The 72,089-nt window shown below is 36.2% G+C and overlaps 3 protein-coding genes across 3 annotated transcripts; 2 read left to right on the top strand and 1 right to left on the bottom strand.

Annotated features, from left to right (window-relative positions):
• Positions 1–35,455: 35,455 nt before the first annotated feature.
• LOC133524807 (uncharacterized) lies at positions 35,456–41,358 on the top strand. The gene is made up of 2 exons (XM_061860952.1): positions 35,456–36,586; positions 39,067–41,358. Exon 2 carries the CDS (start codon positions 39,232–39,234, stop codon positions 40,309–40,311), a length of 1,080 nt encoding a protein of 359 aa, XP_061716936.1. The 5' UTR covers positions 35,456–36,586; positions 39,067–39,231; the 3' UTR covers positions 40,312–41,358.
• A 2,143-nt stretch (positions 41,359–43,501) lies between these two features.
• On the bottom strand, positions 43,502–48,202 carry LOC133524806 (uncharacterized). The gene is made up of 3 exons (XM_061860951.1): positions 46,595–48,202; positions 45,334–45,838; positions 43,502–44,442 (listed from the first exon to the last, which is right to left on the bottom strand). Exons 2-3 carry the CDS (start codon positions 45,430–45,432, stop codon positions 43,639–43,641), a joined length of 903 nt encoding a protein of 300 aa, XP_061716935.1. The 5' UTR covers positions 45,433–45,838; positions 46,595–48,202; the 3' UTR covers positions 43,502–43,638.
• A 132-nt stretch (positions 48,203–48,334) lies between these two features.
• LOC133524826 (uncharacterized) lies at positions 48,335–49,274 on the top strand. Its single transcript, XM_061860978.1, has one exon. The coding sequence runs from the start codon at positions 48,489–48,491 to the stop codon at positions 49,029–49,031; it is 543 nt and encodes a 180-aa protein (XP_061716962.1). The 5' UTR covers positions 48,335–48,488; the 3' UTR covers positions 49,032–49,274.
• The last annotated feature ends 22,815 nt before the right edge of the window (positions 49,275–72,089 follow it).

Genomic DNA, 72,089 nt, shown 5'->3' with positions numbered 1-72,089 from the left:
GTCGATCATTGCGTGAATATCGAGCACTGGTGTCGTTAGCTTACCTATCAATATACAGTTTTCGAGAATGCTGCTTGAAATTATCTCATGTGTCTAAGAAACTTACTTGCTCATCCATAATAGTCGTCAAAATCATCCTTGACATTGACAACTTAGTCAATATAGGTAGTAACGAATTCAAATGTGTAGGTAGTCGCCATCAAATATATCGGAGCGGACAAATATCTGAACATGTACTTTATCGCCTTGACAATAGAGGTTTTGTTCAGATATTTGTGACCACCTTGGCCGCTCCGATATATCTGATGGCGACTGTACTATGTCATACGGATTTACAGTATATTTTTTCATAAATGTTCCGATATTTATGATCACCTTGACTGCTTAGATACCATTGACGATCTGTTTGTTACGATATCTTTGTCTCATTGTATGTCACGAATTAATTGAAAAGTCGCTGCTCCCAAATTTACGGCGAATTATATGGTCCGATATTATAGACCTTATCTATCGTAACTAATATATTGAAATTTAATGCTGCTCCGAAATATTTGAGTACCTTAGCCGCTACCATATATCTGATGGCGACTGTATACGAGTAGGTGCTAACATAATTTAAGGAATTGTAACTAACATTTTTCTTTATGGGCCCCAGCCTGAAATAAACGGATATTTAATTTAATTTTATTTATTTACGACTGATACCTCACCACGCACCATCCTAGATGCACTATAGCTACGATTCGGTAGACCTGACCTAATTATAAATAAAATATTAACACAATTTAAGATCGAAGTACCCCGGAAGTAGTACGAGACTTGATTAAATATTTTAGTATGTATGGCATTCCCAAAAAGATTAGCTGCGATTCGGGTACGGAATTCAATAATGAACTTATGAAGGAATTATTAAATTTATATAAAATAGAATTATACATAGGGACTCCGAACAACCCTAATTCAATGGCAATAGTAGAACGTTTCCATTCTACAATAATCAAAGTATACCGTTTAGCGAAGTACGACGAAAGTGATCAAGATGCAGCATCAGTAATGACTTATGCCATAATGGCTTATAATAATTCAATACACAGTGCCCGACATTTACCCCTTTTGAAATAGTTTTTGTGCACACAGAGACGGGAAATACATTCGAGATAGATAGAGAACGAAACTTAATGCAGAAATTACTTGTAGAGCACAGAAGAAGATTAAAAGTTTTGTACGAAAAAGTTAGCGAAAAACTAGTTAACGATAAAATTAAAGTCAGGGATAAGAAAGGCGGTGAAGACGCACCGGAAATTAAAGAAGGTGATACAATTTACATGAAGGACACTAGAATCCGTAAAGATAAAGAAAACCCTAGGTACGAAAAGGCCAAGGTTATAGGTAAACCAGACAAAAACATTATTCCCGTACAAATTAAAAAACGAAATACCCGTGTAGCACTCAAAAATGGCAAACGACCTCCACAGGTGGCGGATGATATTACTGGCCCCGGCACATCAGGGATGCAGTCTCAACATCCAAAAACCTCGAGCGGAATCTGGGGATAGCTCCAGTCAGGATGGGCACAGCTCTGATGAGGACTAGCTCCTGGAGCATAATTAAGATTATAGATTTAGAGTCAATAAGTTCATTGTTAGAAATAAATTTAGTCCAAAACCTCGAGCGGAATCTGGGGATAGCTCCAGTCAGGATGGGCACAGCTCTGATGAGGACTAGCTCCTGGAGTACTTTTTCAAATATTTTTTGACGTTTATAAAAGCCAGTGGAAGGTAGATAGATTTCGATGGCTGCTCATGGCCGTATACGCAAGTTCGTGCGTCGTGAAAAATAAGAAATATCTAAAAACTGTCGATTTGTGTGCTCGAAACCCTCACCGGAGCCACTACAGCATCAGCTCGCCAATGAAGAGTGTCGGTACCGACAAAGCGATTCGTCGTGCAGAGACCGGGTGAGTTGGCTTTCGAGCTATTTGCTTTCACTGGCATATATTGTTAAATTTCTCGTTGTCTAAAACAATATGTATAAATATATATGAATGAATGAATGAATAAATGCATTTATTTTATTTCAGACTTTTTCAAATCCATATTTTTGTTAGTAGTTACACATGTAGAAAAATGGTTAGTAAACAATGATGACTATCAATAAATTAATAAATTTAAATTAATAAAACATAAATAATCCTATAACAATATTTTCCGGGTGATAAAAGTCGACAGCATGTGCTTTCTCACCCAGAAAAATAAGATAGGATTGTCCCATCTCTCGGCAATGGCTTTCAGGATGCTGTTGGTGCTGTTCCATATCCTGTGCATCAGGGAGGCAACACGTTTACGGATTATTGTATAAAAACAATCCGTTCGAGCTTCCGCAAACATCCCGATGCACTACAATATTTCTTCATATTACATATATTTGTACTGTAAGTATGTAGGTACTGTAAATATTTGCAAGAAAATATGACACGTAGTTATTATACTTATTAATTTATAAGATGTGAGCGCAAGTGGATAGGTAACGGTAAAAGGTTTAACACAAATATCTACCAAGACCAAGGGTAGATCAGGCTCTGATACATTGTCATGCTGGGTATCAAGTGTTATAGTTTCACTTCTGTCGTCAGTCAGATTTTGTTCAGGGATCACTCCAGGAGCACAAGACAAACTACTAGCCATTACCGTCTCAGCAATTAAGTCAGACGTAGTCACAGAATGTAGTTGTGGTAAAAACAGTCACATTGTCCTCTCATATCCCTACAAAAGTGACAAAAGCAACTAATACCCCTGTATGTTATTTTAAACAGTACACCATTTTCGCTACTCATAATTTGATGCAACTGCATGGTTCCTTTTAGCACTGGCAAAGTAGCAGGTAAAATATTCGATATGCGGTCGATCCCGCAATCGCTAATGAGAAATACATTGGTGATTCTTAAATTTTGCTTCAACAAATGGTGCGCGTCTTTTGCATCGACAACATCATTACCGCAACAAACCTTTTTTCCGTTTTACAGACCCTGCGATCCTGTCGGCAACGTTTTACCGTGACCAGACTCATAAAATGAGCATGTCGTATATTTGAAGCCATATTTAGCTGTGAAATAAGCTAATAAATAAATAAATAAAAAATATGGTATTGTGATGATGGTCCGTCCGAGAAAAAATAATTACTGTAGTATCCGGGGTTTTTTGCTTTATCATATCAATTATAGGAATAAAATGTGCCCAAATTGCTGCTGGCTGATGACTCGTGTTATCCGATATGGTGCAAAAAGATTGCGAGTTTTTTTTCCAGAATACCATGCCTGTATGCACGGATATTTGACGATTAGACGCTCCATAATGCATAGATTGGACTTCATTCGCCAGCTTGGCATCGTAATTTTCGGAATAATCACAGAAAATTGAGGCTTCATTTTGTTTTAATCCTGTTATAGCCTTTTGGTACTGTGCTTGCTGGTGAATCATGTTAAAGCGATGTTTCTTAAACAATCAATTAATTTTCTTTTTTGTACTGATTTTTCAAGTCAATTAAGGTTCCAATTTTCGTAACCTTTGCTGTTTCCTTAGTACGCATTTCATTAGTTGTTTCACCATCATTTTTCTGATAGATACGAGTATGATCTACTCATTCCCACTGTGACCATTAGACCGGTTGATCTAATCTGTCATCACTGGTTACTTCATAGACAACATTTATGTCTTTGCATTGTCGGCATTTGCACATGCAATAGGCCTGTGTCGTAAATTTCAAAATGGCTTATTTCGATAGTTTAGTACCTGTATTACCCCAAAAAAATAATATTTCATGATAAAAATTATATTTAAAACACATATTTTAAGTTTGAAAAAAATATTTTTAAACTGACGTAAAAACACAAGAAAGTGTCATGGCGTCGTGAATGACGTCACATAGTTGCAAGCGATTGTGTTCACTTACGGCGAAAGTTTGTTTTGTTTAAATAAAAATGGAAACTTCGTATTTTAAAAACTGTATAGTGCTCCAGTGTATAAATACAAGTATAAAAACTCCGACTAAATTATTCATACGTGTTTGTTATTAGCTATTTACTTAATATTTTTAATTTGTTGCCCTGGGAGCAAACAAACAATTATTTTCTAATTCTTACTTTCGAAATAGGCAATTAAAAACCCACTATTCCACAAACTTGCGATAGGGCTTAAGACACTAAGACAAAGTAGTGTCTTTACAATATCATCTCTCTATATTTACATTGTAATTCTAACCTCAAAATCAATTAATTTGCAATTGGTATACATTACTTCAAATAATAATTGACTGCGTGCTAAAGTGAAATATACGTGAAAATGATAATAAGCAGTATTTTACTATTGTTTATACTTACATAGAAGTTTTAACATTACGAAATTCCGATGAACAAAAGTCAGTGTTCGATGCGAAAAATCGGCCTAGCATAACAGCGTCAATTTTGGGTAAATTATTGCTGTTCGCTTTGATAAATCCAGGTTCCATGGCAGTTTATGCTAGTATTATCCGATATGGGTGGAAATAACACTCTCAACTTGTCGAAAAATGATAATAATAGAAAAAAACGAAGTGACTTGTGCTGTTGTATGAAAATCATAACCAAACGTCAACAACAACAATGGCGCATATCACCATGTGACGTAATACGTTCTAATTGGCGTTCACGGCGGAGGGGCCAGGGGGGTATTTTTTTGATTTTAATTTGTAAAAATAACAATAATCTTATTTTTTTATGAGGAATTATTTCGGTTTTCCTTGATTAAATATTACAATTTACGCCTAGAAACATTCATCCATTGGTTTCATTGTTAGTTGACACAAGCCTATTGTAATTGTTCGTGTCACAAGATACTTTGCTCATAATTTATTTAATGCCGCCAGTGACTAATCCATGTTTAAACATTGCAGTGTGCAAGAAACTGAAGTTACTATGCTTGATGCACAAGCACGCATTTCTTGAGCGACCAGGCGACAAATCATAAAATGGTTTGGGCTTGTAAAATGTCGTGAAACCATGACGCCCACCTTCACTTTTATATTTTTTGAACGTATTAACCAGTGTATATAATAAATAACGTATTTGAATGCGCAATCACCATTCGCTCTAACCCAATTTTCCCTGTCGTGGGTGTACTAGCTTTACAGCCGGTAAAAGTATCAACCGTATTCCACCGGTAATCTAGGCCGGTAACGGAGGTCGCTGTAGACTATCGAAGAGGAAGTAGGTTCGCATATAGGCCATATGGAGTTCCGGCCTCTAGTATCGCCTACATTGGGTACATTCTTATATAGTAACGGAACAAATAGTGAGAGGGGAACATACTCTCAAGGAGGAATTTTATCCCCTCTTTTATTTTCCGCCTTTATCAACTTCATTACACCTAACCTTTGCTGTACCTACCATCTGTATGCTGATGACCTGCAACTCTACGACCAGTGCACAGTGTGGGATTTTCGATCAGTTTTGACCACCCTCGTTTTATATTTTTATAATACGCATTATAATATCCTGTATCCCAGTGTAAAACTCCCGAATGATTATCTTGCGTAGTTAATGCACAATATTTTTTTGTTGATTAGGTCAATGACCTTAAGAAAACATGTTTATTGGCATAATTACTAAAGTACCGTCAATATAGTTCCAATTTTTATTTCTGAGTTTTAGTGAGAGATACTCATTAATTGTACGAAAAATCCAGCATTTTAGTGCCATTCAGTTAAAAGTTACTAAAGTTTTCAAACATTTTTTTTTATATCTCCTATATTTTCCGATATTAGCGTTTTATTTTTTATTAAATGTATTTAAAATATGGTTAACTATAACTACTCAAAATTTCAAAAGCTAATCTTGCGGGATTTAGGATTTATAACATTTCTAAGTTTTTTACCGATTTCTATGGAAATAGGGTTGTCAAGATTGACTTTAAGACATGATACAGTAATATAGTTTTTAACAGATAATTTGAATTAACCAGTTAAATGAGAATCGTCTTTAGTCGTCAACACCATTATCATCATCATCTGAATGAAGTAGAAATTTCTTCTGTAGGGAGAATTAAATCCATGCTTAACTCCAATTCCGACTCCTCTGTTGCAATGGAAGAATTTGGTTCGATTGGTTTTAAAATGGCCAAAACTTTTGCCGGAATAGGCTGACGCTTTTGTTTACTTAAAGGTCTTCGCACATTATAACAACTCCACGCCAACGCGGCAGCAACTCTACTCACACTCTCGATGAGTAGTCAACTAGTTGATCCACCCAATGGTCACTAGTGGACAACGCGGTGTCAACGAGTGGACAACGCGGTGTCAACGAGTGGACAACGCGGTGCCAACGAGTGGGTTATTCAACAGACAACTCGTCTAACCTCAGTTTTCGGTTGAATTTTGACCAAAGAAGTCGTGTTGCTTATGAAATGTCGAACTTTACATTCAGTGAACTGGCGATTATAGCTATTATACTTGATAATGAAAATGAACGAAACAGCAGGAAAAGAAGATATTGGGTACATGATATGTTGCGACAAAGGAAATCAGAAGGGGAATATTGGAATATCCGGAAACGTCTGCTAGATGACGAAGAAAAATTCTATATCTATTTCCGTATGCCGAGATACTTGTTTTATTATGTACTTAATATTATTGAGGACGACATCTACAAAAGAAACACGCGATTTAGAGAAGCTGTATCACCGGAAGAAAAGCTGGCAGTGACATTAAGGTAAGCAATAAGAAACTTTTTTATAATTTATATGTATTTATTTATATATCAAGTTAAAGGATAAATCAAAGCAAAGCAATTTTACTTTAGTTGTGTTAAGAAGAACCATCAACCCTCGATTCTTCCATAGGCGTTGTATTTTGCTGTTGGGTGCTAGCGGTGCTACTACCGGTAGTACCTGCATTTAGGTTTTGAGTTGTGTAGCCAGAAGTTCCTGGTGCAAAAAAATCTTCATAGTAACAGTTTCGATTATTTTGCAGTTCTTGTATTTCAGCTTCCGAAACTAAATTAAAAATTCTTGACTTTAAAAGTGCTTGATTATATGTAGATAATTTTTTTACTGTGCTAGAAATACTTAAAAAAAAATTATCCATTTCGTCTTTCTGCTTTCCATCTTCATCGTTTTTGTTTTTTAATAAATATTCCATTAAGACCGCCGATGCACTTGTTTCTTGCAATTTCTTTCGTTTTGTCGTTTTTGGAATGTCAGGAAACACTGATCTAGATGATTCGTACATAGACACCGAAGATTCAGGACGCTCCGAGGTAATTGACGAGTCTTGAGATTCTTCATTATTAGTCACATTGGCAAGAATTTCCGCAGCAGATAAGCTATTTTCATCATCACCATCATCTGTGTTGTCCACTGACGTCACTGTAGACCGTTCTTTATAATGTGGTAATAAAAAAGACATTTCAGTTTCATATTGCCATTTTTTATTAGTATTAGCACTCTGACCACTTTTAGTTGCTTTCTTTTTAATGGCTCTTCTATGATATTCCCTTAAGTTTTGCCATATCTTCTTACATTCTGACGCTGTAACAAAATAATATAAATATAAAGAAAAATTGGTTGTTTCAGGTACTTGATTAGTGGCTGTTCATTTAGGACTATGAGTTCAAGCTTTCGGTTAGGCGAAAGTACCATCCGGTCGATATTAAAAGATGTGTGCAATGCGATTATAAATACAATGAAGGGGAAGTTCATGCCCACACCTACTACCGAAGACTGGAAAAGAATCGCAGATGGTTTCAATAAAAAATGGAATTTTCCAAACTGTATAGGTGCCATCGACGGCAAACATGTAAACATAATTGCCCCTCCTAGCAGCGGCTCGCTATTTTTTAATTATAAAAAACACTTCTCTATCGTCCTCATGGCTATCGTCGATGATAGATACAGATTTATAGCTGTCGATATAGGGGCCTATGGCAGGAATAGTGATGGCGGAATTTTGGCATCGTCAAGATTAGGAAGAGCGATTGAAATGAATACATTTAATATTCCAACTGACACACCATTACCTGGTACTGAAATAATAATGCCACATGTTTTTGTAGCCGACGAAGCGTTTCCTTTAAAAAGGAATTTATTGCGACCATATCCACGTTCAAGTGGCATTTCAGAAAAGGAAAGAATATACAATAATCGCTTATCGCGAGCTCGCAGAGTAGTTGAAAACGCGTTCGGCATCTTATATCAAAAATTTGGAATTTATAATAAGAATTTGCATTTACACCCAAAATATGTTGATATTGTGGTCTTTGCGACGTGTATTTTACACAATGTCATGCGGTGTTATAATATAACATCCGATGATGAAGTCAACACAAGGCAGAGTTCGGCCAATAATGATGATGAACAGAGATTACTAAGTACACTTCCAGAAGATATAAGTGAATCTTCGGCATTTGCTTTTGAAACTCGTGATATGTTTGCAACTTATTTTCAATCTCCCGAAGGACGAGTTCCGTGGCAGCATTTAATATAGATCATGGATAATTAATATGTAATAATCATAAGAAGTTGGTTATAATATTATTGGCTTATTAAGAATATTAAACAAGTTTCTATACTAAGGTGGGATTTTATTACTGATTACCTATATTAAATAAACGTAAGGCACTTTATTATAACATACAGAAACCCAAACTAAAAATAAAAAATATATGACGTAGATTTAATATTTTATGTCAGTAAATTCTGGGATTTTATATTACTGTATGTGAAAAAACGAATTTTTACGATAAACCAAGATTTTTCGAGTGTCCAAGTAGAAAATCGTAGGTACTGTAACTGTACAATAACATACCTACTTTTTGGATGTAACAGGTTGAATTAAATTTTCTCAAAATGTACTTTAATGAAATGACTTATAAGTTTTAACATTATTTTTAATATCTATTAGAATCACACATATTTATTGGTTCGATAGCTGAATTTCTGTAGATTATGGCAAAATCAATAACTCAATACCAACACTGAAAACGTCACAAATAGAAATTAATTATGTTAAAAATTCTTACCTGGTTGCGACAATACAATAGCGATTTCATTCCATGCCTTTTCCTTCTTATGTACGTCACTATATTTCGAATCACTAAGGTCGTATAGTAGCGGATATTTTCGCACTTCTTCTATCAACTTTTCTTTCTGCATGATTTTCGAAAAATATCACCGTGTACCGCTTATCAACGTGCACTCCGTCCTTCGATTCTATAGTGAATGATGGCGGGCGGGGGGAAGGCACGGGGCGGACGGGTGAGCTGGCAAATGTTTGCCCGTCACGCGTCAGTCGCAAACGCATAGTCGTTGCGTGGACAACGTGTGGTCGTTGCGTGGACGACGTGTGGTCATTGCGTGACAAACGTGTCGGGGTTGACCTTTAGTGTACGATGCGTAGGCCACTCGTTGTACACTACTTTATAATCATTTTTTGAAATTAAACCTTGAACATATGACACAGGGTAGGGCTTCCAATCTCGGTATACCGAGATCTCGAAATACCGAGATCCCGCACGATTTTTCACTCCCGCTTACTGCGGGATTAGACATGCGGGATCCGCGGGATTTGCGGGATTGAAAAGTATAACGGGGACACATGCTTTTGCGAGCGCTGTCGCTCGGACACTGACGAGCGAGACGACGGCGGCCGGCGGCGCGGCGCGCGCAACGCACACGGACTACGCATGCGTGAAAACTAACAGCTAAGATGCGTTGCGCGTGGTCGCCCGCCTGGTTAATCGTTCGATTGTTTTTGTTAAGAGAACTTATCTTAATTGATTTCTTATTTAATGTTAGTTTGTTAACTTTTAACCTTTTTTTATCAACAAACGCGGGATCCCTTTATACCGGGATCCCGCACCAGAAAAAAATCTTGGTCCCGCCGATACCGAGATCCCGCAAGGGCATGCGGGATTGGAAGCCCTAACACAGGGCTTAAATATCAATGTCTAGCATAGAGTCGAGTCGCCGGTGAGTTGTTATAATGTGCGAAGACCTTAAACGGTCTTTCAGGGAGAAATGTGAAATGTAAGGATCAGATGACTCTAACGCACACCGAAAAAGATCTAGGATTGTAATTTGCTTATTGATTTTCCTCGTGTGGTGCTCTCTGTCATAATGCCAGAATTTGTTCCTGGATTCATCGGCCTGGGTCAGCTCCTGCCGGAGCAAAGCAGCGTCATAGGTCTTTACCGGCACCATGACGCCTCACCCCCGCTCCTCCAGATATAATGTATAAGTATTGGGTTTCAGCAATTGCTTTACGAGGGCGGACCCCTTCCCAATACCACATAATATCCTTCATCAGAGATATAACGCAGTGCTGATATGACCGTTCGTTCTGCTGTAGAGTTAAAGCTTTTAGGCAAGACTATATTGGTTAGTAACATAACAACACATCCGTTGTGGTGTAACAATTTATCTTATAAATACTTAATGTACTGAATAAATGCTTAAATATCAAAACAATAAAGATTAATCATTATAATTCATTGTATTTCCAGACATTGTAACTATGTAGGTATTCACCTAGGTACACCACCGGAGTTATGTGACAGCCCTGACCCAAATATTTAAAAATGCATATCTCGGCAATCCTGCGTTATTTATTATTATTATTAGAAATTTTAACTTTATTTTGATGAAATGTATACTTCAATATATCCCTAATAGATATAAATTAGATTGACACAAAAAAGATGCACATAAAATAAGAAATTTCGTTTCTATGTTTTCTATGGACATTTCTCAAGTTTATGATTATCTCCAAAACTACGCATGATAGAAATTTTGGAGTTTCATTCTGAGCTTTTATTTGACGAGACTAATGCGATGAATCAAACAATGAAAATAGTCAAATCTGATCGAAAATCCCACACTGTGCAGTGCCCCGTGACTGATCATCAGATTTGCATTGACAAACTTAACGGCATCCTAAAGGTGTTAACGTGTAAATTTGACTGCCCTATTTACAATAAATGGAGGACAATAATGCTTGGGCTCTAATAATTATTGGATACTAGCTGACCCGGTGAACTTCGTATCACCTATCGTATTCGTCGCGTCACGGATTATCCAATCATTCTTTTACAGATGTTACTGACTTGTCAAATAATTATCCTACGTACAATTTTTTTTCGGAGCGGTTGTGGCATTTCGCTATTTATAAGATGTAAAAAACACTGAGCCTACCGCGAAACACGCAAATCGAAATTTTGTTACCTGCCTCTCTATCGCTCGAATATGCAAGAGTGATAGAGGGGCAGATAATTCCATTGCCGTTTTTTCTAATTTTGGCCTCAGATTTATAATAAAGGACCCATTGGATCCTCAGATATCGATTTTCACCATGATCATAGCAAAAAAACCGGCCAAGTGCGAGTCCAATTTAACCTCCGATTCCTAATGAATTCATATTGATCAGAACGAAATGCCGGCCGATTTTTGCAATTTTGGCCTCAGATTCATAATAAAGGGCTTTTCGGATCTTCAGATATCTATTTTCATCTTGTTTAGAGCAAATATGCAGATATTCAAGATGGCGGCTGTATTTTTCAATTTAAGCTCTGATTCCTAGTTAGGGAATGCAAACCGGTTTTAACCGAAACCGGTTAAAACCGGTTTTTTGACGGAAACCCAAAACCGGGTTTTTAGAATTTGAAAAAACCGGTTTCGGTTTTATTCGGTTTTTTATTTACCTAAGTTGCATGTTTTATTCATTATAAGGGTATAAATCGGTCCTAAACCGGTCGAATCAACATCAAATCAAATAATGTGGTGTTGTGTTAGTTTGATCATGTAACGCTACATGATTTTTTACGGTACAAAATACAAGAATACTAAAGATTTAAATAATATAAAGTACTGGCAGTGGCAGGACATCCGTGCTTGTGTACGAATTGTATAGTAGTACTTTTTAATAAAAATGGGTATAAAAGGTCTTACTTATAATTTTACAATGCGATGCGCTGTAGAAAAATTCCACGTAATCAATTATATCAATGGCAGCTTTAGAGTCTTTTGTTGGTTCGGTGATAACGAATAACCGACAACCTTTTTTGTCTCTTTCGCACTAATAGGAAAGGGTAGTTCAAACCCTAAAGAATGGAATTACTTGACTACCTGTGTTTGCCCAGTTTAAGCTAACACCATCAGTTTCTAATTGACTTTTCGAGAAGAAACACGTGACGTGAATTGTTGTTTTAGCAATATTTGCATTATTGGAAAAGTTGTGTTTGTGTTATTTTTCCCAGTGTTGAGTTGGAATGGAATGTGATTGAATAAGGGTAAGTAAACATTTATGATAGTATTTTCTGTTAAAGCTTGGTTCGTATAAATTTTTAGAAAACATTAACATTTATGCAGCATAAATTATGTATGCTAAATTATTAGGTATTCCCCGTTTTGTTAAATTTCGTGTAGAGTTATTCTGTAGTAATTTATAAAACAATATATGTTATTGTTATTGCCAATGTCAAGTCAAGTAGGTATAAGTTTTTTTGTTGAATGCGGGACTTCTTTTCTTGTCATACACAAAAAAGGCTTAGTATATTTTTTACAAGTATTACTATATTCCATATTTATTTTGAATGAACATGAAGAGTGAATACAGACATACATTTAAAAGAACATGAAAGTTGATATTTTTAAGTGGAAATAGCATTTGAAAATAATGCTATCATAGGCTTAGGCTATAGACAATATATAATATATTGTACAGATGAAATATTCTGACTTATTACTATTGTTATTTTACCGACAGGACATTCGTTTAGCCGTTTACTTACTACCTACATCATACGATCGTGTTGATTAAGGTGATGCTCCATAAGAACGGGTAAGTGCAAAAGAGATAACACGTGCTTATCAGTTAATTGTTCCAGTCGTCTCCGGAGTTTAGGGTAAGTTCAGGTTTATCAGCACGATCGCATAATGCAGGTTAGATAGCATGCATGTACACGGCTAAACGAGTGTCGGTAAAATTAAAAAGGTAAACAAAGCACTGAGATGATGAGAATAAGCTGAGCCATATGAAATGTATGTATCAAAACTATTTATCTTGTTATCACTGTTATCAGTGATTAGCCAATGATTACATGAAAATTGAAAACACATTTCAGTTACTGGTCAAATTGTTTACTCATAGTCAAACACGATTATCTTATTTAACTTACATCTTTATTCATTTTTTGCAGGGTATCGTTATTATAAGAACATGGCAGAATCATTCAAAGAATTTAATACCAGCAAGAGCAGCATTTGGATCCATTTCTTACGGTCCATGAATAAAGAAAAAGCTAAGTGCAAGCACTGCCAAAAAGTTCTTAATTGCTCAGGTTGAAGCACATCTAATCTACGCAGTCACATCAAAAAACAACATAGTTTAAATGTTGATGCCACAAGTGCCGATTCCACAGTTCCCGTGGCGACGGCTTCTACATCAAAGGAAAAGGATCCTGCTACATCAGAAACACATAGAAACAGGCCGGTGGATACTACAGAACCCACCCCAAAGAAGCGAAAAATTACAGACTTTTACGAAAGTGAACAATCAATGGAGATGACAGTTACACGAATGGTCACACTGGATGGTTTAACTTTCAGAGTTTTCGTCAATTCGGTTGATCTAGTGCGCCTATTTAAAAAAAAGTGGCTACACATTACCTAAGTCCGCAAATACAATTAGAAGTATAGTATTAAATGAGTACGAGAGAGCAAAAATTAAAATAACGCAAAGTTTAACCACATTTAAGAAGAACGGCCATAAATTATCTCTGACTGCGGATGAATGGAGTTCAACAAGAAACCGAAGGTATGTTAACATCAACCTACATTCCCCGTATTTAGAAGCAGCCCAAAAATGTATCAATTTAGGACTCGTTCGCATTATGGGGTCAGCAACAGCCGCAAAGTGTGGAGCAATAACCGAAGAACGCCTGAAAAGTTTTAACCTGGATTTTGAGAGCGTTGTTGGTCTTACCACAGACGGTGCAAGTGTTATGATCAAAATGGGAAAAGGAATGCCAGTGTACCATCGGCTATGCTATGCACATGCACTGCAACTTGCTGTTTTGGATGTTCTTTATAAAGCGGACGATGCTTCTGAAGATAATGAACTGTACGAGTTCGATTTTGAGGACGACGACGGTGATATAGAAGATGATGGAATGATAATACTTCCACCTAGTACGAAACATCTAACTTATGTAAAACATACAAATTACAAACCTCTGATAGATAAAGTACGAAAGGTTGTCAAGATGTTCAGGAAGTCACCGACGAGAAACGACGAGTTTCTGCAGAAATATATAATTGAAGATCATGGAAAAGACATGTCTTATTATAGACTGCAAAACGAGATGGAGTTCATTATGCAATATGATAGAAAGATTCATAATGTTGTATCCATCAATACAAAAGGCATTAATTGATTTAAAATCTAACATTTGATTAACCGACGATGAAATACAGTTACTGAAGCACGCTCATGAGACATTAGAGGTCGTGAAAAGTGTCCTGGAGGTTATGTGTCAGAAAGATGCCACGCTTTTGACAGCAGACACGGCGCTTAAACACATGTTCGAAAAAATTAACAACATGTCAAATTTGGGTCAACTAAGCGCACAATTATCGGCATCTCTACAGAAAAGAATCGGAGACCGGTACATTTTACTTCAGGGAGTGTTGAAGTATTTACACTCGCCAAAAGAATTTTTCAATGAGCCTAATTTAGAAATCTTCAAAAAACCTTCTCCGGACTATATAAAAGCAATAGTTGCATCTATGGGCACAGAAACGAGCACATTAGCCTCCAGTACTCGAATCGAAAGTGAGAACGTAGCTGAAGTCCAACCATCACCAGAATCTCCACCCCACGATGCCTTTAAAACATTTAAAGATGAGCTGCTGCATAAATTGGAAACCGAATCTAAGTTGACAACTTCCGTAAATGATGCGAGAGCTGAAGAAGGCTGTATACCAGAAATTATTCTATTTGAAATGGCCTTACATGAGAATGGTGGTAAGCGGGGCAAGTTTCTATCGAAAGCTTACGAGCACTTGTTGTCAATAAAGCCGACTAGTGTGGAAGCGGAGCGTGCTTTTTCGACTGCGGGATATTTTTGTAGTAAGCTAAGGTACTACATTTGTAAACATACAGTAGTAAACATAGGATGTAGTAAACATACTACATCCTATGTGACTTTTTATGGCTGTTCGCTTTAATTTTAGATATATTGATAGTAGAGACAATTAAACCATGTCTCATTTAAAACCAAATATCATTTTTTTTTATAATTGTATAATAATTATACACATGTTGATTGTAATATTTTTTGGAATTTTGTGTAAGTTCTTTGGTAAAACCAATCTTATTTAATTTTGCATGTTTTAAAAATAAATAATATAATGTTTTATTCATTGTTGATTGTTTATGTTAATGTTGATATGGACAGAAAAAATACTATAGTAATTGTTGATTAAAAAAAAGAAAAGAGTTTAATTGAGATTAATAGTACAAATACTAATTAAAGTTGATTATGGAGTAAAAACAAAGTTTATTTCATTTATTTCCTACTTTACAAATCCATAATAACTTAGCAAATATATTATAAAGGAAGGTAGTAACAGTAAACGAATTAACTACTTGCATATATACTAGAATACAGCGAAAAACTTAGAGCAAGATTTCGGATTGGGCCATTTGATTTAAGACAAATAACATTAAATTATAAATTAATATCGTCATATATTTAAGAAAAAATGACCTATCCCATCGGTGTCTAACCAACAAACCAAAAAAATAATTTAATAAAATTGGTTTGTTCCTATTCCTAGGTACAAATAACATTAAGTCATTTGACAATTCCCATACAATACAATAAAATAGTCAGATATTCTGACTTTAATTTCGTGATAAAATCGTGTATATATTATACAAGCATTCGTTTTTACACGTGAAGCAATCTTTTCTTTATTCCATAGCGATATTAGCGATGAATTTAAGAATTATTGATTCTAAAAACCGAAACCGGTTTAACCGGTTTCGGTTTTTTTTTTGGTAAAACCGATGAAAAAACCGGTTTTGAAAAACCTCCGGTTTTTGCATTCCCTAGTTCTGACAGAATACTTTCTATATCTGATAGCAGCTCTTCTTGTGATTTCGAGTTATTTTCTGTACTGGAACCTGCGGACATTCGTGTATCGTCAGTTCCTGGGCTCCTTATTTCTTGTTGCTCATAGTTCGTCGTTCGGTTTCTGTTACACATATACGGCAGTAAAAACTCCATAAGTTTTTGGTACTTCCATAATTTTATTTGTTTTGTTGCTTGACCACTTCTAGTAGAATTTTGTCTTTTTATGGCGTCGCGGTGGTTGTCGCGTAATTTTTTCCACTTGGCTTTAGCTGTGTTAACTGAAAGAGAATAAAATCAAGGTTAATTTTGTGAAAGTAATATAATAAAATATATTTACAGGTATTTAGCGACTGGCAGCAAGTTTTCAACCATTGCAGAAAATTTTAGAATTGGAAAAAGTACTGTATCAAAGATTATTCCAGAAGTTTGTGATTGCATTTGGAAGGTGCTGCAGCCGTTATACATGCCAGTACCAAATAAAGATGATTGGTATAGAATAGCAAAAGATTTTGCAGACTTGTGGCAATTCAAGAATTGTGCTGGTGCGCTGGACGGCAAACATGTGTACATTAATGCACCAAAAAATTCAGGGTCTTCATTTTTTAATTATAAACACAGATTTTCAATCGTTTTAATGTGTGTAGCCGACGCTAGAAGGAAAATAATAATGGCAGATATTGGGTCGATGGGGAGGTTCAGTGATGGAGGAATATTCTCTGATAGCGAATTTGGAAGGAGACTACAAAACAAAGCTTTAGATTTACCACCACCTGAACCACTAACTCAAGATGGAGAACCAGTACCATTCGTATTTATTGGGGACGAAGCTTTTCCCTTGTCTTATAATTTAATGCGTCCATATCCTAGAGATCAATTGAATGCAAGCAAAAAAATATTTAATTACAGGCTATCAAGAGCTCGTCGTATTGTAGAGGCGACATTCGGTGTGTTGAAAAGGAAATGGTATGTGTATCACAGAGAATTTGAATGCCAAGCCGAAACTGTCGATAAAATTGTTAAAGCAACATGCATTTTACATAATTATTTGATTGAAAACCAGCCAAATTTTTTAAATGAAATAAATGCAGATGCAGTACCAAGAGACGAGAGGGATAGCAATACAATGATGATAACAAATAATGCAAGTACAAATGAAATTTACCGGATCCGAGATATATTTTGTGATTACTTCAACAACCAGGGTAAAGTCCCGTGGCAGGAGACCCGTATTTTGCGACGCCTGAGCATTTTATAAATTAAATAAATACGTATTGTACTTACCATTCTGAATATTTGTTTCATTCACCACTAACTGCCACGCTGCATCCTTCGTCTCATTACACTTGTAAGTAGTAAGTTGAGTGTTCCACAAACATGGGTACTTTTTGACACTTTCAATGAACAATTCGTCACCCATTGTGAATCGTGCGCAGGTGTGTAGTATCGGTGACGCTAGCGGTCCAACTGACTGTGCGGCTCGATTAGAATCCCGCCCCTCCACTCTGCTACGCCCCTCTGGGCCCGTGATTACACGTCTCCTCTCCGCTCAGCTCGTCTCCGCTTGACTATTTCCATTGAATCGGAGCGGAGCGGAGACGACATGTGGATTTCACGTAATATGATTGGTCAATCCCCACACGTCTCCTCTCAGTTCCGCCCGTCTCCGCTTGACTGTTTCCATTGAAGCGGAGCGGAGACGAGATGTGGATTTCATGTAATACGATTGGTCGATCCCCACACGTCTCCTCTCAGCTCCGCTCGTCTCCGCTTGACTGTTTCCATTGAAGCGGAGCGGAGACGAGATGTGGATTTCATGTAATACGATTGGTCGATTCCCACACGTCTCCTCTCAGCTCCGCTCGTCTCCGCGTCAATGGAGCCGCAGCCTTAGACTCGCCTCCACCTAGTGATGATTTATGTTTGGGTCTCAGTGATACTGAGGTTGAAAATATCACAATGCGAAATGCACAAAGCGCTAACGACACTGATGACAGTGACTGATAGTGTAAACAGTGAATATGTGATAGTATCATTTTTATTAAATAAAAATGATTTATCTTTTTTTGCATTTTTTTTAAACCTGAAGCATTTGAGGCTTAATTTTTGGTGAAAGCACTACGTATATATAGGTTAATAATTCAATAAAAGAAAATTATTTTTTTCCCTAAGGGCCGTTTGGCCATTCTTACCCGGCTATACCCTTTGATAAAATGATAATTGAATGATGATGATTGGTAGATACTGAATATTATGTGTTTTTTTTTAATCACGATAAGGAAAATAAACCGTTTTGTTATTAATATATATATCTCTCTTATAGACGAATTTTAGGTTTTTGAGGAGGTGAAGCAGACGAAGTGTTAGATCACGCAGGCGGGCCCCGCGCGCCGCGCCCGCAGCACGCTTACTCATACTCATTTATTGGTAAAATATACAATTTTACATGTCAGCAATAAAATACACAGTTGAAATTAAATTAAATTAAATTAAAAATATTTACTTGATCTACATTCGATTAAAATAAAAGGATACAAATACAAATAAATAAAAATGACAAGTTAAAATTATTAAGTTATTCGGATAAATCCTTACGTCCTTATTCTGACGCCATCCGTATTCTGGTTTGTTAGTTCTGGGATCTTTTCCGGAAATTTATATTGATTATGATTTATACGCTATGAAATTAAAAATTAGATAATTATATACAATACTAGGGTATACTGCGGCAAACTGAGAACCTAGTAAAATTATACTAAATAATTTTGTGACGAAAAAATATTACTTACTAATTCAAATAAAAGTTACAACTGTCTGCTCTGCTTTAAATCATATATACTTAGATACCTATATAAACTACTATATGTTAAAGCTCGAGTAACGGACAGTTATTTCTTATTCGAACTACACATACCTCTGATTTCGGATGAAGACTACACATTACATCGTGCCGTACCTCTACCAGTAAAAACTACCCAAGGCACTATCATCGTGCAGACGAGCACCAGTACATAGCCACTAACCTTCAGAAAAATACCTACATATCCTTTAGGGAAGAGGACCTTCAACAATGCGTCCAACTAAAACTCGACAACTTTATATGCAACAAAAACGTACCAGTGTTTAGCCTTCACCATGAAAATATCCCATGCGAAGCAAAACTAATAGGTCATCGAACGAACACGCCGTGTGACATAACGCACACGTCATGCAAGGACGCCTGGATCGAGTTACACTCAGTGTTGCCAACTTAGTATTCAAGCTTAGAGCTAGTGTTGTGCCAAAAAAGAGCTGAAAAAGAGCTAACTTTATCAGCTAAAGATATTTTATCGCGAACGTATTGCGAACCAGCTAATATTTGCCAACGTCATGGAGTAGATGGCGCTAGTAGTCACGTTTAACTTAAGTAACCGCTTCTAGGTTATTGGGATTTTTTGAGGGAAGTTGAGAGGGTAGATGAGAACGACAGTAGGAAAAAGGAGGTTGTGTGCGAACAAATCGACGCGGCAGTGATATTTGCTTTTAGATCAAGTCAAGAACGTTCTTATGGTGTTATTAGAATAATTATGTGTCTCGGGTATATTGTGACCCACGTTATCAGTACTGAGTGAACAGTGATCCAGTGAGGCTAATATGAACTTAGGGTAAACTTTGTGTGAGGAATGGGGTCGCTATAAGGGGAGGTTTGGAGGCGACTATTAAGCTCAAGAAACCAGGTGGATAATCATGTGATACTCATGTTATATGTATGTGTTTCTACCTTCGCGATAAAATCCTGGCTGTGGCCCATTTCTCGTACTAGTGAAGTTATTCTTTCCTTTACTTGCTTCAATGTGTTTGAAACTGACAACTGGTTGACTTTTTTCAAAACATTGTAATTTTCTGGAAGTCTCTGTTTCAGTTGTTTTATGAGCTCTACTGTGAACTTCACACATTTATCCCTGAATTGCTCTTCATCTTGGGTTGAAAATCGATTGGTCTCTCGTATTTCTGAAAGCTTACTTTCGACTTTGAATCCTAGATAAGGATGTGGAACCAAGAAATCTTCTAAATTATGTATTTCGAATACATTGATGTTCCTAGTAGGATTCAGAACTTTTTTCCCGAGAGATTCTATAGCCGTTATTAGGTCATTAAGTAATTTGCTAGGATCAATATTATTCGACTGATTTTTTTTTACTAGCCCCTGTAATTGATCCAAAACGCTGTGGATATATAACAAATATGCTTCGTTTGTGGGATTCGTGTATAAATTGTAAAGTGTTTCTGCACTGTAGCATTTTTCAGTGTTCCTTGTAATACCAAAATGTAATTTTAATTCTATCCATTGGTCTAATATTCTTTTAACTGCAGTTTCAACAGAAAGCCACCTGGTTGCACATGCTTGTGTAATTTTTAGCGGTTCTTCATCGTTAATTGTGAGATATAAATTTCTGTATGCGTTTTGTCTGTTTGACGATTTCGAGAACCAGTTGTAGGTTTCCTGTATAATATATTCGAGATGCCTAGGTAAATTTTCGGCAGAAGCATGAGAAACTGCTAGTTGAATTGAATGGCACGAGCATTTAATCATGACGAGATGGGGTACCTCCTCTTTAAGTTTCTGGTATACTCCGCTATGTACACCTGTCATTACATTGGCGTTGTCAACTCCTATACCAGAAAGCTTTTTGATGTCAAGTCCATGTGCAAGTAGTGTTTTTTTTACAGTTTGCGTAATGGATTCAGCGTCGCCTTTACTTAACTCTCCACGCGTAAGGAAATTTGACACTATCTCATATGAAGTCTTACTAAAATATTGAATAACAACTCCCAGTAACTTTGTTACACTTATATCAGTGCTCTCGTCTAACAAGAGGCTGTACGGCCCATCACCAACATCTTCACGTAATTTGGACGCAAAATGTGGCGCCAAAATATTTTTTATTATAGCTGTACATTTCGTCCGGTGCAATTTTATATCAGCTTTAAATTCTTTTTTACATAAAGCCCCAAGATGGTCTACCGGTAATATTGAAGAATGAGCGGCAATATACAATGACAGAGAAGCCTCAGATGAGCTCTTCAATTCGTCGAACTTTGGCTTTACCTGAAAGGTCAATTTTTGTTGTCTCGAAGAAAAGGGCTCCGCAGCTATCAAGTGTTTTTTGCGCTTTATGTGATTAATTAAGTCATTTTTTTTGGCGTATATTTCGCATCGACAATAACTGCAGAAGGCTTTCGTATTGTCATTGCTGACTTCTTTTAACCAGCCCTGAAAATCAGGCTCAGAGAGCCATTCCTGGCGGAATTTCTGGGTGTATGGTTTACTACAGGACATAATTTCCCAATAGTCTTCACTTCAGTCACTTTCTTAACAAACAAACTTAACTTTAGAACAAAACAAGCACCAATCTCTCAAATGACATAAACTTTTCACATACGTAAGATGAATGAATACCATGTAAGCGCAAGGAAGAAATCGTGTACGGCGACTGTGGGGAATTCCCCGTTCGCACCGCGCCGTCGACCCGAATCTCTTTATGATCTATGGTTAAGTACAATACAAAATGGTTGCGTTCAATAATTAACCTGCACTTTGGTAGTGGATTCGAAGCCGGAAAGCCACCGTGGAATGGCTAACTGAAAAAGAGCTGGAATAGTCGTAAAAAGAAGCTAAGGAGCTAAACGGGTTTTTTTAGAGCTGATACATGATAAATAGAGCCAAATCTAGCTCTAAAAGAGCTGAATTGGCAACACTGGTTACACTCACCGAACACTTGGCTTGCTATATGTTGCAAGACCTGCTCATTACAAGCCATTTGTGACGAAGACGTGACGTCACACACTATGACGTCATCCGGAATAGTCACTCTAGCACAAGGTTGTGTACTACAATCTAAATATTTAACTATTCACTCGCTAAATCACTACAACAGCAAAGTGAAGATGGACTACTATATCAACGTGCCATCAGTAACGTCATCAATTAATAAGATTGCAAATCTAACCTACCATAACATACCGCATCTATACTATACGGCAAACAATGACGCGGACGTCAAGGAAATCGAGAAAAAATTAAATTACGTAAGGGATAAGGAACAAAGCCTTCCTACAGCTCTCACTATCCACGACATTCATCAATATACCATATGGTACCTTTTGCTGGCCGCAGCTGTCTCTGCTGCCATTTTTTGGAGGGTGGGAAGGTGCTATCCCAACTTGTGCGCACTAAGGAAGCGCAAGCAATGCTCAAGGCAAGTAGTGGAACCGCACTACGAGGATATCGAGCTTCGGCCGACACCGAGGGAGAGGCGCCAACCACAAGTCAGAGCAGAATCGACAAGCAGCCCCAGCGAACACCTCCACACCAGCGTCAATGTGGGATTCAACCTCGATTAATTTAGATTTAAATATTACAACTTACCTATCCAAAGAACGTAGCAGTAGCACACACACACACACACACACACACACACTAGAATCGACAAGAATTTGAAATTAATCGCCCCCAAGTTCACGCACGTCCAAAAGCCCCACAGCCAGTTAAAGTCAAGAGGGGCCCAAATGACGAACCAGAACAACTGGCTGGGCGACAACTCAAACTCCGCGCCGTAAAGAACACCATCCGGGGCCGTGAAGGACAGCTCTCCAAAAAATCTCTCCCCAAGCTCCAATGCAGGAGTTTGGAGAGTGATAAAGGGATGGCCCTCGGGAGTTATAAAACAAGATTGATACACCATCCCATAACGAGGATGGTCATAGCGCACCCGTGAGTAAAGGAACTGCAACCCGTGGCGCTCGGCAAACGCGACACTGCGCGAGCGAACATGCACAAGGGTTGCTACGGACTCCATGATGCCAAAGACCGTACTGTGGTTAATCTGCCATTAAAATAATAATGAAAATATAAAGACCACCCAGAATGCAATATGAAACCAATAACAATAACCTACTAAACTAACAGAATCCCAAAAAAGGGGGATCTAACTTTAGCTATTTAACCTTTAGGTTAGGTTAATGTAGCACTATCCAGATTGTTTAATGTAATATTATCCATGTAGCCTTTAATTGGTTACTTAAGCCATTGTAACTTAGATCCTATCTCTGGTATCCTTAACTTCCTTTTGGGGTTGCCAGTATGTACAGTCCCATTTCTGTACATGCTTACGTTGCGATAAACTATAGCGTAAGCCCTACGTGATGCATACGTCATGTGACATTAAGAAAATAGATTAATTAACGCACAATAGAAATGTCAAGGGTATGAATCATCTAAGAAATCATAATTATATTTAATATTATTAAATGTCACCTAAATGCCATACACGTAGACAGCCACTATATAAACCCTGGTTTTCCTCAATAAATCGTTCAGTAACCATCCAATCTTCAGTGTATTATTCTACCTCCGCCACCAGCGCTACCAGTCGCATCAAGCAAGTGTAAGGGCTAACGGCGACCTTGGCTCCATCCACCGCGTCCATGTCCTTGATTAAATCCATATCCGTGGCTCCATTCGCCTCGTCCATGTCCCTGATTAAATCCATATCCATGACTTTGCATTGAAACTTTTTATGACCAGGCTTACCACATGTAAAGCAATTGAAAGCATTTGACTGTACTTGACTTGCCTGATATTCATTATTTTTTCTCTCTTTTTCCTCCTCAGCCAATAATCTATCCTTCACTGTGTTTCATTTCAAATCCCCAATGGTTTCCAAAGCTGTAACTATTGATTCATAAGATTTGGGCATTTATAAATTTTATAATAGTACATAATTATTTTTTTCTTCCTCTGATAGTTCTGACCCGGCTTCTTCCAGTTGTGTGCATATTTCTTGTATTTTTGTAAAGTGGTCTTTTAAAGATGTTGTATCTTTATATTTTATGTCACTTAGTTGTCTTCTTAAAGCCCAGTTCCTCTCAATATCTAAGCTACAAACAACAGTGGGGTAGAATCCAAATGACACTAGTGGGTTAGGATCACGATTCGCAGTCTGCAGAAGTGGGATAGAATCCGAGTTGCATTTGGGTCAAAGTCCTTATTGTACTTTCTTTCATAAAGATCTAAAAATTCAAATACTTCAGTCGAATCGAGTCACTGAACGCTTTCACATGAGACGGTCTCTGTTTGTTGCCAACGAATGTGACTTTTTCTGTTATGATAAAAAACTGCAAAAGCCTTAACACAACGGGTACAAGCTAGCATTGTACCCACCAGATCTAGTTCTGCTTAAGAACCAGATCTCGTAACGCACCATCATAGCCCAGATTTGCAACTGGTAGAGATTTGCCGGCATTACGTTGTTTGTCACACTCAGACAACACAGAATTGGCCAGAGACTGCGTGTCACAGAGTATGGATATATTGGGATTTGATTTTTAACTTTGATTTTTGGTTTTGATTTTTGACTTTGATTTTGAGGGTGGGATCTCCAACGTCACTACGACCGTCTAGCAACATGGATCACCCGTGTCATTACTGTACGCAAAGTACAGTAACACGCCACCGCGTATGTGTATGTGTTTAACCGTCACCACGTTGTAGTGTGTCATGCATACATACCCTGCCCGAGGTAAGGTTATTAGAACCAAGCATATTTGCACACGCCACCGCTTTACCAATTCAATGTCACAAGGTTGGCCATGCCTTGCAACATCGAAGAGGTAAGAGTACTGAAACTATCGGTCGGTATAGCCACAGACACTCCGACATTTCTATCAATGTAAATTGTATTTATGCAACCGATTACAAAAACTTCAATAGTGCGATGCAGACCAGGCTATGTGATTGGATGATATGTGTGACGCAGATGTGACGCCTTCTTTTGTAATTTGTGTATGCTACTAACCAAATTCGACCATAGTTCGATCGTACTAAAGCTTGAAATGTATTATACGAAACTATGCAATTTCAACCCACGTGTAAACTTGATAACATAAAAGTAAAACAGTCAAAACGTTCAGTTGGGTTACAATAAAATCAGTCTTATTGATCGCAAAATAAAGATCTACTTTATTAGAATCTAAAGTTTCATAGATGCTTTTATGTGAATTCTCTTCATCTATTCATTGTGACATGGTACAAATACGTTAATCGTACGTAATACGTACACTCAAACTGGTTTTGAAGCGTGAATAATCGAACCTATGCTCTGTTCTTGTCATACTTCGAGCATTTCGTATAAGCGAACAAGAGGAAATGCCGCCAGCATCCTTGGTACAATGCCTCAAGGGCCTATTTTAGATATAAGCTAGTTATAGTAATTAAATAAAATAAAAATGCGAACAAGCGACAAGCAGGAAATAGGACAGTATTCCAGCGTATGTCGATATATAATATCAGGTCAAAGACATATGTCAATAGACTCAACAAGTTACAAAAATATAAAAAATATATCAAAAAAAAAATCGATATTTTCAAAATATAAAAAATATAAAATATTTTCATTAAGGAAACTGTAAATCTAGTTTTAAGAAAAGTTCCTGTGTTATATATAACTATAAAAGACTGTTTGTTTCTTAAATAAATTAAAAATTAAAAGTTATCTTTTTGTAATTGAACGAATATTACTTGAACTCCTATGATCTAATTTTTCGTAAATATAAATCTTTCGAATTTTTATTCGGTTATGATTATTATAAAATAAACGAAAAGTATTTCCTATTACCTTTTGTGATAAAATATATTTATTGTCAATACTGGACGGGGTATTCTTTTTGTAAATAATAGGTATAAGGCTCGTTTCCTTTAATTATTTATGTAGTTTAGTCCTTATTTATATTTAATTTTAAATGTATTTTAATTTCATATTGTAATTTAATGTTACCCTTATAAAATAAATCATTTTTTCTGCCAAAGTAATTGAATAGTACTACTTCATAAATATAGCAATCGAATGGTCATGCCGATACATATTTACGAAAATACAGATCGTAGGAGTTCAATTAATATTCATTCAATCACAAAAATATCGTCTGCGGAGTTTTTTATCATGTACAGTATCGAAACGTATCGAATTTGGTTGTTTAGCCATATATTCTTATTTCGGTTAAATAACAACTCATCATTTTTTTACTATAAAACATAACGTTTCTATGCATTTGTTTTTTAAATATTTAAGTGCACAGTGCTCCAAGCTATTTGTCGATTTTTTAAGTGAATCAACCCCGCAGCATTCATTTAAAATGTTAGTAAGTGACCTATTTATTTATTTTATTTAAACGTGTAAAAAGTATTATTATCCTAATTTTTTGTTAATATTTTTGAAGGTCTGACTCCGAATATTCAACCCCCGCGCACCCCGTCACCTTAGCCGAAAAATCTACAAAGAATATCAAGAAAAGAAAATCATCCTCAGCATCAAGGTATTTAATTTATTTTAAATTAAAATAAAATAATCTTTATAAATTTCCTAATACGTAGTGACGTTGTCTAGGTACTATGTAAGCTAGAGGTATCGGAATTTTTTACCGGGATTGACATATATTTGTGTGGCATATATTTTTATTTCTTACTTATGATTGTTTTCTTATTTTATAGATCCGAATTTGAAACAGCATATCAGCGACCACGCACGCCATCACCAGCGCAAAAGAAAAAATCAACCAGCAAAGTTCGTGCATCAACCAGTAAAAACAAGAATCCTGGCTCTAGGTACTTAATTTACTTGTTGTTTTTTAAAAGATATTTGTTTATGTGTTTATGCAACTAGATATATCATAAAATTTGGTAGATGTCTTAAAAAAGTTTATTTCTTTTTTCTAGTTCTTCCAAAAAGGCGCCTGAAGCCGACATCTTCAAGATTATACGAGATGAAGAGAAGATCACCGACGAGCAAAATCTGAAAACCGTCAAGACCACTTCGTCCTTTACCAGTCGGGTATCATCGGGTTCTACACGGCGTACTGCAATTACGGACGGTAATTTTTTAATTGATTTAAAAGTGTTTTCCAAAAGACTCAGCCCGAGGAGCGTTATAAAAAAGCGTTAGCAGCAGTAAAGTTACAGTGTAAGGAGGATTCCACAGAATGGGATCAGATGCAAGTTTTTAGGGCAAGCCTTTAATATTTTCAAAGATTGTGATCCTGTTTACTACAATAATTATAAAAAAAAAAAGTTATATTATATATTCAAAGGGTCTAGCAGGCTAAGCGAACTAGAGGTGCCCCCAATGACGGATTTGGTCAGTCTTTCAGGTGGTGTACTGGCAAGTCCTAAGAACACTCTATGCTTAATATCAGTTCTCGATCTTCTTTTGTTTTCGAGTTATTCAGGATAATGTAAAATAATCAGCGTATCATTGAAAGTGGCATATTTTGTAAACTGTTCAAGTTAGATTAACGAAACAAAATTATATTTGACAATAATAAAATAGGCTAGAAAATACACATTTTTAACCCACGTCATGTACTTATACTTCATTGTGTAAAAAAACATTTTATTTTTCTTCACATTATTTTTTTTAATTTTCGCTGAGGTACAGATCCAGAAAAAATATGCATGGATAGCCACTAGTACCCGCTACATATACATATAAAAATATTTGTGTAAATCTTCGTGCGTCATGTCAAAAAAAAAATCGAATTATTAGTTAGGAGCATATGTAAACAAAGTACTACTGCAGGGTGTAGATAAGTTAGTATATGTGTGCTATTCTTATAAACCTATTTATAATGCATCGACGATGACATGTCAACGTTGATAACATTTGAAGCATATTCTAGCTGCATATGTTTTATTTGCATTTTGTTTTAGAAAATGGATAACACTAAGTGTAATTCTTGTGAAAAAACATTAAAAAATATTGATGTGAAGAAAAAATGCATAAAAACTGGTCAAGAGGCTGATTTATATAGCAAATGCACAAATAAGCTAATTTATATCAATGATATTTTGATGTGTGGTAAGTGTCGACTTTTGGTGTATAAACATAAAGTACGAGTAGTAGCATCAACGTCTACGTGTAGCAGCACAGCATTTAGCGATGCTGGGTCTTCGTCTGCAACCTCCGACGCTTCCGATTATAATTTATCCGATAATGATAATTTTGTGTGTGATTCAGAGGAATGATTTGAAATGTTTTTTCATAAGACTTACACTTAGTGTTATCCATTTTCTAACACAAAATGCAAATAAAACATATGCAGCTAGAATATGTGTCAAATGTTATCAACGTTGACATGTCATCGTCGATGCATTATAAATAGATTTATAAGAAAAGGTTGCACACCACATACTAACTTATCTACACCCTGCACTAGTATTTTGTTTACATATGCTCCTAACTACTTATTCGATTTTTTTTTGACATGACGCACGAAGATTTACGCAAATATTTTTATATGTGTATGTAGCGGGTACTAGTGGCTGTCTATGCATATTTTTTGTGGAGGTGTACCTCCGCAAAAAGTAAAAAAATAATTGTGAAGAAAAATAAAATGTTTTTTTACACAATGAAGTATAAGTACATGACGTGGGTTAAAAATGTGTATTTTGTAGTATATTTTATTATTGTCAAATATAATTTTGTTTCGTTAATCTAACTTGAACAGTTTACATAATATGCCACTTTCAATGATACGCTGATTATTTTCTAACTCGAAAACAAAAGAAGATCGAGGACTGATATTAAGCATAGTGTTCTTAGGACTTGCCAGTACACCACCTGAAAGAATGACCAAATCCGTCGTTGGGGGCACCTCTAGTTTGCTTAGTCTGCTAGGCCCTTTCGTAAAATAACCATACGCCGCACACCAGTAGGCATTTGCATGTCATTTGGTAAGGTTGATAAAAATCACTTCAACTAACGAGTATATGTACACACTACGTCAAAGAAAGTTAACCCCACTTATTTTAAAATAGTACACTTCAATAGTATACATTAAAAATTATTTAATTAAAAATATTAAATTTACATTGATCATTATTAAAAATACAACTGAATTTACCTTTAAAATGTGTATTTAACATAAAAACATATTAACAAAATATATTTTAACTTAGGGGGCCACAATTCTCTAAAGCCGTATGTACAAATTCTTTCCGTTTAAAGATTTTTATTTCTCAAAAGAATAACAATTATTCACTTATATGAGAAAAAACAACAATCCATTACAAATTAAATTAGTGAGCGATAAAAGTAAATACATAAATAATGGTGCCGCGCTAGTAAGTAGTAGAAAATATAATATAATAAAAGTGGTGTGTGTCAGGTAGAACAAAAACATGCAAAACAAGTTCAAGAAGTGTGGTTGCTATTGCTAGGAGCGTACCGCGCTGCGCGATGCAAGTCGCAGTCAGCTCGCAGTAGATAAGATAAGACGAACAGAATTGCGCGGATGTAAAGAGCGTGGAAGTGGCTAAGTAAGTGCATGCATTCAACCACGCTCGGGGTGTGGGAGCGATATTTTTATAGTGCTTTTTTTTTTGTTTTTTATTTTATTTATTTTTTTATTTAATTTTTGCAGCTTATGTTAATTATATTATGTAAATTTTATATTATTATTTTTACTGAATTATTAGTGTTCTAATTAATTACTACTTGTTTTAGTTATGTTATTAAGTAACTGAATTTTTATTTTCAGTTACTTAACAACATGCATTCTACATATTTTCGACTATTCCTTTTATAGGTATTTATAAGTAATTGAAGTGATTAACATATTCTTAAAGGCGTGTTAAAAGATGTTGCTTTAGTAATCGTTTGAATGTACTTAATGATTTAGCATCTTTGATGTCGCTGGGTAGTTTGTTATACAGGTTGGCTCCTTCATACAATATACATTTTTTGCCGTAGTTAGTTCGCGGCGGCCGGAGGACGAGGTTATTTGCATTTCTGAGTTTCATTTTTTGGATTTGTTTCTTTCTTGTAAACGAAATTTGAATATGTAGGTCCTTTAGTAGTATTTTTCTAATTAGTATACAGGTATGGTAAATGTAAGCATGGTCAATATTTAGAATTTTAGTTTCCTTGTAGATTTTAATCGTCGGAGTTAAATAATTGAAATGAAATAAGACCTTTATGAGTTTGTTCTGGGCTCTTTGCAGCGTGGTCAAAGTAGTAGGCGGTGCAGTACCCCATAGCTCAGTTAAGTATTCGATATGTGGTTTTACTAATGTGTTATATATTGTGTAGCGGACTCGTTTTGGTAAACAACGCACAATACTTTTCAGTGAACCGGTTAAAGCAGTTAGTTTTGCCCTTATTTTCTCAATATGAGGCTGCCAGGTTAGTTTTTTGTCCAAAATTAACTCTAAGTATTTTTCTTGGTCAGTGTTATTAATTGGATAGTTATCAATAGTCAGGGGTGGGTGATTTGACAGTTTTTTGTTTTTCGGTGAGAAAATTATATAATTGGTTTTGCTAACATTTACAGTTAGCATATTATGTTTAAACCATTTGCTGAGAAGGTTCAGATCACTTTGGGCATCAGATATTATATCGTTAAGAGAATTACCGTAGTAAAAGAGGCTTGTGTCATCTGCATACAAGGTAGCGTCACCCTTTAGACCGATTTGGCTTAAGTTATTGATGTAAATCAAGAAAAGTAGCGGACCTAAAATAGATCCCTGGGGAACGCCAAAAGTGACATTTCGTAGGCTACTTTGATGCTCACCTATTTTTACAATCTGTTTCCGATTTTCAAGATATGATTGAAACATTTTTAGAACCGTGCCACCCAAACCAGCTTCTTTCAATTTTTCCAAGAGAATGGGGTGACTAATAGTGTCAAAAGCTTTTTTGAGATCAATGAAAACCCCGAGTACTATGTTTTTTTGGTCTATGCTAACTTTGATTTTAGTAACTAGATCTATAGTTGCGGTCAATGTGTTTGATTGTGGTCTGAACCCGTACTGTTTGTCATAAAAGAAATTTATCGACGCAAGGTAGCTTCCAAGACGACTATACAACAGAGTTTCAAGTATCTTTGAGAGTATTGGAAGGACAGAGATTGGGCGGTAATTCCCAGGGTCTGTTTTGGTTGCAGATTTGTGTATAGGTGTAACTTTAGCAAGTTTTAAGCTATCGGGGAAGTAGCCAAATATTAAGCAGTGGTTGAAACAATCCGTTAGTTTATCGATTATTAGGTCCTTTATGCACTTTACTGATTTCACTGATATCCCGTCCAACCCTGCACTTGTATTAGCATCTAGATTATTTATAATTGCTGAAACTTCTTGAACAGTTGCGTGTGTAAATTCTGTTAGTGAGCTTTGTGCCCGGGACGTACTAGAATTACAGTTTGACTTTGGATTAGATGAGAATTTACTTGCTAGCGTTGCACCAATACTCGAGAAGTATTCGTTAAAACATTCACAGATTTCTTTTGGATCTGTTATTGTTGCAGAGTCTGTAAGTAGCTTTGAAGGGATGCGCACTTCTTCGATTTTATTCCTTGCCAGGCTATTTATTAGTCTCCACATTTTTCGAGGACTTCTTTGGCAGTCGTTGAATGATTTTTGGTAGTAACCGTTCTTAGTGCTTTGTATACGTTCAGTTACTCGGTTCCGTTCCTTGATAAAGTTTTCTTTGATGTTACAAATTCTTTATTCTGACAACTCGAAAATTCATTTGTTAACCGTACCACCTGACGTGTTCGCATTTGGTCCTGGACGGCTGGACCGCGACGTATGATAATAACAGAATTATTTCTTACTCAAACGTTGTTAGTTACATTTTAGCAACACATATGCATAATTTACGTAATTTATTAAATAAAGTTGTGTTAGAAAAAGGTGGATAAGCTTATTAATAAATCTTGATTTCGATTTTTGCATAATAACATATCGTGCTGTTATCTGAATATTTCACCAGAATGGATACATATTAAAGGTTTTGCATATATTTGTGCAATGGGTATATTTTATGTACAGTAAAGTTTTTACGAATAAATATTTTAATCATATATACATATATATCATTCTATTCCATTCAAATTTTATATAGATAAAGGATACTTTGTGCTAAATATTTAATAAAAAGTAATTACAAATAAAGCAATTATATTTCGTTATTTTATTAATATATTATATTTATAGGCTTATCCATACTTTGCATAGTGTTCATTATCAATTGTATTTTTATGTGGAGTCAGCGTTTTAATTAATACATCGTATACTAATAGTAAACGTAAGTATATCGATGGTTTACAAATAATTTATTGATTCGTGTTTGACAAATTACTTTATGAAAATAGTCTATTACGTTTAGTTATATATTTCTGATTAGTCTTGTTATTATTTCAAAATGCCTTATTGTGTTTCGTGTAGTACGTCTGTAGAAAAAATAAATTGGGTCGGACATCTTCGAAGCAATGCGCATAAAAATAATGTACAATCTAGCAAAGTACTTAATGATGACGTTGAAGTAGTAGATTCAGCGTTTCGAAACCGCATTGTTACTTATCGGCGATAAGTTATCGCATATTAGCCAAAAACGATCAAAGTCTAGGGTGTCTCGATCAGACCTCGGACAGGGTGAGCTGTTTTAAGAGTTTGCATAATATGGACATACCTACGTAGTCATTCAATGGCAGATGTGATGTAATTGAATAACGAATTAAATTATTCTATTTAGATCTTTACATAACTAGCAAAACAAATTAATTGTATAGCAAACCTCTTTAAATGATAAGCATATTATTACATATATCCATATGAAAGTAATATAACTGATATGATATCATACCTCTTTAGATAGACAATAACTCTATTTAACGATGCCATATTTAACATTGAAATATCATGACAAAGTCATTAATGTCATTCTAATGTTCTGTTGTGTTATTTTAATTTGTGAGCAATTTGAGTTTGCTAATAAAAAATAAATAATTAAGAAGAGAGATTATTCCGAATTTGAGTATGCCGAAATATAAAGCAAAAACAGTTCTTAAGTGGATTGAAAATGAACCTGACATGACATATGACGGTAATAAAAGTATTTTTTGTGCAAAATGTAAAACCAAAGTGACAACTAAAAAAAGTAATGTGCAAAGACACATCAAGGGACCAATGCACAATGGCAATTATCGAAAGTTTGATGAGGATTTCAATCTCAATTTAATTCGATTCCTCATTTTGTGTAACATACCATGGTCACAAATGAAGAACCCGGCTTTCAAACAGTTTTTTTTTAAGTATTTATGCTGCCAGTGTGCAAACCAACCTACACTCCCGAGTGAATCATGGCTGAGGAAAGTTTATTTGGATAAATTGTATCAGAAGCAAATCAGTTCAATACACGATAATCTTTCGAATGAAAAAATATGGATTTCTCTTGATGAATCAACCGACTCTTTAGGGAGATATATAGTGCATTTTTTAGTGAAGCCATTGAATTCATTTAACAGACCATATTTAATAGCCTGCAAAATATTATCAAAAGTTAATGGTCAAACAATATCTGTATTCGTGATGGACACTCTGAAAAATATGTGGGGCGAATCTTATGACTACAAAATTGGAAATGTTCTGGTGCTAAGTACTGATGGTGTTGCATACATGTTGCTGGCTGGCCGAATTTTGAAAACTTATCTGCCTAATTTGAAACACGTTACATGTTTGGCACATGGGCTAAACCGCGTAGCCGAAAAAATACGTTCCCTGTATCCAGATGTGGATTTGCTCATTTCAAACGTTAAAAAAGTATTTTTAAAGGCTCCTAATAGAATCCGCATATTAAAGGATAAATATCCTAATATGCCCCTGCCTCCAAAACCAGTGATTACGAGATGGGGAACTTGGCTAGCGGCAGCAGCATATTACGAAAAATATTTTGACGAAATAAAAGTAGTCCTATGGGCATTGAGATCGTCAGACGCAATGTCGATAAGAGTGGCGAAAAGAATTATACAAACTGAAAATTTACGAAATAATCTAAAATATATTGTTGAGAATTTCCATATAATTGAATATGCCTTAAAAAAATTACAGGAATATAAAATATCCGTCGTAGATACATTTTTAACGTTGGACCAAGTGAGAGCTGTTATAAGCTGGTCTTCGTCTGCTTCTGTCAGTCAGAAATTAGAAGACGTCATAGCTAGAAACTGATCTATTTAGGGACTATGCTGAAAAAATTTCGGAAGGAACAGATGTGGACGGTATTTTAATGTACAACTTCACTCCGCTCACTTCAGTGGAAGTAGAAAGGTCTTTTTCCATCTATAAGTGGATATTAAACTCAAGAAGAAGTGCGTTGAAAATTGAAAGTCTAGAAAAAATTATAGTTCTTTATTACAATAACCAATAACAAAGAAAAATTTGAATAAATAAATAATACTTACTCGTTTTGTACATAATGCACTGTCATTTTTGTTTAATTATTATTCATGAATTCTTTTTAATATTTCATCTTGAGGCATATCTATATTAACATCTACACTTGACATTAATGACGTAAAAATGGCTCACTCTGTCCGAGGTCTGGTCTCGATACATTTATGAACTCAATTCGAAACAAAATAAAATGGCTTTTAGATGGTTCTCTTATGAAACATACGTGCATTAAGGTTAACTGAACTATTTGGAGTTTTCATGATGTCAATCCATTAAGTCATTTGGAACTATAAACAAAGTTTTGTATCTTAGTTATGATTTTGAGACACTTTTTTGCGAGGTCGTTACCTGTCTAAAGAAAAAATCAGAGGAGTTTCAAGGCCGCGATAGTGGGTGGGCCTTTGTTAGTAATTCGCATTTAGATATTAATATAAACAAGTATCAACCATTACGAGGTTCAAGCTATGTTGACCTACCAAAGTTCATTAAAAGCAAGAAAGCATGTATAAACATAAAAAATAAAGATCAATGTTGTTTTTTATGGTGTGTAACAGCAGCTTTGTATCCTTGAACCAATTATCCTGAAAGAGTATCATCTTATCCGAATTTTCGAGACGTTTTAAATATTTCTCAAATTTCTTTTCCAGTTACGTTCGATGATATTAGAATATTTGAAAGGAACAACCCGATGCTTTCAATAACAATTTTTGGTTTAAAAAAAGAAAAGACTATAATTGGTCCGCTGTACAAGTCTGAAATACCTAAACAACAGGAAAGTAAACAAAATATGAACTTGCTTTTAATAGATGATGGTAGCCATCCACCGCATTATGTTCTGATCAAAGATTTGAGTCGTCTTGTGCGTAAACAAATAACGAAACATAATAGTAGAATATACTTTTGCGAAACCTGTCTGTTATTTTTTCCTAAACAAGACGAACTAGCAAATCACTTGTGTACTAGAGAAGCGACTGTTTTGCCAGACAAGGGAACCGTAATTAAATTCAAAAATTAAAGCAGAATGTTCCATTTGTGATATATGCAGATTTTGAATCATTGTTAGAACCAACTGAAATTAGTAGTCATACTGATACTTCTAGTAGTAGTGATACTGATGATTCTGATACTCTTAATAGTCCTATTACTCCTAACACTATTAGGTTGCAACATCATATTCCAGCTGCCTTTGCATACTATATTGTTTGTAATGCAGATCCAAGTCATAATCGCTATGTTTCTTATCGCGGTACTGATTGCGTTGACAGATTTATTGAAGCAATATATAAAGATGTTGCTCATATTCATAGGGTTGTTACCAAAAATACTCCCATAATATTCAACAAAAATGACGAGCTAAATTTTCTGAATGCGGTGCGATGTCATATTTGTAACCATTTATTATTTTCTGATAGGGTCGTGATCACTGTCACATTACGGGAAACTACCGCGGCGCAGCCAGGGACCGGCCCGCTATCCCTTATAAGGGGTTTTGTAAGGGTTTTGCATAAGGCTTAACTCACCAGACCCTTTGCCCGTCGAAACCCTTTCATTTTGCTTTTAAAGCCCTTATATTAAAGCTAACCCTTTTGAGTAATCGGTATCCAATACCCTTACAAAACCCTTATCATCCGCTCACCAACACCTTGCATATCGCTTATAAGGGTTAGCCTTATAAAGGGCTTCCCTTTCAGCATATAAGCGTGCTAATTTAAATCGTCTACCTTGTTCATAAAGCACACATTACTCCAAATCGAATACTAAGCGATCGCCGGCGGCGGCGGCGTTCTTTGATGTTCGCGCGCTTCCGAATGATCGAAGCCGCTGTAGGTGAAATACGGTTCAATTTTCAATGGCAAAGAGTTGTGATTGGCTGTTGCTTTGCGCGGATCGAGCGCATCGTCACGTCGCTTTTTTCTTCAGTCTTAGACACGCGCCAATGTTATCACTACTACTTACTCGTAATTGACAGTGTTTGTTTTACAAATCTACTACGTAAGTGAGGACTGAAGTGACCATTTTTGTTATTATTGTTGTCCACGCCGTTGCTACTACATACGAATCATACCTACGATGCCAAAAGCAAAAGTTGACGCTGTTCACCGGTATTTTTATTTGATGTGGAAAGTAATAAAGGCCAATGTACATTATGTGGCAACAAGCTAAAGGTAAGGATGTTTTTTTTTTTTTTATTTGACTAGATAACATCACTCGCTCGATCAAACAATCACTCGCATGAGTCGCTTGCGTTTTTTAAACCTCAAACCACATCGATAAGAACGTATACAATACTTCATTCTAATCCATTAATTAACGTCCTTGTAAGTAAACAAACACGGGAGTTATTTCTCATATAATATTTATATTATTAATCACATTCATCTGAATGTTGAATCATACTTGATATTTCACGACATTTTATAAAAACCGGCCACTGCGACTCGGACTCGCGTTGCAAGAGTTCCGTACATCACAAGTAATTAAGTCCAACTGTTGTCTTTTTTAGGGTTCCGTAGTCAACTAGGAACCCTTATAGTTTCGCCATGTCCGTCTGTCTGTCTGTCTGTCTGTCTGTCTGTCTGTCTGTCTGTCCGAGGCTTTGCTCCGTGGTCGTTAGTGCTAGAAAGCTGAAATTCGGCATGGATATATAAATCAATAAAGCCGACAAAGTCGTACAATAACATCTAAAAATTTAATTTTTTTGAGGGTACCTCCCCTACCCGTAAAGTGGGGGTGAATTTTTTTTTGCTTCAACCCTACAGTGTGGGGTATCGTTGGAAAGGTCTTTCAAAACTAATAGGGGTCTTCAACAAACATTTTTTGATAAAGTGAATATATTCGGAGATAATCGCTCCGAAAGAAAAAAAAAAATGTGTCCCCCCCCCCCCTCTAACTTTTGAACCATAGGTCCAAAAATTATGGAAGTAGAGCTTAAGAAAGACATTAAATGAAAACTATAGCGGACATGATCAATTTAGCTGTTTTTGAGTTATCGCAAAAAGTTTCCCCTTCATAGTAAAAAGACTTACTTTAATTAGGTACTGATTATGCAAATTTGCCTATTTTATTTAACTCGGGTGAAAGGTACCGTTTCATCCCTTGGTTAACAATTTACTATACTTTAAGCTCCAGTTTAGCTTATTGTGACGGAAGAGTAACTACGGAACCCTACACTGAGCGTGGCCCGACATGCTCTTGGCCGGTTTTTTATTCTCAAATAGTTTCTAAACTATTAATTTTAAAATAAGAAAAAAACTTTATTTAAAATTCTCACAACGAGCTCTTTCATTTGATGTGTAACACGACATGAAAAACTTATTTTTTTTAATTTATTCATTTGCCGAAATGGCTCCCATGTTTAAAATTCATTTGTTTGCGTTACATGTCCGTATTTAGGTCACAAACTCACATATATGTACCAACTAAATTAGTCCAGTAGTTTCGGAGAAAATAGGCCGTGACAGACGGACAGACGCACGAGTTCTAAGTGATTCTCATAATTTGGAATCGCGTATTAAACATATACGACCGGTGGATAGTGATAGACCGCGGGCCAAGAACATATATCGTCAGTCATCGCCTCCCGGCTGATACTTTTTCAAATGATAGTTTAGATGCTGTTTAAAAAAAAAACCGTCAGCCAGTTGTATCGCGGTAGAAAGATTAGAGCTACATGAAAATGTAAAAAATATGCGCCGTACCACTATATGTCCGCAAAGTATGCGCAAGGTGTATATTGCGTAATCCGTTCATTTGAAACGCCTGATGGAATGCTACATGCAAAGTTTCATGATTTTGGTTTGCTGTCATAAAAAGGTAAAGCGCTTATTTTTAAGATGTTCATACGACCAGCAGTCGTTTTCACCACCGCGATACAGCCGGCTAACGATTTTTTAAATTAACAATAGCATCTGAACTATCACCTGACAAAGTATCAAACGGGAGGTGATGACTAAATTTTTTTTACGTGATTCGGTGGCTGCCATTCCTCAACCCACCAACGGAGCGGCAGCTAACGTCTACGAGGGTTCATCATACATAGCTGTTAACCACTATACAAGTTTTCGCCCGGGAGGCGATTGGTCATGGAAATCTGTTCCTGGCTCGCGGTCTATGACCCTGCCTATGAAGCCGATGGTCCCGGGTTCACATCCTGGTAAGGGCATTTATTCGTGTGATGAGCACGGATATTTGTTCCTGAGTCATGGGTGTTTTCTATCTATTTAAGTATTTATATGTTATATATATCGTTGCCTAAGTACCCACAATTTGTGTAATTATGTGTGTAATGTCCTATAATATTTATTTATTATATTTATTTGATTATGCTTAACAAAATGAAAAAGTAATGTTTTGTTAAACTTTAATGATTCTTCTCTTAAAAAAATATTTTTCTCTGCGGAACCACTAAGTAACTGTAGAAAAAAAACCAGACTATGATCATAAAAGGACATTTATCCTTCCCTTGCCCTGCTACGGACTTAATAGCAACTTAAGTAATTACCTAACCTATCTACCTACCTACTAAACTTCGCAGTCCCTTGAAGCTTGAACGAGTCCAACTCTCACTAGGTTCTATGAGTTTTGCTCTGACATCTGCAAACTCTGAATTTTCGTTAACGCTATAATTTAACCTTATTTCTTGCAGGGAAAACACACCAGCAACCTCAAATGTCACTTATCAACAAGGCATTTACCGGAATACAATGAAATTATACATATAAATAAATCAAATCAAGCATCAAGACTTTCAGGCGAGAATTCTACAAAGAGTGAGGATGAGAATCGTGTAGAAAATCTTAAAGATTTATGCATGCAGTTAATTGCCGTCCATGGTCGCCCTCTTGCATTAGTAAGTGACGTTCCGTTCAGAAAATTTATGAAACTGGCAGCAACGGCACCAAGAGTAACAAAACCAATAGATTTAAATGCTCAATCTCAAATCAAAGTAATAAACGAAAAATCAGTTCGGGCATTGATACCAGAAACAGCGTACCAAATTAAGTTAAAAATTGCTTCGGAGATTCGAGAAAAATTGATCAGCCTAAAAGTAGATTCAGCTACTTGCTCGGAACGCAAATTCTTCGGAGTTAATATTCAGTATCTGAATAACGATAAGATTATAGTCAGAAATTTAGCAATTGCAGAAATTTTTCAAAATCAAACGGCCGAATTTTTAAAAGAAAAACTGTTAGAAATACTATCCGAGTTCTATATTTCGACTGATCAAATTTACTCTTTGACTACTGACAACGGGTCAAATATGAAAAAAATGGTTAAATTGTTAAAGGGTAATTATTGTTCCGAAGACTTATTTGAAGACACTACAGATAATTCTGACCCTGATATGTCTAGCGATGAAGAAGATGATCAGCTGAATGAAGTATCAGAAGAAACTGCCAATTTCGAGTCGACTTTGCTACAAAATGCTGTTAGTAATGACACTCACAAAGTGAGGGGTATGTTATGCGCAGCACACACTTTACAATTAGCAATTAAAGACGCTATCAATGAAAGTGTTGAGGTCCAAGTAACTTTAGACCTAGCCAGGAAGATTGCAAAGATTCTGCTTATTCCAACAAACAGGAATCTATTGAAAATAGCACATTTGAAAGTACCTATTATTGATTGCGCAACAAGATGGACCTCAAAATATGATATGCTCGTACGTCTTCAATCATTAAAAGAATTTTGTGAAAATATACACGAGGTTTCCAGATTAGCCTCAGGTCAGTTTTGGGAAGAAATCGAGCAATTCATAACTTGTCTGAAGCCGTTGTATGACTGCACTCTCATTCTTCAAAGAGAGCAATTAACCGTGGCACACAGGCGGATTTTCCTAAATTTCTGGCCAAAAGTCCAATGTACCAAATCAACGATAATAGTCACGTGACTTTATTTTTTGTATCTGTATCGTTCCTAAGATTGAATGACAACCCTCATAACAATTTAAACGAACGTTTTCATAACTACCCACATTAACGAAGTATCGACTTCTGACCAAAGGTTAATTACTTGTTAAAACTAAGTGTATTTATATAACATATTCTATTGTTTTGAAGTTGTTTGGTGTGATTTATATAATGGATTGTGAAGCTGGAGGTATGTAACTATATATTTAACATGAATGTTCATACTTTTCAGTTTGTTTATACACAGGAAAAAAAAAGTTAATTTACAATCGAATTTTTACCTGTTGGTTACTTATATTAGTGTATAAAGTTCAATATTCAATAGAATCTGACTACTGAATGAATATTATAGTAAAGACAAACATATTAGCTAAACTATTTTGATAGTTTAGGTTGCTAATACGTGCTAATTTGTTTTTTATTAGACAATTATCAGTTGGAAGTAAAAATCACGAAAACAGTTTTTTTTTATTTTTTCTTTGTTTTTAGGTTCATCTTCTGAGAATATCATTATAAGTCGTCGACAATTGCTTGCATATTATAGAACTGCCAGTTCCAAATAAAAAAATACCTGGACTTTTTAATGATGAAATGAAAGGAAAAATGATTAAAGAGTTTGTAGGGCTGCGTTCAAAAGTTTATTGTATTAAAACCATTGATAAAGTTATTAAAAAAGCTAAGGGTGTGAGAGAACCTTTCATTACAACAAGCAAATTTAAGTTTTCAAATTACGAGAAATCATTATTTGAAGGAGATGTAATAAAAAGAAGAAACATTTTATTTAAGTCCATTAAGCACAACATATTTACCGAAAGTGTAAATAAAATTGCTCTTTCAGCTAATGACGACAAGCGTATGATTTCTGACAACCAAAAATCCACAAAAGCTTGGGGACATATCTCAATACTTAATGTTTAATTGTTAATTTATTGACATAAGCATACATAAATATTAAGATTTAAACGTACTGTATTTTTGACTCCATTATGTGTAATTTGGTTAATATTTTACTGATGAATGATGTCTTATTATAAATAAATGTATTATCTTGTTATTTTGTTGTTTTCATTATAATTCACCTTAACCCTTTTTAAAGCCAGTTTATTTATAGACGTTTCTATCTGAAACCACGTGATGTGATGAAACAGAAACAAGTTGTGACTTGCTTTAGGTATACAAGTATCCACGTGTAAAGCTTAGGATATCATATAACACTATTGCGCATTTACATTTTGCTGAACAAACAGTAGCTAACCTTTATAAGCGCATAGTAATGTTTAATTGCTAACATTTGAATAACATCACACGCTTTCTCACGAGCTGACCTGGTAAGTTGATTTAAAAAATCTAATAAACATCAAATTATTTGTGTATATAATTTATGAATATTCATATTATTTTTAACTGTATTTATCAAACTATTTTTTCTCTTTTTTATTGCAAAATGTACATTTTTTATATTATATAAATTTATGTAAGTATATGGATTTATTTATTCAAACATATACTAATTATACAATTTTAAAATAAATCTACTTAAAAAATAGAAAGTAGTAATTAAAACTAAACTTCAAAAATAAACCTATAAATAAATTAAATTCTCCGTTTTGTTATAGATTTTCAAAAAATGGGAGATACCGAAGACGTCCACATCCCTTTTTCACAATACGCACAAGAGTTTGTGCTTCCAGAAGAATTCGATGACAGCGACTTATATAAAAAAGTCAAGAATTCTATTCAAAATCCAAACTAAAGAAACGGACAACAAAAGTCAATAATAAAGTCACTAAACGATACATTGTATATCCACCATGTTTCGTGATAAATAATGAAGCAGGAAAAGGCAACAAGCTTGTAAGAATCCAAATTATAGATATTCGAGATGGCATTCCAGATACAAACGAGCAAGACGAGAAGGTGCTCCTGAGCGCGCAGTACGTGGCCAATGATAGCTATGATGAGATTATTGACTGCACTGAAGGGGTAATAAATAAAATTTCGAAGAAAGTATGTGGTTGCAGTGCGAGTTTATAGAACTGTTCATCTAAAGTTAAATGGTACTACTTTATATTTTGTATTATGTTGGCCTAATAAACTTTATTTAAGTTATTTCGTGTTTCATTAATTTCCTCAAATTTATAGTAAGCGATTATTTAATCCCATTTATTTCAAGGATTTCTAAATACCATTTATTATTAGTTCTTTCAATAATACATATTATTATTAGTTCTTTCATGGACTCTCACCCAATGGAAACAATTCGGAGGTACTCTAAACAGAGTAAAAGAAAAGTAGATGTTCAATGTCCCCAAGTTGTCAAACTGTACAACAAGCACATGGGCGGGGTAGATTTGGCAGATATGCTGATTGCCCTATATCGGACCCCCTTTAAAACCCGTAGATGGTATATGGCAATATTTTCTCAATTATTAGACATGTGCATCAACAATGCCTGGATCCTGTACAGAAGTCATAACGACGAAAAGAAACCATTAAAACATTTCCGGTACGAGTTACATGAAGGTTTGTGTAGAGCAGGAAAGACTGTTATATATGAAACTGGAAATAGTTTGCCACAAAAACTTATAATACAAAAGTCTGTGGTAGAAAGACCAACAGAAAGCGTGCGGTATGATAATGTGGGTCATTTTTCTGAAAACGCAATAGCAAGGGCACGTTGCAGGTATTGCAAGGAGGGTAAAACTTTTGTGTATTCTATTAAATGCAAAATGTCTCTTTGCTTTGTCGTTGGAGACGGTAATACAAAAAACCGGTCAAGTGCGAGTCTGTCTCGCGCACCGAGGGTTCCGTACAAACTTTCACCAAACTTTATTAAGAAAAGATCTATGTTGGTTTTTCAGAGATAATTCTTTATCAAGTGAACCAATTTCGATAATTCTTTTTTTATTTGCTAGAAGGTACTTTCAGAATACTTCTATATAAATTTAAAGGAAAAAAAATCAACACAAACTAGACTTTAAACTTTTTGAATCCCCCCCCCCCCCCTTTTACCGTCCTTTTTTATAGAAATGAACAATATATTTTTAAATTTTCCATACACGTGGATTAGCTATATCTATATTAGCTATATCAATTTCAAGTTGATAGCACAAGTAGTTCCTGAGATATTTCACGTTGTGACAGACAGACAGACGGACAGAGTGGGGAAAAACGTGTGTATGGAACTAAGGAATGCAAAGGAAGAGGCAAAATAATGGTAAATAAATAATAAATTATTATAAAAATAATTATAATGAAAAAAAAAAATATTATACACAAATACAAGGTGCAGACCATTTTGCTTGACATTAATGAATGAAATTGTCGTGCCAAGGAACTTTTCCTTCACTTACAAAATACGTCATAAATTGACTTCTTATTTGATTAGCTATTTGAGGTGCACGGCCTTGTATAGTTCTTTGTAATGGTTCAAGTGTTGACGCTCTTGTTGTGAGTCCTGACGTTATCGTACCTTCTTCAAAGTTTTCAATATCGAAACATTCTGAAGAAGCGTATGAAAGCGATGATGACGTCAAATAATTATGCAAAGCACAGGTTGCTCTTACGACTGACCCAATAGTTTCAGGCGACAGGTTCATTTGTGTTCTGTAAATTCTGAACCTTGCCGCTATTATCCCAAATGCGTTTTCGACAATGCGGCGTGCTCGCGATGTCTGATAATTATATATCTTCTTAATTCTACTGTCTAAGTCATTTTGCCGAAATGGTTTTATCATGTCCTTTCTCAGAGGAAACGCGTCATCAGCTACAAATACATACGGCAGTATTCGTGGATGCAACCTTTCTGCTGTAGGAATATTTAACGTCTTCCTTTCAAGTTTTTCATAAAATTTCGTATTCAACAATACTCCACCATCAGAAACCCTTCCATTTGTTCCAAAATCAACTAACAGGAATCTGTATTTTGCATCAACGATTGCCAGCAATACCATACTGTGTCTATGTTTATAGTTATAATAAAACGAGCCACTGTTACTTGGAGGCACGATTTCAACGTGCTTACCATCAATGGCACCTAAACAGTGAGGGAAGTTCCACTTCTGCTCGAATTCTCTCGCTATTATTCTCCAATCTTGTTCTGTTTTGGGAAACTGTAACAAAATGAGTACATGATTAATATTATTTTAGTAACATAATATTTCTTCTATTCTACAGAATCAGTCGACCGCCAGCAACGACTCAACGAGCAACGAACAAGTCACACCGACCCCAAACCGTTCTGACAGCGATCGAGATACACCAACACTGAACTATTCGGACAGCGAACGAGACACACCGACCCCGAACCGTCCGTCGGCCAAGACCAGGAAGAAATACATTAACCGAAGACGTACTTAAGTCCGTAAATGATCATTTTAAACGGCCCAAACTCCCCGACAATCGTTTTGAGGTTTTTGGAAAAAATGTTGGGATGAAACTACAAGAGTTACCAAAAGAACAGAGAATCATAGCAGAAAAAATAATTAACGAAACTCTGTTCTTGGCTGAAATGGGTAGCTTAACTATGTCACACACTGTAAGAAAAAATTGACTTTCCCAACACTGGTTTTTCCAGTCAGCCACACACACAAGCCCTTTTTACTCAGCCACACACTCAAAACCTTTCCACTCGGCCACACACTCAAAACCTTTACACTCAGCCACAAACTCAAATCCTTTTCACTCAGCCAAACACTCAAAACCTTTTCACTCAACCACACACTGAAAGCCAATATGCCTTACAAGCTAACCAACACAGCTTTCAAGAACATGCTGTAGTCCACTATGAATCCTCAAGTGTATCATCTATGGAATCTACATCACCATTACAGCCTGATCAGGATGCACGATCTGATAACACAATTGCTACCTATTTAAGTAATTTAAATGATAATTTGTAAAATGTGACGACACCTAAACAGCATTATTGGTGGTGATACGTCGTGTAAGTTTAATTGATAAATAATTTGATGATTACAGTATTTTTTATGTCTCATGCTTACCTTTAAGTACTCTTTCCGTAGAACCTCGTACAAAGCATCACAGGTTTCAGGAATGATTTGACTAAGAGCTTGCGGTGATATTATTGTAGAAAACTTCATACATTCGTAGGAACGTCCTGTAGCTAAAAATCGCAGTGTAGCAGATAATCTTTCATGAGGACTTATTGCTTCTTCGCATTACAGTGTCGTGTTTCTTTATTAGTGGAGTAACTAAAGCCAGCAGATTAAAGTATGCTTCTTCATTCATCCTCAAGTAATTATGCCAATTTTTCGGAGCAAATTTCAACTCATTTAATAAGTTGGTATGAGAAAATCGCTTCCTTTTCATGAGCCAGTCTTTACACCACACACTCCGCGCCTTTTTTTTCTTTAAACATACGCGTCATCATCTTCCATAATGCGTGTTTCTTGCGTGAGACTCTGCGGAGAACTGCCGATCGACGCCGATATCGGAGGCGTGTGGAGACACTAGGGACGTTCGATTTATCTGCACAGTCTGAAATCGCTACGATATATCGTTAACGTGTGTAGCGGGCTTTAGGTAGTGGATGTGTCTTTTCGATCGTAATGTACATTATTCTAGCTAAGTAGTAGTAGTAGGTGTTGTGATTTATGCACTAAATGTTTAAACAATTTACAATCGGTAGGTGATGCTGATGTTGTTTAATGTGCTTAAATATATACCTACATATATTATATTCGTTTCGATTCCCATGAGAAATCAACAGATTGCAATCCATTAAAATTGCCTAACCTTTAAAAACTGTAATGATGCGCTTTATGTAATCGTGTCGCGTAACTAAACTTTAAAGCACATCGAAATTAAATGAAGTTTGCTGATTAAGTACATAAGTTATTCAATTACAATTACAGTCACGTATAAAACTATGTACATATAACGCGCGCAATCGTCAACATATGGATATTCTACAGCTGCTAGATCGGGCTTTGGAATAAGTCGTCCACAGACGTCTTCTCATGATTTTGGACACGGTTCTGGTTTCGAGCCAATACACTACCGACCCGAATCGAAATTATCTGCACATAGTGTAAATGCGGAAAGTATCTCGGCAGATTCTCAAGGTTCTATTGAAGACGAATTCGATTTTAGTACCGCCGCATTCGAGTAGCATATTCAGTGTAATGTATTTTTGTATTTACTTGTTCTTAAAGTAATAATTAATAATAATAAGTAATATTATATTGTTTGTGTGCAATAAATAATTTTAAACTAAAATATGTCATTTAATTTTGTACTTACCTCAGAGTTACAGCCAATCTTTCTGCGGGCGATATACTCTGTCGCATAAAAGTATCTTGATGTTTTAGTTTCTGGGATAATTTTTGGAGCAAGTTGTCGAATGTAGTTTTCTGCATTCTAAAATAATTGTAAAACTTGTCTTCATCTTCTCTCAATTGATTCTTGAAAAGTGTATGAAACGCGCCATATTCCTCCCTTTTTTTCTAAAATCGGATGTATCCAAAACCTTCTTTCCCTTTTTTTTTCTATTTTCCGTTTCCTATATATGTAAAATAAGCAACGATAATCTTTTTTTTCGTAAGAAAATTCATGACGCAGCACGTCCTACACAGCCCGGGGTAAAAAGCGCTACTAGCGCGCTAAAGCCAGTACTTAGCCAATGCCTCGCCCGGTGATTTTGCCGTGTCATGTACAAGCTAGCACGTTTTTTCAACCGTACGGCTGACACACCGTACGGTTGAACAACCGTGTCGTGGACAAGAGATCAGAGGTATTTTGCGTTGACAACAGCGTCTCGAGTCTGCCTCAAGTTGAACTCCGTTACACATAATTTATGTAGATTTAATATAATTCCGTTTGCTGTGAACCATTCGGATAGGCGTGTCACATAATGAACATTTTTTATTAACTGGTCCCCGCTGTCTGCATTTACTATGGCGCAAATACCAATTACAAAATCCACAATCGACGATTCAAGGGGAAGATCGTTCATTAAAATAAGGAATATGTTCTTTCCTACATTCGATCGCTGAGGTACTGACCTGTCCCCTATTGGGTCAAGACACGACACGATACTAGATCCGTCAAGCAAAGAAACAGCCGATGTTTTTCTTTTTTTTTGACGAATTATTCGACTATGTCAACGGAGGATTTATGAATGAGAAGAAAAGACCTGGCAAAGACTTACTGCCGGGCTAGCACATGATTGGCGCGACAGGGCCTCGCGGCGAGATAGACTACCCGTCCCTCTCTAATTTACATAGAAAAAGACGGGTAGCCTATCTCGCCGCGAGATACCGTCGCGCCCATTATGTGCCAAGCCTACTGGGTCCACTCACACTCAAATTAAGGATCTACGCCAATAAATCAAACGAGCAAAGTGTCCACCGAACTCAAAACCAAAAGGCTTCTGGTCGCTTTTCGATATCCCTCGATACGGACAACCTATCATGACCTGGTCAAATACGAAAGTTCAGAAAGACAACATGAAAACTATACATCCTATAGAGGCATATATTTGGGGCTACGAAAGTTCGAAAATTGGAATAACTTTCTCAAAACATGGTTCATTGGATTTTTCTAGCCTAGACAAATCGAACGAGCCCTCGATGGTCACTAGATTCCAACTGGAAGAGCCTTTACCAGAGTGTGGCAGATATGGTAGCCACCCACTATCCTACCGCAGCCTATTTTCATACACTCTTTCCGCATAGTCTTTAGCTGCTATGCCTACAGCGATATACTTCTAGCTACATACCTATAGCTATTTACAATATATACCTATTTAAAAAATATAATTATATTTAAAGAGTCATATATATAATACCACAGTCACGAGCAATAATAAAGAGCTATGGTAAATCTAGGATAGCTTTTGGCTAGTCAACTCGCCACCAAATTGCCATAAGAGAAGCATCACATGATAATCGTACGAGCCAACGTTCATGTCAATTTTATTGTTTTTAAAATTGCATCGTTTAATCAGGTGTCGAGATAGCCATAACAAAAATGTCACTGTGTCCTGATAGTGAAGCTGTTTTCGCCGTGATTGTAAACATAATTAACATCACATCTGGAATCAAGGTGCATAAATATTCATTGAAGTAAGCGAAATGTCTCACTCGTGCAGTAACGCATTGCGCGTCAAAACTTGCGGTTTACTCTGTAAGTAAACATGACAGAGTCACCAATAGTGAGATTGTTCAAGAAAAATAACGCAACGGGAGTAAACATATTTCACGAGATAGCGAGGGAAGGAACGGTGATGCTGTTGCGTCGCATTCGGGACAACGTCGACGAGGACATAGCATCCTTTCTTCAAGAGCCGAATTTTCGAGGTGAAACGTGTGTTCACATCGCAGCCGGCGAACACAGAGGACATTTGGCCATTGAAGTCATTGATGTTCTCGTCAATCTTGGAGCTAACATAAATGCGAAGAATAATACTAATGAGACACCGCTGCACTATGCAGTTAACAACAAAGATTACGAGCTGGTCAAGTGGTTAAGCAAGCGACGAGACGTGGATTTAGAGACAACTAATCAAAATCACTTCACGCCGCATGATATGGCAATAATACAAAATGCCCTAAGTATCGTGAATCTCCTCGAGAACGACGACGATGTTAATTGGGACTCGGAAGCGACTGACGATGCAGGAACTGATGATCAGAATGTTCCACTTCAGAGCCAATACGAGAGAAGCAAAAGCGTTTGAAGACGAGGAATCACATGTGGTTTGTTCATGTTTTTTTTATATGTGAGTGCAATAAAAGTTGTTTTTGAATTTTTTTACAAGAGTGTCATTGCAACCACAAAAATATTCACCTATTTATATTTGTAATGATGTACTCGAGAATCCTATAGTAGGAACTGAGTGAGTGCACATTTTACGTTTTATTTTTGGACGATGATGATATGACGCGAGAAACGTGACTTTCGGCCGGTAAGTGATAAGACTGCAATAGTGTCTTATCGTGTAACTATGCGTGCGGTTAAGAATGCTACTGTTGATAACTCTCCGTTTCAATTCGTGTCTTATCATCGCACGGTGCTTGTTTTCAACGAAAATTTTCGTGAGACAGCGAGTCTATATAATTCCGAAAAGAACATAAGGCTCCACTGTGCACTATCATACGGTCTGTATAAGAGAAAATATGAAGTGGACAGATGGTTGTGTCGCCAGCCAGAAATCGAATTGTGTATACAATATAATGTTAAATACGCGTTAAATTTTTTTTTTAATTCTTTTTTTTACTTTTTGTAATGGGTTTTTTTAGATTCAATTTGAATGTTTCGTAGGCTTAAGACTTGATGGTGTTATTGACCCATACGTGGAAAGAAGTAGACGTGGAAAATAGGATGTACAATAAATAAATAAATAAATAAATAAATAATTTTTTTTATTGGCATTAAGGTAAGTACATTTTAGTGTTGAAGTCCCTGACTTCTGAGCTAGGTAAAAACCTGTGTTACAGAAGTCAGTGTCCTCTCCCAAACATAATAGTAACTATTAAGACATTAACCATTTTCATTTTAGACTTAAAGTAGATAATTAAGGCTTGTTTTAATATTATAAAACAAATGCCATTCTAATAAGAATACAATGCAATTTATTTTACATATATATTTTTTGTGTAGATGTGTGTGTGTGTGTGTGTGTGTGTGTGTGTGTGTGTGTGTGTGTGTGTGTGTGTGTGTGTGTGTGTGAGTAAATCAGGGTAAGATGCTTTCAGTTTGTACATAGTCTAATGACAGCAACCAGGACTTAAGTTTTTCCTTACACTCATGTTTATTTAGGGGATAAATGTTTAGGGTTTTATTAATCTTATTATATAAAAAGATGCCCATAAATCTTTGTTGCCGTCTGGCCGTAGCTAGTCTACATTTATATGGTGCACAAACATTAGTCAAAGTTCGTTTGCTTGTAATTTTATTTTGATCATAAGGGGTAAGCTTATGCTGCTTTAGCACTAACTGAAGTATAAATAGTTGTCTAACAGAGAGCAATTGATATTGTTTATATAATAGACTCGTTGGATATCTATATGATCTACATGTCATGACCTTCAACAGGGATCTCTGGGCTCTTTCTAATTTTAACATGTGGGTTTTACAAGCGCCACCCCATACAACATTGCAATAACCAATCACTGGCTGAACCAGAGCAACATATACTTTTTTCAATAAAACTAGGTCAGATACATTTCTTAGTTTCTTAAAAATATATACTAATTTTCTTATCCGTGTTGAGGTTAGGTCTAGGTGTGGCTGCCAACTCATTCTGTCATCAAGCAGAACGCCCAGATACTTAATACAGTCAGATTTAGCAATAACAGTACAAGTACAATCAGTTCCTGACTGAAAACTGCATTTGTGAACCTTAAGCTCCCTATTATACATAAATGATTTATTTAAAGAAAATTGTAAATATGTGGTCTTATTTAAGTTCAAGGTAAGTAGATTTCTCTGTAACCAAGTATTTATTTTATGGAGTCCAATCTCAGCATTACTGTACACTTCCTCCCATGTATCTCCATGGAAAATTATGGATGTATCATCAGCATAAGTGAAAATTTTTCCCTTTGTAAGAGATAATTGACACAAGTCATTTATGTAAATTAGAAACAAGCTGGGTCCCAATATACTGCCCTGGGGCACTCCATAAACAACAGGGGAATCTTTACTAACAGTGTTACCTATTTTAACTTGCTGTGTACGATTGACCAGGAAGTCACTGAATATCATGTGAGCCTTTCCCCTTATGCCAATGCAATCCAGCTTGTCGATAAGCTCTGGGATCGAGACAGTATCAAATGCCTTGGCAAGATCAAGGAAAACGCCCAGGCATTTCTTTTTAGTATCTAATTGGGTAATAACGTGTTCAGTCAAAGCACTGACGGCGTCTTCCGTGCTCCTGCCTGGCCTGAATCCAAATTGACAGTTTGATAAAATTTTATGGTGCTCCAAGTATTTAACAAGACGGTTATTTAGAGCTCTTTCAAGGATTTTTGAGAGTGTTGACAAAACTGAGATTGGCCTGTAATTAGCAACATTGTCTTGGCTCCCTCCTTTATGAACAGGTGTGATTAGGGATCTTTTAAGTACCGCAGGGAAGACCCCTTGTTTAAAACACATTTTAATAAGTTTTGTGAGAGGGTTAATAATTACATTTTTTGCAAGTTTAAGCAGTTTTGCTGGAATGAGATCCCAGCCGGTGGCACAATCAGTTTTGAGACTAAGTATTAAGGATTCTATTTCAGCTTCATCTGGAGGCAATAAAACTATGGATTGTAAAGCTCTTGGCATGGGAAAACTGTGTATATTTAAATTTGTTCCATTATTTGTTATTGCTTTAGCCAATTGTTGACCAATCTTAGAAAAGTAGTCACTGACAACTTCAATATCATCAGAGGCCTTGTTTCCTGAGCTAATTAATTCATGAGCTGAGTTTGGCAGTTTTTTATAATTAACTATTGATTTAATTGCCGTCCATGTTTCCTTATTTGACTTTGCACACTGCAACAACGTCCTATCATATTTATGTCTCAGATTTCTTAATAGAGTATTACAAAAATTACGATATCGCTTGTATGAGATGAGTAGAACTTCGTTATTTGGATCATTCTGACTTTTTTTATGAAGACGGTCTCTATGGCGGATGCACCTTAAAAGACCTGGCGTTAGCCAAGGTTTAAGCGTTCTCTTCCTACAAGGCACAGGGCAACATTTAGAGTTCATTTTTATTGCCATAGCTAATGTGTCGACAAACTGGGTAAATGCATGGTTAACATCAGCTGAACTGGTGATAAATGAATAGTCAATATTATGAAGATATTCAACTGCCTGTGTGTATTTAATTTTATTATGGAATTGCATATTTGTAGACTGAGGAAGGCACAGTGAAAGGTTTAATAGAACAAGTGCATGATCGGTTACTGTGGAGTCAATGACAAAAATAGAAGCGGGCAGTGCCGTCTTTATAATAACATGATCTAGGCAATTTGACAATCGTGTTGGGTAAGAATGACCTGGTAACATACCAAGCTCAGCGCATAGATTAAGGTATGGTGCTTTGTTCCTGTCAATACTATTTGGTTTGATATCAATGTTTATGTCACCAACTATCATTAAATTATTTCCATAGGAAATTGGCCGAATAATTTGTTCCAAGGAGCTCAGAAATCCATCAATAGATTGTATAGACGGGGAGCGGTATACTGCCAGTATATACAGGGTGATTCATGAGACGTGAGCAGGACTAAGCCTACACAATCAGTAAATGTTAATGAACCGTTCACCATCATATTTAAGTAAAACAATCTCGCTTTATTTCTGTTATTTAACTTTTTGGGAAGGACAAATTTGATAATCTTCAATCATGGACACCCTACAACACTTAATTAAGAAAGATAAAACCTCTTTAACCGTTATGACAGCGGTTTGATTATGAAGAAAACAAAATGTCACACTTGAGTGAGATACGATTTTTCAAAAGTAACCAGACTCCGATGACATTCAATTTGTCACTTGTTATGGATAAAACAAATAGGGTGACCATACATGGTGTAAATAAATTATAACATTTTTTTTTGAACAGTAAAAAATAAAAGAACGTTAATCTCACAAATACTGGTACGACACAGTTGCTTATAACTTACTGAATGCTCAAGCTTGATCCTGCTCACGTCTCCTGAATCACCCTGTAGATGTCAGGTTGAATTTTTAGTAACATTAAATTTGCACCAATTGGTTCACATTCAATTACAGAGTTTTTGATATTTTGTTTCACATATATAACAATACCATCATTTTGGTTTAGGCACTTTGAGGAGGAATATGAAACATAACCTACCAAGGAAGGTACCAATTTATGATCACTTAGCCAGCATTCAGTTAATATTATAATATCTATTTCAAATTCGAAGCGACTTAGTTGTGCTATAAAACCATCAAAGTTTTTGTAAACGCTACGGATGTTTTGACTAACAATGTTCAAGCTTAAACTAGATTTACTTAATAGTAGGTTACATTCTTCAGTGGCACAGTTATATGCAGAGGCAACAGTTACACTATCTATATCGGAGATAATCTTTTGGTTGGTACAGGCCATTTACTTACTTAAGAATATAAAAAATAGATTTTTGTGCAAATAGAGGTGCATTTTGGTTTGTTTTTCACAGAAGTTACATTCCCTAGGTTTAACATGAGTATTGTTTATAAGTTTGTGTAAGTGTGTACAGATATAAATTTGTGAACCTAATTCTACTTCAATGTTAGTGTGAGTGTATTCATTTTGTATTGAGCTTATGTCTACTTTTATATATATTAGATGAAAAATATTTAATACTAACTGGTAGCATGTTTTCCAACTTAACTTATAATCCGACAAACTATTTCCAGGGTAATATTTCCAGCCTAGTCAACCTGTAGGCACATTACGCAGATCAGCTTCACTTTCAATTGGGAAGACACGCCCTCCATCCTCTCTCCGTAGGAAGATTCTGCCATGTGAGGTCCAGCAATGTTTAAACTTGTGCTCCCGAGCGAATGTTCTTGCTAGGTAGTACATGTGTTGTCCGTGTGGAGTTAGTTTTTCAGCTACATAAATAGGTCGGGCCGGTCCCTCCCTGTCCAGGTGGCTGGTGCTGAGTTTATTTTTTGTGTTAAATTGTCTTGCTTTTTTTAACATGTTGTCTTTAATGATAGCACTCGTAAAATCAACCACTATTGGTGAAGCCGGATCGTTCCGCCGCCCAGAGCGAAAAACATCCTTTATGTCATGATATTGCACGGGCATGTCTATCACTTTGGCTGTTGCTGTCACTAACTTCCGAATATCATCCTTAGTTTCATCTTTTTCCTTAGGGATGTTTTTTATTTCCAGTTTAGTAATGTTCAAATACCGCTCCAGGGTTTCCACTTTGGTTTCTAATTGTGAAATATAGGCTCGTTCTTCTTTTCTTTCAGTTTCAAGCCGGTCGAGTTTTACCTTGAGGTCGTCATATTGTTTCGAGGTGAATTCAATTGACGCTTTAATTTCTGCGTTTTGAGTTTTAATTTCGTCCATAACAGACTGCAGGCCCGCAAACTTTTTGTCAGATTTAGCAGACTCTGACGCCAGCAGGCTCCGTATCTCGTGCATGAGCTCTGCATTGTCCTCCCGCTTACGTTTGAACCTGGAATTTATTTGTTCATTGTCCAAAGTTGATAGGCTGGACATCGAGCCAGACTGTGATTGTGTGATAGGCGTATCAGCGACTTTTTCTTGATGCTCCGGCGTCGGAGTATTTGGCGGAGTTCGCTTTAAGCCCGAACCCAGCATTTTCGACATTTCAGGTTAGAGTTTATGCAGATGTCGACAAAACGGCTTAAGCGCCAGCCGAAACCACGGCACTTATGACTAACGAGTTTGCACTGATTCCAAGTCCGAATTAGTTTCGATATATTTACACTTTCACATGTTTGTAAATAGCGCTAAAACAATAATATCTGCTATTATCGTTGATTGAGGCAGGAAAAACAACTCAATTAACACTTTTACCGGCAAAAAAATGATATTTACAGGGACGGATTTTATTATGGCGTCTATCGCACAGGGTTGCCAGGAGAGCAATTATGCTAACGTGTCCAAAAATCTATAAGGATGTAATCGATAATTGTTTATTTACAAAGGGAAATTCAATTATTTTTTATCAACCGCCTCTAGAGTTGTTTGTTTCATTCGGCTGATTCGAATAACCTGCTAAAGTTACACATGTCGATCTACAGAATTTTACCTGACTGTCTGGGTGACCAATAAGACTACTGATCTTAGAAAAGACATTTCAATATCGAGAAAAAATATCAACAATTTTGTTTTGACATAAAACCTTTTGGGAAATTTCACCGTATAAATGTACAGCAATATTTTATTGTGGGATATTTAAAATTGGAATCTTTTATCTGTTGTATTTTGGCATGGGATATTGCGGCGTGGTATATTTTGGCATGGTATGCAAATTAAGCCATCAGTGTTTGGACGAAAAATAAAGAGGTTTTAATATTGATGAAGTTTGTAACACCCCAAGGATACAGAAAAAGTCACGTTTCGACCGTGCCTATTAATAACCTATTAATAATTGGCTACGCAGAAAATTTGAATATTTAAAAAATCTGCTGTTCCAAAAGCATGAGATAAAGTCCATATGGTTACGCTTTTTTAACCAGAATCCCCTTGAAAACTTTTTTGGCTGTGTGAAGAGCCATGGTGCAAGAAGCAACAACCCGACGTGTGTATATTTTGAGGTTGCCTCCGCGGCATTGATAATCAAAAATTTAAATTCGTGGCATTCTCCAGGATATAATTCTGAGAAAGACCAGGGCAGTGGATTTAAGTGTTTCAGTAAGACCTTTTTTGACAAACCTGCACTTTATCGTGCTCCAGAGAAATATGACATCAATTTTGACCATGTCCGAGTTGGAATAAATATTAAGAAAGGTGATACATTTTTTTTTTTGCTCAAATTGAGTATGTTACGGGTTATATATTAAGGAAAGCCAAATTTATATTTAAAGATTTTAATAGAGACCGAGCTTTATCCAATTATATCCCTTTGTCGGCCCGTAACTATAGCTAAACTAAAATAATAACAAATGCTTTTTAGGCGGCACTTGACTATCTGAAACGAAAATGTTTAAATTAATATATTTATAAAATTTTATACATATTGGTAGTGATGAAATAGTAATGACAAATCCAAGTTTTCGACCTCGAAAGCCCTTCGGATCATTGTGTGTGTAATATACAGGGCGACTGGTAAATCGACCTATTCCTTAAAAGGGGTTATTCTAGAGCTCATTTACAATGTTTTTGGCCCTATCAACTAGGGGTCCAAAATTAATGGTTTTCGAGTTATACGAGTTTTAAGTTTTTTCCGGAAAAACGCCACCTTGCGACCTAAAAATGCCAATTAAAAAAAAAGTACATGCGTTAGGATGATTACTTTTTATTTATCTTGTAGCCAGTGAACACAGCAATAATTTGAATTAAAAAAACTGACTAAAATTAAGTCAGTCTTGAAAAATAAAAGGTTAGAAATTAAAAGTTTAAGATTTTTTAATGGTTCTTTTCACATCAAGGACGATTCCTCAAAAAAATGTTTATGACAGTTCACTTAAAAATTACAAAAATGAATTTCGTAACTCATAAGCTTTCTGAAAAGGTAAAAATGTTGGCATGTTTTAATAAATTATTAAAAATAATAACCTTAATAACAGAACAGGTAGCTGGCGTGCTGGGAGCGTATGACCCGAAATCGGTTTGTTTGTGCAAAGTCAAACTTTAATCCTTTGTTATCTTTTGAGTTTCAAGGTCAGGATTGTTCGTATGTTATGATGCAATTAATAAATGAAAGTAATAATAATAAAGGAAGGTATTCGGAAGTGTTCGCGATTAACCGAGGCTTCATTATCAGTATCCATTTAGTAATCTGTCAGTAACTTTCAACTATCCTTCCAATTCGGACCTTTTGTTTGTTTCTTTATCAAATGGCGGCTTACCAATTTGAAGAATACGCAGATATCCTGTATTGTTACGGATTTGCTGACGGTGACGCTGCTGCAGCACGGAGAGAATATCAACGACGATTTCCAAATCGCCGTTTACCTGACGTCGGTGTGTTTGGTACGACTTACGACGTATTCGAGAAACGGGATCAGTTCAACGACGACAAGCTGATGCTGGAAGACCTCCAGTTCATAATCCTGTTGAAGAGGAACAAATACTGGAGTTGTTCCGGGCCGACGGCACTACATCAACCAGAGTTGTGGCTAACCAGCTTGGTATGTCACAGTGGAGGGTTTGGTTCACGCTGCACTCAGCACGGCTGTATCCGTACCATTACACTCCGGTACACGCCATCCAGGAGGGAGATCCTGCTAAGAGGATGGATTTCTGCAGATTTTTACTTAATACTGACATTGACGATCCGGAGTACCTGAAGAATATCCTGTGGACAGACGAATCCAACTTCGACCGCGATGGTATCACAAACTACCACAACCTACATTTTTGGGCCCCTAAAGGTGAAAACCCAAGAAAATCGAAGGAAGGAGCTCACCAACAGAGATTTTCTTTAAATGTGTGGATGGGCATTGTGCACGACATGTTGATCGGGCCATTCTTTCTGCCGGCACGCTTAACCGGCATCGCCTACGAACATTTTTTAAAGGAAGAATTACCCATACTGCTGGAGGATGTGCCGCTTGGAACGAGGATGGCCATGATCTACCAACACGATGGCTGCCCAGCTCACTACTACCGGGGTGTGCGACAGTGGTTAGACGTTAACTATCCAGAGAAATGGATTGGGCGAGGTGGCCCGATCCCTTGGCCAGCTCGGAGTCTCTCAGGGTGGCTCGAGCGTACCGCGACAACTCGCACGCAGCAGCCGGCCTGCTAGCTGGGAACCCGCCATGGGATCTTGAAGCCAAGGTTCAGTCCGCGGTCAATTGGCGGGTGCTAGCAGCAAGGAGGGAGGAGAACTGGCCTGCCCCTCGTGAGGTCCGCCAGTGGCGTGAAGAGGCACGAGACGTCCTCTACCAGCAGTGGTCAGAGCGTCTGGAAATCCCGGGAGCTAGCCGGGATCTGGTGGCCGCTGTTCGGCGCGTTTTGAAAGAATGGGTCGAACGCAAGCATGGCGCACCCTCCTTCCATCTCACGCAGCTCCTAACGGGGCACGGCTGTTTCGGCTGGTACCTGTGTGAGAGGTTGGGAAGGGAGCCGACGACAGCGTGCCATCATTGCGATGGAGGAGCCGTGGACACGGCGCAACACACGCGCGAAGAGTGCCCTGCGTGGGCGGAGCCTCGCGCTATCCTGTCCTCGACCATAGGAGGAGACCTCTCGCTGCCGGCGCTAATACGCCGCATGCTCAGCAGTGAGGAAGCGTGGGCGGCAGTGGCCTCCTTTAGCGTCACCGTCCTGTCGCAAAAGGAGGCTGCAGAGAGAATGCGCGAGGACGATGCGAATTCGCTCCCTCAGCGCCGTAGGAGGCCAGGTCGGCGTCTAAGGGCATACGCAGCCCGAATGATACCGCCTTAACGGGAACCTGCGGGTGATGGGCCGGGAGTTCCATCACTCGCCTAAAGAGGTTCCGAGCTGGAAGGCCCTCAAGTGTTCCGAGGCGTCTTCAGCGGAGTAGGCTGCTGCAGCAGCCACAAAAGTCGAGCCCGTAATGGCAACGCCGACGGGGTATCGGAACACTGAAAGAAATGTTTGCATAACTGTAACAAAATTTTGGTTACTGTTTACACAAAAATTGGGACTTGCGAACTATGTGTTATATGATACAAAACCGTGTTTGGCTGTCAGTGTTCAGGTACTGGGTATACACTACAAAATAAGTTTGTAAATTTATGCAAAGTTTATTTTCTTATAACCGTAGTTTAGTTATTTAGTAAAGTTACAAAACCAGTTCGGCTATCTATTTTTTTCAGTGAAGTCTACAATCGCGTTCCCGAAACCCCGTCCACAAAGCGCGCGGTGGAACACCCCAGGGGGTTTAGTCCGTGGGAGTCGGACATACCCACTCGGCTTCTCCCGTGCCAGTGGGATCCATAACGGATTCCCCCTGGGTCAAAAAAAAAAAATGGACCTTTAATGCCAACACACACAACAAAGTCCATGGGAGGTGTTTCAGTGCACCATAAATCACTCCGCCCCCGCCCAGGACCTGTTCATGCAGAACCTGGCGGAGTGGGGAATTTGTAAAGAATAAATTTCTACTGAAACCGTAGTGTGAACTTAAACTTTTTACCGGTCAAATGTATATATAATGTATGTAAGTATATAAGTTGTAAATTGTAAGCGTTTTGTTTTAATAAAAAGTGTATTACCTAAACAAAGTTTAATATCGCCCTTTTTATGCTTAGATACCTAGTGCATAGCTACAAAATCCCGTATCTATATGATATAAAATAAATCTTTTCAAGAGATTAACTTGTTTTTAGCAATTTTTCTATAATATACCTACTTTTTTTCTTATACCCCCCTTTCATGAGTGCACCATCTTGAACTGTCCGCCATATTGGATTAAGAATGACATAACATGCATGCATAAATGCATATTACATTGTCATCCAACTAAACTTATATATGTATATGCAAAATTTTATCTGAATCGATTGAGGACAATACATAAAAGTTCAGTTGCAAGATTTGACCCGAACACGCAAACAAAGTTAAAAATAGCTCGTAATAAAGTAGTTCTCAAAATTCGGCATTTTTAATGTTTACTAATGGTTTCGCTAATTCGGTAGGCAATTGGTATTTCCGTCAGTCGAATTTCTAAAAAAAAAATCATATTTTATTATTTAACGCCCAGTGGCGAAGAGAATTAAACTAAATGGGTTCAAAATATAGTCAAATTAGAGGATAGTCGATGGCGTCCAATGGGAGAGGTAGAGGTAGGTAGAGGTAGTATTTAGCAGTAGATGCAAGTAAGGTGATGATGATGATGATAGTCAGGCTGTTTTTTTGTTTCATTTGCGCTGCATAACCATAGTTAGCCTTTTATTTCTATGAAAACGTAAATATATAGAATAACCGGTTATAACCGATTAACCGGTTACTTTTATATCGTAACCGATAAAATACCCGGTTATGAAAGTTGTCCGGTTATTGCATTCCCTACCAGTTACTAGTCATGGTTAACCTTAGCTTGTTGTTAAAAAAATTTATAACTACTGATTTATTTCAGGTTGAACCAACTGACCGTGACACGACTGCGACTGCAACCCCGGTATTGGTAAACAGAAATTCAGAGTGTAATAAAAGAAGGCGAGAAAGGGATTTTTGCTTTTATTGTGAAAGTTTAGTTTTAAATTTTGCAAGGCATGTTGTTAGAAACCATCCTGCGGAGACCGAAGTTCAGAGAGCTTTGTGGGCTCCTAAAAATAGTAAGCTTCGTAAAACTGTATTCGCTAATTTGCGTAAAAAGGGTAACTATATTACTAACAGTCAAAATGAATCATTCAAACCTATGAAAAAACAAAAATATACCAAACACGAGGACTATTTACCATGTACTACGTGCTTAGGGTTTTATGCTCGAAAACAACTTTGGAAACACAAAAAAATGTCAGAATTTACCTTACAGCTCAAAAATTCAAGCCGACGCACAAAATTTTCTACTACGAAATATAAAAGTTAATCAGAAGTTGCTGACCGATGTTTTTCCACGAATGCGGGCAGACAAAATATCTTAGGAGGCCAAAAAAGATCCATTAATTTGTTCTTTTGGCTTACAATATCTCAGAACACACCGCGAAGCACATTTCATAAATGTAACTTCCAGGAAAATGCGAGAGCTGGGTAAATTAATCTTAGAAATAAAAAAAATTAAGCCTACTATAAAAAATCTTTTAGATGCTTTAAAGCCTGAAAACTATGACACACTAGTCCTAGCTACGAAGAATGCAGCCAGTTTCGATAGTTCCAAAGAGAAATTCAAACTCATTCATTGAAACTCGTAACTTCGCGTGCACTTGTAACTGCATTCATGGTTGTCAATACGATTCATTTAGAGTTATACGGTCAGCGTCAAAAGTAAGTGATAATTTTAGTATTGAATTTGACGTAAATCAGTACTAAAATTGTCAGTTACTTTTGACGCTGACTGTACATACCGAATCATATAATATACCCGCAGATCAGGCATATATTAATTCATCAAAATGTAGTTTCAGAAACGGAAATTGATTCACGAAATACCACTCGTAGCTCCACGCCTTCTCATATTTCTCTACCACCACCACCACCCGAGCTACTGATGTCAACAGACTCGGTTGAAAGAGCAGAAATGCAGACAACATCCTCTCAGTATGTGTGGCGAGGATCCGTCGGATCCGAAAATGTAAGATGCGTAACCATCACAATAGCAAAAAGCCAATTGTTTAAAATTAAATTCGCGATAGCTGTAGGTATTTGCTATGCAGCTGTATCCATGTTGTTCAATGTGTGGATTTTAATGTTAATGATACATTAATTTATTATTAGCGATCCATAAGATATTTGACCCTAAGGGAATCGAACCCACGCCATACGGCCTAAAACAAAGCACAAAGCACGCACGAATGGTGTAGTGTAGGAAATAAAGGTAGTGGACCCCGCAGTAATTCCTCTGCCACAAAAAACTTTACAGTATGATAAAGTATCAATAAATAAAAAATATTGTCTTAATTTCCAAAGAATAATAATAATAGGATTTAAGTAAATACCTAAAGTATTAAATCGTTAATATCTTTTTACGGAAAAATGCTCCGTTCAAAATTTCTTCACCAGACATATTCATGTAACGTATTACAACAATATATGAAATATCCAAAAAAATATCCCAGTAGAAATACCAATATTAATAAAATATAATTTTTGGACGTGTCTTGGACCGGAAAATTACTCCGTCTAATTTTTTCACTGGAATGCCATTTTATTGCCGTTTTATAGCTACAAAATGAAAATCTAAAAAAAAATCCATGTAACTATACTATTTTCAGAAATTGCCTTTTTACTCGCTGTGAAAAATTTCTCTATCCATTTTATTTATTGAATTAAGATCACAGTTTTATTTCCATCCAACTATAAAAACATCCAAAAAAATAACGAGCCTATTAAAAACTTAACATATCGGGAGCAGTGTGTAGGGAGCGGGGTGTACAAGCGGGGTGCGGGAGCGGTACCGGCCGCCGCAAGCGCGCGCGCCGCGCCTGCCCGGCGGTGGCAGCTTGCTACTTCTCTATTCATTCGCGTATCGCCTAGGTGCATAGGTTACTGTTGTTAAAAATATTTCTACTTGTTTCTTTTTTGACCTGCCTAATGCCTGCCTGTCTGTGTAGTACCTACCGTAAGTAGTCTCTACCGTACCTACAAATGAAGTAGGTAGGTTATGCGATGTGTCTAATTTAAATATTTATATTCTTAAATTCAATTTATTCAATTCGAGTCGTACGTATTAGGCCATCAAACGAAGGAAAAAACGGGGAAATAATTCGTGTATAAGCGAATTTTGGCATAGTTGTAGATAAAGGTACCTTACATAACATACTGAAAGTACTGATAGAGGGGGGTGGCGCTATTGTGTACGGGGGAGGGAGGGTTTAAATGTCCCTTTTTTAGTTTATCTTAAATAACTCGTGAACGGTGGCCGATATCAAAAAATGATCTATCACGCAAATCATCTATGTAACATTTCCTACAAGAAAAATTCAGTACACTTTTTACTAGGATCAATATTTAAAAAGATATTAAAGCGGGAAAATTAATTAAAATCAATTTTCTGGTCCATTTTTCTATATTTTCGTAAACGGTGGCAATTAGCAAAAAACGCTGTAAAATGTAAATAATCTACACAAAACTTCTACAAAAAAGATTCAGTACCCTTTGTGAAAGGATCAATATTTAAAAAGATATTAAAGAGGGAAAGTTAATAAAACCAATTCTAAGGTTCATTTTCTTTATTTTCGTAAATAATTTGTAAAGTATGACCCATAGCAAAAAAAAAATGTCTTATACATAAAATTTTCTATAAGAAATATCTAGCACACTTTTCGCTAGGATGAATATTTAAAAATATACTAAAGCGGGAATGTTAATAATAATCAATTTTAAAAACCCTTTTTAGTTTTCATAAGTAACTCGTAAACGGTAGCCCGTAGAAAAACACGTTCTTATACATAAAGAATGCACATAATATTTCCTACAAAAAATAATTCGATCACTTTTCTCTAGGATCAATATTTAAGAAGATATTATAGGGGGTAAATCAATTCATAGGTACTTTTTTTAGTTGTTCGTAAATAACTATTAAACGGTGCTCCAGTGCAATAAGAATGTTAAACATAAATACTTAACAATAAATTTTCTGGAAAAAAGATTTATTACACTTTTTCTTTAGGATCAATATTATTGAGATATTAAACGGCGAAAGTTAATTTTAATCAATTCTGCACATTATTTGTGTTTCTCGCTTTAAAAGCTTAATAAATATTGATCTTAGGGAAAAGTGTTCCGCATGTCTTTTGTAAAAAAATTATTATAATTGTTTATATACACATTTATATTTTTTGCTATAGGTAGGTAAAAACTAAAAAAAGAGACCTGAGGATTCATTGTAAGTAACTTTGCTCCTCTTTGACTAAAAAACCGGACAAGTGCGAGTCGGACTCGCCCACTGAGGGTTCCGTACTTTTTAGTATTTGTTGTTATAGCGGCAACAGAAATACATATAAATATAAATATTTCTGTCATAGCATGCCAAACTATAATTCTAAACGTAACCAGCGACAATGATATCGCTCGGAGCGCACGTGAGACAATTGCATCGACGCGGCTGCTAGCTCTAAATGGCCCTTTTTTTAGTTTATCTTAAATAACTCTTAAACGGTGGCCCATATCAAAAATGTTCTTTCACGCAAATCATCTAAATAAAATTTGGAACAAGAAAAATTCAGTCCACTTTATTATTTAAAGATTAGGCGGGAAAGTTAAATAAAATCAATTTTATGGTCCATTTTTCTATATTTTCGTAAACGGTGGCAATTAGCAAAAAACGCTGTAAAATGTAAATGATCTACATAAAACTTTCTACAAAAAAGATTCAGTACCCTTTGTGAAAGGATCAATATTTAAAAAGATATTAAAGAGGGAAAGTTAATAAAACCAATTCTAAGGTTCCTTTTCTTTAGTTTTCGTAAATAATTTCTAAAGTATTACCCATAGCAAAAAAATGTCTCATACATAAATAAGTAACATAAAATTTTCTATAAGAAATATGTAGCACACTTTTCGCTAGGATGAATATTTAAAAAGATACTAAAGCGGGAATGTTAATAATAATCAATTTTAAAAACCCTTTTTAGTTTTCGTAAGTAACTCGTAAACGGTAGCCCGTAGCAAAACACGTTCAAACATAAATACTTAACATAAAATTTTCTAGAAAAAAGATTTCTATTCTTTTTCTTTAGGATCAATATTATTGAGATATTAAACCGCGAAAGTTAATTTTAATCAATTCTGCACATTATTTGTGTTTCTCGCTTTAAAACCTTAATAAATATTGATCTTAGGGAAAAATGTTCCGCATGTCTTTTGTAGAAAATTTTATTATAATTGTTTATATATATATATATATATATATATATATTGCTATAGGTCATAATACTTTACAAATTATTTACGAAAAACTAAAAAAGAGATCTGAGGATTCATTGTAAGTAACTTTGCCCCTCTGACTAAAAAATCCCAACAAGTGCGAGTCAGACTCGCCCACCGAGGGTTCCGTACTTTTTAGTATTTGTTGTTATAGCGGCAATAGAAATACATCATCTTTGAAAATTTCAACTGTATATCACGGTTCATGAGATACAGCCTGGTGACAGACGGACGGACGGACAGCGGAGTATTATTAATAGGGTCCCGTTTTAGCCTTTGGGTACGGAACCCTAAAAAGGACCTGGAAACTGATTATAATTAATTTTAATATCTCATTAAATATTGATCCTAGCGAAAAAAATTACGGAACTTTTGTTGTACAAAATTACATTTCTATTATTAATGTATAAAGAACTTTTTGCATTGGGCCACTGTTTACGAGTTATTTACGAAAAACAAAAAAAATTAGGGACTTGTAAATTGTTTGTGATTTACTTTCCCCCTTTAATATTGTTTTAAATATTGATCCTGGAGAAAAGTGGTCTGTATGTTTTTTGTAGGAAATATTATGTTAATTATTTATGTATAAGAACCTGTTTTGTTATGAGCTGCCGTTTAAGAGTTATTTACGAAAAATTAAGAAGTGACTTTAAAATTGATTAGTATTAATATTCCCGCTTTAGTATCTTTTTAAATGTTGATCCTAGCGAAAAGTTTCATATATCTTTCTTGTAGTAAAAATTATGGTTAATATTTATGCATGAGAGATTTTTTGCTATAGATCATACTTTACAAATTATTTACGAAAAACGAAAGAAAAGGAACCTTAGAATTGATTTTAATTGACTTTCCCCCTTTAATATCTTTTTAAATATTGATACTCTCAAAAAGTTTACTGAATCTTTTTTGTAAAAAAAATGTGTAATTTATTTACGTTTAACAAGGTTTTTGCTATTTACGGGTTATTCACGAAAATATAGTAAAATGGACCATAAAATTGATTTTAATTAACTTTCCCGCTTTAATATTTCTTAAATGTTGATCCTAGCGAAAAAGTGCACTGAATCTTTCGATTCGGCAATTTTATATATATTATTTACGTTAAAGAACATTTTTTGCTATGGGCCACCGTTTACGAGTTATTTAAGAAAAACTGAAAAAAGGGACCTTTAAACTCAGTCAGTCTATGTGGGCGTCTAAAGAAGGTAGCTGGCAGGGACTGGATGCAGAAAACGGGAAAACGTGCTTTGTGGCGCATCTGGGGGAGGCCTATGTCCAGCAGTGGACTGCAACAGGCTGACGATAATGATGATGAAGTATCTTTCAGCTTATAGTACAAGTTTCATCAAAACTGGTTCAGTAGTTTTAAAGATCTCGATGGTTAAGTTTTAAGATATCGCAATTTATTAACGATAAGCATACAATAAGTAGGTAATCTTTATTACGTGGCAAAAATTCTAGAACCTAGTTGTTTTTGACGTCGGTTGTTATTAACGTCTTTAGCGTGATATTATTCTAATCAATGTTATATAAAACTGCGTAAGTATATATTATTCGGTACAAAGAAAACGCAAAAATAACTAAATGTAGTGTAAAGACTCACACATCAGTGACAACGACAACTCCCTTCTTAAGTGTGGACTGCGGGTCACGCGGTCGGGTCGTACAAGTAGCACAAGGACACTAATCTGCACTTAACTGCTAAAGGAAGACGGTACATTATTGCGTAACCGCGGGATGGATTTATCTTCGCTTCAAAAATTTCGGTGTTCTGGATGATATTTCTTTTGGATATTTTGAATTTAAGTGTATACGTATATATTTAGTATATATTTAAAAGAATACAGGCTGAGAAATTTTCCACTCTCAGTTTTTAATAGTTGTAAAATACATACATTTGGGTATGTATTTTTTTTGGATATTCTTACCCACTACGCCAAATTATATTCTAAGATCATATAAGAAGAAAAAAATGACAGAGCAATTTTCCGATGAAAATGAGCGTCAAAAAAGGAATTATCATTTTAAAAAAAATCTCATGTTTGACAAAATTTTTAGATTTTTTTCTAGTATTACATACTGATACAAATAACTTATTTGGTAAAATAATTTCGGACAGAGGAATTACTCGGTTAAACATATAAACAGATTTATATTTTTACGTATAAATACCTAACTTAGGTTTTTTTTTTTTTGGATATTTATATGTTAGTTTCGGCTCATACTATACAATAACCAAGCAAAATTTCATGGACTGAGAAATTATTGCATGGGTCTCCATACAACAACTTGCTAGATTTACTACACTAGTGGGTTTTGTGGGGATCGGATCCCACAGGGTCGATTCTTTTTTACTGTTTTCGTTATTTGTTTGGGTTTAACCTTTTGAACGCTAAAATTAAAAAAATAAAGATATTGCGGAAATGCATAGTGATTGTAATAAAATCGTGATATATTGCGAAATAACTACATCTCAACTTGGACACCTTTAGGCATCGTTGGCATCATGGACACAACAGCGAACGACGCCTTTAGGCGTTCTTGGCGGTCAAAGGGTAGTAGGGCGTCGAGTTGATGCTACCACTTAAAAATAACATTAAATATTTCTACAGAGTGTAACAAAAAAAGTGGGGATCCGTTTAAGGGCATATTTGGTATCGTATTTACGATAATTTTTGTACGGGCCTCGTGTCGTTCCAGCAGGTACCGTCAATACAAAACCTAATTTTTTTTGGCGCCATAAAAATTTTTCTTCCAGTTTTTCCTACCCAAAATACGGATACCTTATATGCCCTTAAACTGATCCCCACTATTTCTGTTACAACCTGTATGAATAATTGAGGGGACCCCATGTTAGTAATACTGTTATTGTTTTAGTTTTCAAGCAACATGCCTTGCTATTTACTTGCTAGTACTTCTTTTCTTATCAATATGAACTGCACTTGAACAATCGTTAAGAAATATACTTTTTAATTTAACCACTTTTTTTTTAGGGTGTTTGGCAGAGGGTTGGACAAAAAAAAACAGCGAGGAGGTGGGGCCATATGCTACTTACATAGCCCAATAAATTGGCCCTAGGCCCCAAGGTTAGGGGAAAAATTTTTTTTTTGTTAATTTTCATAAAAATCCCGAAATGCATCACTTAAAGTCAAATAACTTATGAATATGAAGATGTAAGTATCATTTATTGGTATTATTATTATCTTGAGCGTCGTTATGTTGTAATTAAAATGGATATTTGGTGAAAATTATTGTGAAAAAATAACTACAGCCCTTTAAAGTTTCTGAAAGATACAAAAAGTACCTAATGTGTATCTTTAAATTGCATTAAAAAAAAACTAAAAAACATACAGCAGTTCTAATTCCAGGAAAACATCCCCAGCTTGTGCCCTTTCCAACGATATGCTACATGCATACATTTTTATTCAAGAAATTTATTTATTTGCTATCGCAAAAAATCTACATACGCACCACTTAAAGTAACACGGTTTATCTTCCGTACACCTAAAGCAGGTAATTTTTTTTGTCTCACTCTAACATTCTTGAAGCGTCTATCTTTCTTTTCAGTCGTGTCGACAGGCGTGTTATCTCCTGTGATCCCTTTGTTAGTCGAGACTTAACTGCCTCTGCAATCTTACGTGTCCGTTACGCTTCCTTTCGTTCTGTTTTCTTTTCTGTTTATTGTTTTTTTATTAAGTTTGTTAAATCTGGTTAAGTGGTGATCGTTGTTATGGCTGCATTTACCAACGAAGAATACGCAGATATGCTGTTGGCCTATGGACGCGCTAACTCCAACGGGCGTGAGGCGCAAAGGATCTATCGAGAGCTGTATCCAAATAGACGTTTACCTACCCACCAAACGTTTGGGAATACTTACCGGCGTTTACGAGAGACCGGTACTTTAAATTTTCACGAGCCTCGTGTGAATGCCATACGACCCAATTTTGGTATTGAAGAAGAGATTCTTCGAGTGTTTGATGAGGATCCGAACAAAAGCATTAGAGAAGTGGCTGCGATACTCGGATTAAGCATCTGGAAAGTGTGGTCCGTTCTCCGGGCAGATGGCAGGCATGCTTTTCACTACACCCCAGTTCAAGGTAATTTTTTTGTATCAATTCGATTGCAGCGCATTTGTCAGTCGCATTTCGCTACAGATTTACAGGTCCCACATTTTAAAAATTATGGTTATGTACTTAAGCCTAATTTTGTTTGTTCCAGGCTTAGAGGAAACGGATTATGGGAACCGTATCCAATTTTGCCGCTTACTTCTACACACCGATGTAGAAGATGGCAATTTTTTACGGAGTATTCTGTGGACGGACAAGTCCAAATTCGACAGAGAAGGTATCGTGAACTACCATAATGCACACCACTGGGCGCCGAAAGGGCAAAATCCGCACAAAAAAAGCCCACGCGCGTTTCAGCGACGATTTAGTGCGAACGTTTGGGCAGGAGTGATAGGAAATAAGTTAGTCGGACCGCACTTCTTACCCGATAACCTCAACGGTGACAATTACTTGGCATTCCTCCAAAATGATTTGCCGGAATTGTTAGCTGAGGTGTTTGACGAAGACAGACCGATTGTTTTTCAGCAAGACTGTTGCCCTGCACATTGGCGATTAACTGTCAGGGACCATTTAAATGATGTCTTCCCAAACTCATGGATTGGTCGGGGTGGCCCCATTCCCTGGCCCCCACGATCGCCCGACCTAACACCACTTGACTTTTACGTGTGGGGACGGGCAAAGGAATTAGTATACGCCGAGGAAATTACAAATAGGGAAGTTTTAGTGGAGCACATCAACATGGCGTTCGCCACGATGAGACAGGAGATGCTGCTGAAAACTACGACCGTGGAAATACGGAAACGATGCCGGGCATGCATACGGGCTGAGGGGCATCAGTTTGAACACCTTTTAAATAAATGATAAAATTAATAAAATGGTTTTTATTTACTTTTCCTTTTATCAAAAAATTTTTGACCAGTCTCCGGCTAAACAAAATTAGCAAAATCTCGTTCTTGAATAAAAATGTATGCATGTAGCATATCGTTGGAAAGGGTACAAGCTGGGGATGTTTTCCTGGAATTAGAACTGCTGTATGTTTTTTTAGTTTTTTTTTAATGTAATTTAAAGATACACATTAGGTACTTTTTGTATCTTTCAGAATCTTTAAAGGGCTGTAGTTATTTTTTCACAATAATTTTCACCAAATATCCATTTTAGTTACAACATAACGACACTCAAGATAATAATAATACCAATAAATGATACTTACATCTTCATATTCATAAGTTATTTGACTTTAAGTGATGCATTTCGGAATTTTTATGAAAATTAACAAAAAAAAATTTTTCCCCTAACCTTGGGGCCTAGGGCCAATTTATTGGGCTATATAGCATATGGCCCCACCTCCTCGCTGTTTTTTTTTGTCCAACCCTCTGCCAAACACCCTGTATTGTCTTCTTGTCGTCGCAGTCAGTCGTAATCTGTTTTGTCAGGGTCAATTATTTTATCGTGTCGATTTTTTATTTAAAATTGTCTATTCTGAAAAAGTGTCAGTCAGCCAGTCTGCCAGAAAGTCTGTCTGGTCGGCACGGGGGTCGGAGTCTTCCAACAGTTATCGTTACCGCTCTCAAAACGCGCGGGTGTGACCGGCCCCTAATTGGTGTGTTAAATAGGTATCAAAATTTATTTAGGCACAGAAAGTGACATGATTATGTATCAATAAAGTGTGTTTTTATCATTTTAGTACTTATTAAAATTGTTTATGTCTGATTCTTTATTTTATTTCCTTATGCCCAATAGTCCTCTTTGTAACACCAATTTTTAAAATATTTTTTTTCTCAGATAACAGAGATCTATTGGTTACACATAATTTTAGAAAACGGGTCTTGCACGTAATACGCAAGTTGCTGTACAGTTTATTTTACAGGAAAGTGTGAGAAATCGAATAGTATCATTGTTTTTTTTCAAGCTTGTACTTTAAATAACCATTTTTTAAATTTACACTTTGCTAAATTTTGTTTCAAATTTTAATGTGTGTCATCACTCCTATTGCATATAGCTTACTAAACGATTTGTATTAGGGAAATCAGAGATTATGCCTTATGACACCAACAGCAACACCTAGTCTAGGCAAATAAGTCAAATAACATCTACAGAAATATTTGCTTCGATATATATAAAGCTATAAAAAAACGTACGATACCTACCGTTTTGGAACAAGGAGTTTTTAGGGTTCCGTAGCCAAAATGGTAAAAACGGAACCCTTATAGTTTCGTCATGTCCGTGTGTCCGTCCCTATGTCTCAGGCATAAACTATAAAGGAAATATTGATGAAATTTTTGAGTGCTGAAAGTAAAATTGCAGAAAAAGTATTTTTACGGGGGCACTGCATATATGTACTTAACTAATTGTCAGTGCCAAATATCAACATGTGGCAAATCATTCGATAGGTTTTTTAAAATAATATGCCCCAAAAGTCTTATAAAGTGTGCCCCCTCTGTAACTTTCGAACCAGAGAACCAAAAAATGAACATAAAAATTGAGAATATATGTACATGAACGAAAATGATTTTGAACCTTATTGGTTAAGTTTTTTTTGAGTTATCTCCAAAATAATATTTCTTAGGCAGATACGACCTTTTGATATTAGTTTTTTTCTTAGTCCATTGAAGGTACGGAACCCTCCATTATGCGTGATACGACACGCATTTTGTTCATCAAATGGTTCGTAACCAGCTGCATAGGAGGAATGAATTTTCTTATCACGACCCGTACCGTCCTCCCGCCCGTTTACAGGACTTATCAGATTAGGGTCGTAAGGCCTACATTTCAGGACAATGTAAGCAAAACCAAATTAACCAACATAGTTTCATCAAGTTTTGGTTGCATAATGTCTAATTTTGTAAATTGTCTTAATAGTACCGAGAATGCCTGGGTTGGAGATTGGAATTAGTTCTTTAAAGTTTTGTTTGTACACCGTGGCCCAAAATTACGTTGACAAAATTAAAAAGTAAAATTTTTGAATTTGGAACGCCAAACGAATTCGGTTCATTTTCTGTTACATTCTTACACATATTGGCAACGTTTTATGAATAATAGCTTGTTTGAATTATATGAATATTTTTGGTTTTTATGATGTCTACGCAGCGTAAAGCAATAATTTCCTTGCACGAAGCGGGAAAACGACAGTGTGAGATAGTTAGATCGCTCGGTGTCAGTCGTCAACTGGTGTCCAAGACTATTGGGCGGTATAATGAACTCGGGCATCTTGCTGACCGCCCAGGAAGAGGAAGAAAGAGGACTGTTAGGACTCCGAGGCTTCGAAATGTTATAAAAAAACGGCTTAGTCGTAATCCACGGACCAAAGTGCGAAAAATGGCTCGGGAACTGGGTGTAAGTCGATCAACGGTCCAACGTATTGTCGCTAATGATCTAAAATTAAAGGCATATAAGCTACGTAAAGCTCAGCTTCTAGAAGATAAAGATAAAAAAGTTCGTCTACAGAGATGCCGTTTGATTACGCGACGTGCCGCTACTGAAAAATGGAAAAATATCCTTTTTACTGATGAAAAACTTTTTT

Source organism: Cydia pomonella, chromosome 14 (genome assembly GCF_033807575.1).
Source record: "Cydia pomonella isolate Wapato2018A chromosome 14, ilCydPomo1, whole genome shotgun sequence".
NCBI lineage: Eukaryota > Metazoa > Arthropoda > Insecta > Lepidoptera > Tortricidae > Cydia > Cydia pomonella.
Note: the sequence above shows the minus strand (reverse complement) of the source record. Positions and strands in the feature narration are given on the sequence as shown.

Excerpts from the sequence above, each read along its gene's own strand:
- LOC133524807 (XM_061860952.1), top strand. The coding sequence starts at position 39,232 with ATGCAGTTAATTGCCGTCCATGGTCGCCCTCTTGCATTAGTAAGTGAC.
- LOC133524806 (XM_061860951.1), bottom strand. The coding sequence starts at position 45,432 with ATGAAGTTTTCTACAATAATATCACCGCAAGCTCTTAGTCAAATCATT. Across the intron at positions 44,443-45,333 it reads TACGGAAAGAGTACTTAAAG|TTTCCCAAAACAGAACAAGA; the intron begins GTAAGCATGAGA and ends ATTTTGTTACAG.
- LOC133524826 (XM_061860978.1), top strand. The coding sequence starts at position 48,489 with ATGACAGAGTCACCAATAGTGAGATTGTTCAAGAAAAATAACGCAACG.